The following is a 72,089-nucleotide window of genomic DNA, read 5'->3' on the forward strand; positions in this document are numbered from 1 at the left end:
GATGCAAGGAATGGAGAGAGTGAATTTATAGTATTTCTGTTCCTCGTTGGCAGCATTATCCCTAATGGAAACTCTATATGGTACTTTATTAGACCTGGGACATTAAATAATCATAACTCTTCTTGTTCTGACTCTATTATATGTGAGAAAACATCTGGTTATGATTTGACTTTCTATGTAAGTCTGCATAGGACATGTTGTAAAGTGAAGACCCAGAGGCCAAATTCAGACCAAAAGTTTTTGTCTTATGTAATTAAAATAAATATTCATAAATCATTGTGAGTATATAAAAATTGGGAAAGTAGTTTTTAAAAACCGTTTTTTATTGAAGTATAGTTAATTTACAATGTTGTGTTAGCTTCAGGTGTACAGCAAGGTAATTCAGCTATATATACAATATATAATATATATATTCTTTCAGATTCTTTTCCATTGTAGGTTATTTATTACAAGATATTGAATATAGTTCCCTGTGCTATACAGTAAGTCTGTTTAGTTTATCTGTTTTATACATAGTAGTGCATATATGTTAATCCCAAACTCCTAATTCATCTCCCCCAACCCCACCCCTACTCTCCCCTCTGGTAACCATAAGTTTGTTTTCTATGTCTGTGAGTATATTTCTGTTTTGTAAATAAGTTCATTGATATCATTTTTTTAGATTCCACATATAAGTGATATCATATGATATTTGTCCTTTTCTGTCTGACTTACTTCACTTAGTATGATAATCTCTAGGTGCATCCATGTTGCTGCAAATGGCATTATTTCATTCCTTTTTATGGCTGAGTAATATTCCATTGTATCTGTCTATATCTATATCTATATCTATATCTATATACCACATCTTCTTTATCCATTCAACTGTCACTTAGACACTTAGGTTGCTTCCATGTCTTGGCTAATATAAATAGTGCTGCTGTGAATATGGGGGTGCACGTATCTTTTTGAATTAGGGTTTTCATCTTTTCCAGACATATGCCCAGGAGTGGGATCATATGGTAGCTCTATTTTTAGTTTCTTAAGGACCTTCGTACTGTTCTCCATAATGGCTGCACCAATTTACATTCCCACAAACAGTGTAGGAGGGTTCCTTTTTCTCCACACCCCCTCCAGCATTTATTATTTGTAGACTTTTTAATGATGGCCATTCTGACTGGTGTGAGGTGATACTGCATTGTAGTTTTGATTTGCATTTCTTTAATAATTAGCAGTGTTGAGCATCTTTTCATGTGCCTATTGGCCATTTGTATGTCTTCTTTGGAGAAATGTGGGAAAGTAGTTTTTAATCAATCTTGCTTCCTTTCCAAACATAGAAAGTTTTATGTTAGTTCCAAATTTCTAGCTGATAGGTACTGTCTAGAGATGAATAGCAGCTGCTCCCTTTAAATAGGATATTTATGTTCTATTTTACCAGACTCTTCACTATTCCCTGTGCTATCACACCCAGCTGTTTCAGCAACTTAACTGCCAGCCCCTATAGGTTTTTAAGTTTGTATCTTCTGAATGTAGAGAGAAATTCTCTAAATATATAAGAATAAATTCTTGATATCTGTGATAATTCATCATGGCTAATGAATAAAGCTATGTATATCTAGCTTTGGCTGTAATGATAATGCTTACCTGAATCTTATAGTCTATAGAATTTTCCATTTCTCAATGTTAATTTATAAAATTTCATTCTTATAACTTCCTCAGTGTTAAATACCTTTCATGTAGTGAGACTCTGCCTCTAGAGACTTATTTATCCCTGGGCATATTGAAAGAGCAAGGTTGACCTGTCTTGGCAGGGCAGCACATCCAAGAACATGGAGAATAAGGCACTCCGAAATAAAAGCCACCCTGTCTACTGCTGGATGACACAGCTACTACTACTTCTGATTTTTGTAAAGGAAAAGAACTCTGAACCAAGAGTCACTGGAAATCTGATTCTGTGTAGTTTGTCATTAAATTGGCTGTGTAGCCATGAACAAATACCCTAATATACTTTGACTTCAACTTCTTCATAAATGAAAAAGTTGAATCCAAATATCTCTGAATTTCCATCCTGCTCTGTAATTACATAACTTAATCATACACACTAAGGTTTTTGAATTTATATGCACATTGTCTGTGTGATTTAGGTATCATTGAAATCCTGTATGTGTGAAGAATTTTATGAAATACAAATTTCTGTTACTGTCATATTAGCATTGATAATTTATATTCAAACACAGAAGGTTAGATTTTGGACATATTTCAGCAACGTTTGTATATCTGATGATTTTTATAAACTGTTTTTCATCATTCAGTATCACAGAATTCAAACAAAAACAACAAAATAAGCACATCAAAGCATGTTTGACTTGAATAAAAATAGCAGGCAGCTGGGGACACAGGCACAGTATGCAAAATAGGCCCACATATATCACACTTTGCATATTTATAACTGTGTAGCTCCAGCAATATTGGCAATTAATGGCGTGTCAATGAGAGAAAAGCTGTCTCAAAGGCTTATTTTTATTGGACAAAAGGAAAAAGAGCCAGGAAGCCTTGTTTTCTTTTTGACAAATGAAGTTATCTAGGAGAGTAAGTCATCCATTTACTTTGGACATGCCACATATGTTCCTATTTATCCGAGAGCCAACACAGTAACATCAGGATAGAGTCATCTTCATTTATGTCCAAGTTGAATGTGGCAAACAGCAGCAATGTTTTCTATATAATTACTCTGGGATTATGGATGAAGGTGATGTATTTGACCAGCAAATTGCTCTAAATTAAAATAAACAAGTTAAAACCCCCCTAAAAGTTTAACATCTATACAGAATGTATAATAATTTGCACCAGAGGATGGCAGAGGAGCTCAGGGAAACATAAAAATCTTCTAACTCAAATGAGACATATAGATTTTGGGGGTGGTAGGGTAGTAGTAGCAGCAGAAGGAAGAATGAAGCAAGAAAAAAAGAGCATTTATTAAACATAATGTCACAAGATATCCACATTTATAAGCACTTATTTTCTACTATATATTCAACAGAATTGAAAGGAATAGAATATAAGCATGAGATTATGATTCCTCCCTTTGCAATACAGTTTAGGAGGGCAAGGCATATACTACTGCTTTAAGTCTTAAATAATGTAATATTATAAATATAATAGGAAAATGAAAAGAAGGATGTGAGAGTGCTATCCTTGTGTGGCACAGATTTGGTAGTAAAAATATTTTCATGGTCAGGATTGGAGAAGTAGTGAGTGGGACTCTTAGGTTTAATCCATGGCACAAGAGGCAAAATTATAGGGCACATCTGGTGTCATTAGCAGGAGATTCACTAAGTTACACTAAGAGCACAGTTATGGAGGAATTCAGAGTCATGGTTGTTGGGAGGACCCAAAGATTATTTCATAGGGAAAAAATGAGATAATTAAAGGCAAAGAGTTCTAGGGTGATCCAATGTTGAATTTGCATTATACCTCTGTGGCCTAAAACCCTTTAAATGGAGTATGTTTCTGTCTATCTGGCTATATTAGTTATTTATTAGTATTATGTATTGCTACATAACAAATTACCTCCCAAACATAGCAGCTTAAAAGAACAAATATTTATAATCTCAATCTCACAGTTCCTGTGGATCAGAAATTTGAGGGCGGCTTAGCTGGGTAATTCTGGTACAGGGTTTCTCATAAGGTTGAGTCAAGATGTCAACCACAGCTGCAGTCATCGGAAGGCTTGACTCTGGCTGGGGGATCTGCTTCAGTCACTCATATGGCTATTGGCAGGAGATCTCATTTCCTTGTCATGTGGGCCAGTGTCAATTGGCAGGTGGCTTCCTTAGAATGAGTGATCCAAGAGAGAGAGCAAGCAAAAGCCACAATGCCTTTTGTGCCCTAAAAAAGGAAGTAATGTGACAACACTTCTGTCACTTTCTGTAGCCTCCAGGAGAGGGGACTTAGGCTCCATTCTTTGAAGAGAGGAATACTGAAGAATTTGTGGGCATATTTAAAAGCCAACACAGTGTGATGAAGATAAATGCCATCATCTGAAAGTGAATGGGAGTTATTGGCTAAGGCTTCTTGGAAGGGATGTGTATCAATTAGGATCCTAGCAGGAAATAGATAATTTCAGGAAGGTTCAATAAAGGTATCATTTACAAAGATGCATTCAGCATAAGTGGAAGCCATAAGGGATAATACATTACCATGGGGCTAATGACAACCAGGCCATTACCATACTAAGGGCCTAAGGATTAGAGTAATTCCTGGAACCTGGAAGAAGGGAGTCATGTGGAGAGGGCTACTTTTGGTTGAGGGATGCAGTTAGATAAACATTACCTTATAGAAAGGGATTGGTGGAAGAAATACCACAATCTTACTCTTTCTTTTCTTCCCCTCCCATCTGCCAGGGCTCCCCTTTGGCTAAATTTAACAGACATCTAGGCCAAAGGAACCTGTTAATGTAGTCCATTAGCCTTTGGGACAGAGGTCAGGGTGGAGAGTGGATCTGGAGAGCCAAACAGAAGGTCTCTTTCATAAGATGAGACTTTAACTTGCCTTGAAGGATGAGTAACTTGAAGCTGATCTAAATTCGGAGTTTGGGATTAAAATATAACACTACTATATACAAAGTGGATAATCAATAAGGACCTACTGTATAGCACATGGAACTGTACTCAATATCTTGTAATAACCTATAATGGAAATGAATCTAAAAAGAATATATGTACACATATATATGTATATATATAACTGAATCACTTTGCTGTACACCTGAAACTAACACAACATTGTAAATCAACTATATTTCAATAAAAATTTTAAAAACAAGCAGATATATTGAGAGCTGGATGGCATATTAAGTGCAAAAGATAAAGATAAGCAAATGTATGTGGGATTAAACAAATGACTAAAGGTCTATCAAGACAGAAGCCATGTGGTGTAGAGAGGCTTAAATAGCTGGACATGGCAAGGGATGAAGTCATGTTATGGAAAGGCTTGAGAGAGGCAGGGATTTAGACTTCCTATAAAAGGTAACACTTTACTGTTCTTAAACAAAGATGTTCCAAGACAATAAGAATGGGAGAGGAAGGGGAAGATCTAAGAGACATGTCTGTTTTAATATCGGGAATAAATTAAATGTCAATACAGATTTAGTTTTTAATAACTTTTTAAGTAAAATAAATACTATGTACTAATGGTCAAATGAGTAAAAATGTGAATTTGTTTGAATGAGGTATCTACACTTACAGACTTGTGCTTTCTAGAATTTGCAAGAACTGCAAGCAAGAGAGCCTACAATCATAAACATTTAAATCTAGAACAATTATTTTATATTGAAGTATGGACAGGAATGAAAATAATGTTGTAACAGAAATAGTTGTGTCAAAATAGTCATCAACCCATTTCTCCAAAGAAGACATACAGATGGCCAAGAGGCACATGAAAAGATGCTCAACATTGCTAATTATTAGAGAAATGCAAATCAAAACTACAGTGACATATCATCTCACAACAGTTAGAATGGCCATCATCAAAAAATCTACAACCAATAAATGCTAGAGAGGGTGTGGAGAAAAGGGAACCCTCCTACACAGTTGGTGGGAACGTAAATTGGTGCAGCCACTATGAAGAACAGTATGGAGGTTCCTTAAGAAACTAAAAATAGAACTACCATATGATCCAGCAATCCTACTCCTGGGCATATATCCAGAGAAGAACATGGTTCGAAAGGATACATGCACCCCAATGTTTACTGTAGCACTGTCTACAATAGCCAAGACATGGAAGCAACATAAATGGCCATCGACAGATGAATGGATAAAGGAGATGCGTACATATATACAATGGAATATTACTCAGCCATTAAAAAGGATAAAATAATGTCATTTGCAGCAACATGGATGGACCTGGAGATTATCATCCTAAGTGAAGTAAGTCAGACAGAGAAAGACAAATATCATATCATATCACTTATATGCGGAATTTTAAAAAAGTGATATGAATGAATTTATTTACAAAACAGAAACAGACTCACAGACTTAGAGAATGAACTTATGGTTACCAGGGGGAAGGATTGGGGTGGGGAGTGACAGATTGGGAGTTTGGGATTGACATGTACACACTGCTATGTTTAAAACAGGTAACCAGGACTTCCCTGGCAGTCTAGTGTTTTAAGACTCTGTGCCCCCACTGCAGGGGGCGTGGTTTCAATCCCTGGTCTGGGAACTAAGATTGCGCATGCCATGCAGCACAGCCAAAGAAAAAATAAAAAAATAAGATAGGTAACCAACATGGACCTACTGTATAGCACAGGGAATGCTGCTCAGTGTTCTGTAATAACCTAAATGGGAAAAGAATTTGAAAAACAATAGATACATGTGTATGTATAACTGAATCACTTTGCTGTACGCCTGAAACTAACACAACATTGTTAATCAACTCTACTCCAATATAAAATAAATATTAAAAAAAAAGAACTAGAAAATAAAACGTATCTACTAAAAATGCTAAAAAAAATAGTCATCAACCTTCTTCTGGAGATCTGTTCTTTGAATGATATAGGCATGCGCTGAAGTTTTGGCTCTTTATTCACACATCCACTTATGGTTTGGATACTTAGTAGGAAAGTCCTATGAGATCCATGTAGTCCTTCATCTGATTTTATTTGAAACACACAGAAATTGTAGTATTTCATATCTACACGAGAGATTTCAATGACGCTAAGCATATGTAATAAGAAATACTGGCATTTATGCCATAGTTTAGAAAAAATGAGTATGATTGAGCTTAAGATGCACCCTGATTGAATTATACCCATTAATTTAGCACATCTGACCTTCTATCAATACAATAATTCAAAAGAAAAAAGTAGCAATAAATACTTAGTGATTGCTAATGCAGAGTGGGACGTGTGAGAGATAGGTGACTGATTATGCTCAGTGACACTTTAACGTTACATTTTCTACTAAAGCCTTGTTTACATGGCAAGATGTTAACTGTGAATTTCCTAGCTGCACTTCCACACATTTAAAATGTAGAGATAATTGACGTTAACAGAGATGACCCTGGAGTGCTTGCTGAATTAAAAAAGAAAAAATAAAAAGAAAGAAAAAGAGGATATTGCATTCTGAATGGGTATTCTTTGTGTTGTAGGTTCTGTCCTGATACTTTGAAAATTACCAATGCAGTTATGAGTGTTGTAACAATTCTTGTTCAGATCTTACCTATTACTATTTTCAGGGCTTAACACTTACGCAGGATCTTCCAGAAACTAAGTGCCTCAGAGGCATGAACACTTAAAAAAATCTCTGAAAAATATTACTCAGTATAATGCTTCTTACATTCATTCACTCAAATTTTTGAGTACCTAGAAACTGCAAGTCGTAATAGAGTGCTGGAAAATAAAAATATGTTCCAGCCCTGATGGAGATTGCAAGCTAGCAGGTCTCACTTTCAGTAAATAAACTCAGATGACTAATTTACCACTGTAATAAGTGCTGCAATGATCTATACAGATGCTAAGAAAAAAACAGCAATGGCAGACCTGGTCTGATGGGTTAAAGGATGTTAAGCTCTGTTAGCCTTAGCTTCACAACTAACATCTCCCTCTTTAATAGAAAATCAACACAAAACAAGGAAGGTAGCATTAGTTACAGAACAAGTAAACAATAATCAACAACTCTTTCCCAACTAACCTTGTTTCCCCCCCCCATTAAAATATTAAAGTTCACCTTGTAGACCTTCGTGTAGGCATGGGAACCAATGAAAGAATCAGGCAGATCTTTGGTGTGAGGGGAATCTAACGTCAGTGTTTTCATCATGGCACCTAAGAAATATTGATCCCCCATATAAGAGTCAGAAATAGAAAAGAATGGAAAAGAAAATGGATCTGAAATAGTCCTATTCCATGGTTATTAAAGACAAATGCAATCTAATAGAATCTATATCTTTACCTTAATAATTGATTCTAACTCTGTCCTGTGCTGCTGTTTATCCTACTGGAAAAGGAAAAAAAAATACAGGTGGTAGACTGGGTGTGTGGCAAGAGCTCTACACCCACATTGGCTGGGTCAAGCCCAAGAGGGGAAGTATGAGAGACTCAGGAGCTTAGAAAGATGCCAAGTAGCATTGCCAAAGGTAAAAGAGGCCAAAATGAAAGGCCTGGGACTCATTAGCAGAGTACTAGAGCATCATCTTACTTATGGCACTCAATTATTAAAATTGTGGTTGGATTACTTGAAAGTTTGGGAAATTAGTAATACTATGTTGTATATATGTATATATGTGTGTGTAATGCACACACAATACACATATGATTTGAAATAGTCTATTCAAAAGTGGAAATTATAGAAATCAAAAGAAAAAAAAAAATCAAAGAGGGAACATCCAAATAGCAGAAGAAAATGGAAATACTATGGTGTAAGCAACCACTCTCCACCAGCAGCTGGGTAATAAAACTGCACAGGTCAGAAAGAGGTCCCCCAAGACACTGCCTGACTGTCCTGGACCTGGATTCTCCCATAGGCCCCATCACATTCTGGGCTTAGATTTTCCTTCAAATCGTCGTAATTGGGAGTCAGCTCACACAGCTGTGAACCACAGCTCACAGGTGCAAAGAGAAGAAATTTCAAGTTGGGCATCTCTGCTGGAGAGAGAAGGGAAGTGGCTTGTTTATATACCATTTCATCACTCTCCCCAAGAGGCGCTAGCCCTGGGTTTATGTTCCATGAAAGATGTAGTGACATGGTTTTAAAGCAAGTGGAAGATTGGCCTGTTATTAGAATTAGGGAATTTGGATTCAATTCTAAGTTAAAATCATGAAATGTTAGTGCTGCAAGGAAACTAACTATAATCTAGTGCAATTTTCTCCTTTCATAGGTGAGAGTTTTTTGACTTAGAGATGTAAAATGATTTGCTAAGTTAGTTAATGATAGTATCTGGACTAGAATCACCAGTAGCCTGTATTACTACTTCTATAATGTTATTCCTCCACTCTGGGGAAAATATCCCTGGGACCTTGAGCCTCATGCCAATCAACTGTAGCAGGCGCCTTTCTTCCATGTCCCTCTTAGTTATGATGTTCAAGGTTTTCCAACATCTATTGAGGACTTTGTCATATGGCTTATTGTTTTTGTTTTGCCATCCTCATTCCTGTTCTCATCCAGGTGATTTTATAACCATATAGATTGTTAACCCAATTTACTAAATTCATATTTTCTTTCCATCTTTTACTTTATTTATCTTCACTTGCTTTCAGTGAACAATTCCCATGATCCCATCCTGAACATTTGTTCTCCAGAATTACATTGTGTCTGAAGTCACAAAATCTAATATCCTAATCTCTGATTATAATTGTATTATTGCAGGTTGCACATCTTTATTCCACCTAAATTAGTTACAGGACAAGCTGTTGAAATGGACAGACCCCAAATCCAATGGCTTTTCCTCATGTAACAGTTCCCAAGTGGGTGGTCGAGGGTGGCAAAGGGCTCTATTCTACAAGGTCATCAAGGGACCCAAGTTCCTTCTATCTTATAGTTCTGCTGCCCTTGTGGGGCCTATCTTTGTTCCCATATTTGAAGCTGATGTACTACTATCATATATATTTTCCAGAACTTGGAAAAAAGAGAATAAAAGACTAGCTGCTTTCTTATTAAAAGATGTGACCCAAAAGTTGCATGTATTCCTTATACCCATGTCCTGTTGGCTAAAGTTTGGTCACATGGTCATACCTAATGTCTTAGTCCATACAGGCTTCAAAAACAAAATACCATCGATTGGGTGGCTCACAAACAGCAGAAATTTATTTCTCTGAGTTCTGGATGTTGGGAAATCCAAGATCAAGTTGCTGGTAGATTTGGTGTCTGGTGAGAGTGCACTTCCTTGTTTATAGATGGCTATTTTCTTGCTGTGTTCTCACATCCCTGGAAACCAGGGAGCCCTCTGGATTCTCTTTTATAAGGGTACTAACACGATTCACGAAAGATCTACTCTCAGGACCTAAGCACCTCCCAAGAGCTTCAACTCCAAATACCATCACATTGGAGATTAGGTTTCAACATACAAATTTTGAGAGGACATAAACATTCAGTATATAGCCCCTAGCTAAAAGGAACATGGGGAAATGTAGTCCCTAGCTAAGCATCTTTTGTGCAGCCGAAAATTGGGAGGTTCTATTTCTGAAAGGAAGAAAGGTAGAAAAGTTTGGGGGATACCATTAGCTGTTTTTGCTACAACTCTCATTGCATTTCTATTCACTGAGTTCGTTGGAACCTCCAGTTCCTTGATCCAGTATTTGTACGCAAGTTAATCAGTCCCTTTCTGTACTCCTTTTCTTTCTTCCAAATAAGGATCCCATGTCATACAACCATAAACTGTATCTCACCAGTCCTTTCAGAAATTTATCTCAGTTACCTTCTGCATCATCTACCCTAATTTATCATCATGTGCTCCTACTTTAGAGTAGATTTGTGATTCTGGAGAAAAACCACACACTTTTTCCCGTAGGGTTGATATGTTTTGGTGCTTTCTAATCCAGTAAGAGCTATCAAATTTAAACTCCAAACTGAATCTGCTAAACTGTAAATCCTTCCTGAGAAAGAGTTCTTCATCTTTCTTATGCCCATTGCCTACCTGTCTGGCTCTGAATTAATTTAAATAATTGTTTGTTGAACGAAAATACAAATATTTATGTCTTTCCAACTTTGAAAATTTATTAACATTTTAAATTAGCCTTTCATTTTCTTCTGTTTCAGAGGTAGCATTGTCCTTTAGCTTTTAAGTATGACATCATCATTATAAGTTTTACTTTTGCTTCGTCTGTCATATCTACTCTGTCACAAATGTCTGTGGATTCCACTCCTAAATCTCTTTCAAACCATAGTCTCCATTCACAATCACACACTATAGGCATATATCATATCTCCAAACCCTGCCTTCAGGTAACTTCCATAACTTAATTTGTATGCCTTTCACTAGTCGATTCCCCGCAAATCCATCCTCCATGTTACAGTAAAGAAATGACCCACATGTTTATTTCTTCTCTTAACCAAAACTCCAACTGATAATGAGGACACCAGTTGATAAAAGATTTTGATAATGTATTAGAAGGTGATAAAAGACGGATTATTGTTAACAGTGTACAGGGAGCCACAATTTAAAATGTGTTCGGCAGAGGAGATTAATGATATTAGTTTACATTTCAAAACCGCAGGTTTGAAAGCGTGAGTTACAGTGAATGGTGAGAAAGAGGAATGGAGTTAGAAATAGGGATGAAGGTTGAAATTCTATGTAGGAAATACACAAAAGGCTGACACTTAGATAATTTTTTTTTCTGTTTTGAGAAGTTAGTGGGAGTAGCCTGGGATTCAGGAGCATATGAGAGTTAACTTAGAGTCTGTAACAAAAATGATGGGATCACCAGCTCTGTCTTAGCTTGGACTGCTACAACAAAATACCATAGACTGGGAGGCTTAAACAACGTACATTTATTTCTTACTATTCTGGAGGCTGCGAAGTCCAAGATCAAGGTGCTGGCAGATTGGGTTCCTGGTAACATCCCTTCTCCTGGCTTTCAGATGCTGCGTTTTCTCTGTGTTGTTATATAGCAGGTTGTGAGTGTGTGTGTGTGTGTGTGTGTGTGTGTGTGTGTGTGTGTGTGTATGAGAAAGAGAGACAGAGAGACAGAAAGAGAGAGAGAGAGAGAGAGAGAGAGCTCTTGTCTTTCCTCCTCTTCTCATAAGGACACTAACCCCATGGTGAAGCACCCCCACCGTGACTTCATCTAAACTTAGCTCCCAAAGGTCCCCCTTCCAAATACCATCACATTGGGGGTCAGGGCTTCAACATCTGAATTTTTATTTTTTACAGATGGGGGTGGGGGGGTGGGGAGAAACACAAACTTTAGTTCATAACAAGCTCCCTCTCCTGTCATCACAGTCACAGGACGGCAACAGCCTGGCATCTATACCTACCACAAATGGAAGCCTGAAGAATTTTTAGGAGGTCCTAAATTAACCCTGAGAAAAGGCTTCCAAAACATGGAGAACTCTATTAAAGGTCAACTCCATGACTAATCACTCAGAAATGAAGCCTTCCAGTGATAAGTCCCTGCCCTGCACTCAAAACTAACACACCAATTCTTAAGTGTTTTAATCATATGTCAATAGACAAATAAAAATCATTAAACATTCATGTAAATCCTACTACAACTTTTCTTGAAGCACAGCTGATTTACAATGTTGTGTTAGTTTCAGGTGTAAAGCAAAGTGCTTCAGTTATATATATATATATTTTTTTTTTCAGATTCTTTTTCATTATAGGTTATTACAAGACACTGAATATAGTTCCCTGTACTATACAGTAGTTCCTTGTTTATCTATTTTGTAATATTAGTATGTATATTATAATCCCAAACTCCTAATTTATCCCTCGCTTTCCCCTTTGGTAAACATAAGTTTGTTTTCTATGTCTGTGAGTCTATTTCTGTTTTGTAAATAAGTCCATTTGTACCATTTTTTTTTAGATTTCACATATAAGTGATATATTTGTTTCTCTCTGTCTGACTTACTTCACTTAGTATGATAACCTCTAGGCCCATCCATGTTGCTACAAATGGAATTATTTCATTCTTTTTTAAGGCTGAGTAGTATTATATGTATATACCACATCTTCTTTATCCATTCACCTGTCAATGGACATTTATGTTGCTTCCATGTCTTGGCTATTATAAATTGTGTTGCTATGAACTTTGGAGTGCATGTATCTTTTCAAATTAGAGTTTGCATCATTTCTGGATATATGCCCAGGAGTGAGATTGCTGGATCATATGGTAACTCTATTTTTAGTTTTTTAAGGAACCTCCATACTGTTCTCCACAGTGGCTACGCGAATTTACATTCCCCCCAACAGTTTACGTTCCCCTTTTCTCCACACCCTCTCTAGCATTTATTATTTGTAGACATTTTGATGATAGCCATTCTGACTGGTAGGAGGTGATAGCTCATTGTAGTTTTGTAAATACTACTAGCTTTAAAGCAGAGACTAAAAAGAAAAAGCAGTAGAAATAATCAGAGACACAGATAATGCAGGGAACGGAACATAGAGAATATTTAAAAATAAATTTGTATCCTAAGAGAACTATAAAATCATGTAACATGTATAAAACCAGAATAAATTCCTATGAAAAAAGGAAAAACAGAATAACTAAACTGAGAAAGTGAAAATCATAGCAAACCTTTTTAAAAATCAAGGGAAAGGTAAGGGGAACTTTTCAGAGAAATTTCTCAGATAATATGACCAAAAGAAGGAATAATATTCAAAAAAAAAATAAAAACAATATAAGACTTAGAAGAAGATGAACATAGTAGTTGCATCATTCGACTAATAGGAGAAAACAGAAGATTGAGGGGAGGGAATCAAAGCAATAATAGGAAAACGTTCTGGAGACATGAAGAGAAGTCTTCATATTAAAATGTCTATCAAGTGTCAGGGCTAATAAATGAGAACAGAACCACAACAAAGCACTGTCAACTGAAAAACAATGCATAACCTAAAAGTTGAGAATTATGTGCTTTTTTTTAAACATCTTTATTGGAATATAATTGTTTTACAATGGTGTGTTAGTTTCTGCTTTATAACAAAGTGAATCAGCTATACATTTACATATATCCCCATATCTCCTTCCTCTTCTGTCTCCCTACAACCCTCCCTATCCCACCCCTCTAGGTGGATGCAAAGCACCAAGCTGATCTCCCTGTGCTATGCAGCTGCTTCCCGCTAGCTATCTGTTTTACATTTGGTAGTGTATATATGTCCATGCCACTCTCTCACTTCGTCCAAGCTTACCCTTCCCCCCTCCCTGTGTCGTCCAGTCCATTCTCTATATCTGCGTCTTTATTCCTCTCCTGCCCTAGGTTCTTCAGAACCATTTTTTTCTTTTTTTAGATTCCATATATATGTGTTAGCATACTGTATTAGTTTTCCTCTTTCTGACTTCATTCTGTATGACAGCCTCTGGGTCCATCCACCTCACTGCAAATAACTCAATTACTCAGCAATTTTATGGCTGATTATATTCCGTGGTATATATGTGCCACATCCTCTTTATCCATTTATCTGCTGATGGACACCTAGGTTGTTTCCATGTCCTGGCTATTGTAAATAGTGCTGCAATGAACATTGTGGTACATGACACTTTTTGAATTATGGTTTTCTTAGGGTATATGCCCAGTAGTGGGATTGCTGGGTCATATGATAGTGCTATTTTTAGTGTTTTAATGAACCTCCATACTGTTCTCCATAGTGGCTATATCAATTTGCATTCCCACCAACAATGCAAGAGTGTTCCCTTTTCTCCACACCTTCTCCAGCATTTATTGTTTGTAGATTTTTTATGATGGCCATTCTGAGTGGTGCGAGGTGATACCTCACTGTAGTTTTGATTTGCATTTCTCTAATGATTAGTGATGTTGAGCATCCTTTCATGTGTGTGTTGGCAATCTGTATATCTTCTTTGGAGAAATGTGTATTTAGGTCTTCTGCCCATTTTTGGATTGGGTTGTTTGTTCTTTGGATATTGAGCTGCATGAGCTGCTTGTATATTTTGGTGATTAATCCTTTGTCAGTTGCTTTGATAGCAAATATTTTCTCCCATTCTGAGGGTTGTCTTTTTGCCTTGTTTATGGTTTCCTTTGCTGTGCAAAAGCTTTTAAGTTTCACTAGGTCCCATTTGTTTATTTTTGTTTTTATTTCTTTTTCTCTAGGAGGTGGGTCAAAAAGGATCTTGCTGTGTTTTATTTCATAGAGTGTTCTGCCTATGTTTTCCACTAAGAGTTTTACAGTGTCTGGCCTTACATTTAGGTAAGGTAGGATGCTACCAGAAAACTACTAGAGCTAATCAATGAATTTGGTAAAGCAGCAGGATACAAAATTAATGCACAGAAATCTCTGGCATTCCTATACACTAATGATGAAAAATCTGAAAGTGAAATCAAGAACACACTTCCACTTACCATTGCAACAACAACAAAAAATATCTAGGAATAAACCTACCTAAGGAGACAAAAGACCTGTATGCAGAAAATTATAAGACACTGATGAAAGAAATTAAAGATGATACGAATAGATGGAGAGATATACCATGTTCTTGGATTGGAAGAATCAACATTGTGAAAATGACTCTACTACCCAAAGCAATCTACAGATTCAATGCAATCCGTATCAAACTACCACTTGCATTTTTCACAGAACTAGAACAAAAAATTTCACAATTTGTATGGAAACACAGAAGACCCCGAATAGCCAAAGCAATCTTGAGAACGAAAAACAGAGCTGGAGGAATCAGGCTCCCTGACTTCAGAGTATACTACAAAGCTACAGTAATCAAGACAGTATGGTACTGGCACAAAAACAGAAAGATAGATCAATGGAACAGGATAGAAAGCCCAGAGATAAACCTACGCACATATGGTCACCTTATCTTTGATAAAGGAGGCAGGAAGGTACAGTAGAGAAAGGACAGCCTCTTCAATAAGTGGTGCTGGGAAAACTGGACAGGTTCATGTAAAAGTATGAGATTAGATCACTCCCTAACACCATACACAAAAATAAGCTCAAAGTGGATTAAAGACTTAAATGTAAGGCCGGAAACTATCAAACTGTTAGAGGAAAACATAGGCAGAACACTCTATGACATAAATCACAGCAAGATCTTTTTTGACCCACCTCCTAGAGAAATGGAAATAAAAATAAACAAATGGGACCTAATGAAACTTCAAAGCTTTTGCACAGCAAAGGAAACCATAAACAAGACCAAAAGACAACCCTCAGAAGGGGAGAAAATATTTGCAAATGAAGCAACTGACAAAGGATTAATCTCCAAAATTTACAAACAGCTCATGCAGCTCAGTAACAAAAAAACAAACAACCCAATCCAAAATGGGCAGAAGACCTAAATAGACATTTCTCCAAAGAAGATATACAGGCTGCCAACAAACATATGAAAGAATGCTCAGCATCATTAATCATTAGAGAAATGGAAATCAAAACTACAATGAGGTATCATCTCACAGCAGTCAGAATGGCCATCATCAAAACATCTAGAAACAATAAATGCTGGAGAGGGTGTAGAGAAAAGGGAACACTCTTGTACTGCTGGTGGGAATGTGAATTGGTACAGCCACTATGGAGAACAGTATGGAGGTTCCTTAAAAAACTACAAATAGAACTACCATATGACCCAGCAATCCCACTACTGGGCATATACCCTGAGAAAACCATAATTCAAAAAGAGTCATGTACCGAAATGTTCATTGCAGCTCTATTTACAATAGCCAGGAAATGGAAACAACCTAAGTGTCCATCATCGGATGAATGGAGAAAGAAGATGTGGCACATATATACAATGGAATATTACTCAGCCATAAAAAGAAACGAAATTGAACTATTTGTAATGAGGTGGATGGACCTAGAGTCTGTCATACAGAGTGAAGTAAGTCAGAAAGAGAAAGACAAATACTGTATGCTAACACATATGTATGGAATTTAAGAAAAAAAAAAATGTCATGAAGAACCTAGGGGTAAGACAGGAATAAAGACACAGACCTACTAGAGAATGGACTTGAGGATATGGGGAGGGGGAAGGGTAAGCTGTGACAAAGTGAGAGAGTGGCATGGACATATATACACTACCAAACGTAAAAGAGATAGCTAGTGGGAAGCAGCCGCATGGCACAGGGATATTGGCTCAGTGCTTTGTGACAGTCTGGAGAGGAGGGATAGGGAGGGTGGGAGGGAGGGAGACGCAAGAGGGAAGAGTTATGGAAACATATGTATATGTATAACTGATTCACTTTGTTATAAAGCAGAAACTAGCATACCATTGTAAAGCAATTATACTCCAATAAAGATGTAAAAAAAAAAAGACATTTTCAATATACTTCTTTGACTTGTACCTCTTTTCTAAAGTTCCTTGGCAATCAGAAGAAACTTCAGTTAGGTGTTGGTGAGTTACCAACTTGAAGACCCTTTTTATTTGGGTCCAATATATGAAAGGATTAAGGAATATAAAAAATACTGGCTAACTAAAATATAGAGAGTCTCAACTGGAAAAAGATGTGAAGTCACAATTCTTTTCTAACTTAAGGATGAGTTTTTATATTGTGTATGTGTGTGTTTTATATTAAAAAATTGTAACAGCAATAGGAATTCAAAATGTAAAAAGTGGAATTACTTGAAATTCAGCAATATTAAAACAGAAAATATCTTATATTTTTCTACATTCCAATGCATTTCTTTTCGCATATCTATGAAACTTATATAACAGTAATCATAGCCTAAATGGGAATTTTTTTCATTTTTTTTAATTTAAGATTTTATCAAGAACATTTTCGTATTGTTGCATAAAGGAAGAGAATTTTAAAAAAGCACCACCTTGCTGTTATTAAAAGCAAAGAACTTTCTAGTTCGCGGTTAATGTTTAATCAGTCCTAGCATAATGGTATCTGTTGCCTGGGGCCATTTGGACCTGTTGGTTACAGAATCACGTTCCTGGGTGCAGGCCAACCGGAGGAATTCTAACTCTGTCAGGGCCTGTTAGCCTCACACAGATCCACAGCTGTCTCCCTGTCTGGCCATCCAAAAGGCCTGAGTGTGCTACGGTTCCCAAGAGACCAATTCAGGGAGAGTAAGTGGGTATTTCCAGTGTGGCAACAAGATATGATGAACTCCATCTTTGTAATTAGAATATGAAATCACAACTTTGAATCTACCTTTCAGAAGAGATTTAGCATTAATTATGGGAAAATTATAAAGTGATCAGTTAGATTTACTGTTTATCCAGGGCAGCGCAGGGAATTGCCTCTGTATGTTTACCATAGCTGGAACAGGATTGATTAGGTTAAGAGCAAAGGTCCTAGGTCAAAGCGCAGATTACTATTCTCCGCGTTTCTCATGAAGCTTCACACTCTGCTGTTTGTTCACACCAAAGGTCGGATGAGAACAGAGCTTTCTCAGGTAATCAGAGTCTGTCTTTTTCTTTTTATAAAAATTTAAATCCCAACGTCTATGTTTGTATGGACTTAACATTTCATGAAATAGTTTTAGAAAATTACAGTAAGTCACAAACCAGGGAAAACTTGGAAGACGGCTATCAATTCATAAGTTTTATCTGTTGTTAATCAATTTTATTTTAAATGACTGTGTAATAAACACAGTGATTTCTTTTCCTTTTCCTGTCACCTCTCCCACTTCATCTTGGTAGGTCTTTTATATCAAGCTCTATGAAAAGTCAGCGTAAATGCTGATATTTGAAAAAGCAACTTCCTCTTTTTGTCTCTCCTATGCAGTGGCTTTAAAAATGCTTCTGCTAGTTTCTAAACCTAAACCCAAACAGGAGCTTTGTTTATCTTTGACACGGTCTGTAGGAAAAACAACACAATCTGTCCTTTGAAGGACAGAATACATAATCTAGTAGCGTATCAAGATGGAGGGCAATCATTAACTCAAGGTACCAAGTATTTATGGCTTGAGGAAATATGATATTTTTGTCTTGTTTTATAATAAATAATCTGTGTCAAAGCCTTTAAAAAAATCTAAATTTATTTCTCTCAAGCTCTGTCCCTGGGAACATATTCTAGTTTGTGTAGTTGCTTTAAAATTAAAAACAAAACAAAACACAAGTGCTACATTCTGCATACTAATGTAGTATTAGTATGCTACTAATGTAGCATACTAATAATGATATATTATTTAAGTAAGACTTCATAGAGAAAATGCCATTCATTAGAAATGGAAATAGCTGTCAGTTAGGATTTGGAGCTTTTCTTTTCTAAAATGTATCCTGTGGCCAGGAACAAGATAACCTAATGTACTTATTTCCAAAGAGTTTCAAAAGATGAGGCTCTAAACTATTCACATTGAAATTCAGTAGTGACAATATACCACTGCCTCAGAGAAAGAAGGCAATTGAGAAATATCTTCAAGTTGTCCTTGGTCTTTCAGGGAAATGTGATAAGATTCCTTTGAATGACAAAATGGGAGAAAACATTTGCTGTTGTTTCTCACAACGTTGTAAATATAAATCAAATTGACCCAGAAAATAACAGAGACACATGAACGAAAAACTAGCTTAAAAAATGCTAGTAAAAATAGAGACATAATATAAATGGACTTGAGAGCCTCCCAATCAGGAAAGATAAGAAAGAGAGGTGAGAAAAAGCACCTAGGATCATTAAGAGGGTGAAGGCAGAGACTGATGATGTTATAAAGCGTGTCAGTATGAAGTCTTGCTAAGAAAGCTTTGGAACAAGTTGGGATATAAATAAATAAAATCTAAACAAAGAAGACTCAGAAAGGTCTCCAAAAGATACTAACAAAAAATTATGTAGCACAGCACCAACTGAAAAACAGAATTAAAGGGAAAATGAAGGAATGGAATAAGAAAAAGCATCTTATTACAGACACAGCTTGGAAATGACCTCAACATGCAAATGTCTGCTGCCTTTCTCTTCCACTACTGTCTTCCTTACCTTCTCACCGCATGCCACCCAGACACCCTCCTCCTCTTTTCATCCTCACATGAAGAAACTGCTCTCAAGAGCCCTCAAGGATTTTTCATACCTTTTGGAGGTCTTTCTCACCCTGCCTTGCTTAGATTTTATTTATTTATGTCCCAACTTGTCCCAGAGCTTTCTTCACAAGACTGTTCATACTGATACTTCTATAACGTCATTGGAGGGTAGCGATGGAAGAGAAGTGAAGTGAAGAAGAAGGTTCCTGACCAGACTCTCAGGAACTCCAAAGGAGAGGCTGCATGGTGTGTCTAGGGTTTTAGACAGCCAGGTAGCAATTAGGAAGCCCCAGCATGGCATGAAAGGGGCAGAGGGATTCAAGTGAGGCCTAAAAGTAGCAGAGCCTCCTGCTTTGAAGAGGCCAGTTGACAGAGATAAGGAATGTTTTGTTAGCAACCCTAGAGAGGTGAGGACTGAGAACCCAGTAAGATGTTTCAGCAGACACCTAAGTGAACAGATGACATCAAGCACCAGATGCCTCAGCCTGGTATCTGGGGACTGTGTGAAGCCTCTATAAACTAGATGTTATTCCTAGAAAACTCAAAATACAGAGATCAAGTTGCTGTCATCCTGGCTGAAGGAGGACTATACAAAAAATTAAAATGTAATAGAAAACTCAGTATAATTACAACTTTCACACCTGATTTGTGAACTAAGATTCATCCTTTTACACTGATTTATCAGCGTGCACTGAGAACACATAAAGCATCCAATTTTGATTTCATAAATAAGAAAGGTGTCCTTTAAAAAAACAAAAAAACTTTTGGAAAGTAACTTGTAATATTTTACCCACCTTATATTTAGCAGTATATACATGCTTTCTTTTTTTGTTTAAACTTTTTTCTGTTGGAAAGCATCAAAACCATAATTAGTAAGCTTAAACTATAGAAAAATGTTATCAGAGAGTTATTATTATAAATATTTTACACGCACTTCTTCATTTAATCTTCAACAGACCTTAGATAGAAGGTACTATTACTATTCTCACTTTACAAATGAAGAAATTGAGGCACGGAGGTTAAATACGTTGTTCAAGTTCGCATACGTGGTAAGTGGTAAATCCAGGATTTTGATCTTCGTCCTTCTGACGCCAGAGCCTGTAGTGTTAATAACTGATGAGTGCGGGTGCCACTGTGATATGAGCTGTCACCACCCAAGAGCATGACAGGAGCTCCAAGGCTCTGTTCTCCTGTTTCTCCAGGGTTGAAGCAGTACCCATCCTTCAGATGCTGCTTGGGGCTGTGATTGAAACTAGGCCAACCCATTTTCATAGTTTAGTTAATACTGTAATTATGGTGTAGAGCAAATAAAGAAGAAAACCTCCTCTGGTTTCAAATGAGTAGCAAAAGCTAGCATCAAGAGGAGCCTAGAAGGGGAGGCAGGAAGAAAAATAAATGACCACCTACATAATCTCAGATAATCCTCATGGCAACTCTGGGAAATAAATATTATGATCACTGTTTCACACAGGAATAAACTGAAGCTCATTGGCTTTAAATGACTTGCTCAGTTGGGAAGCAACAGAGCCAGGATTTCAATCTGGTTTTGATTCCAAAGTGTTTGCTTTCTTTGTTAGATTCCACAATTGCTCAGAAATACTCCGATTTGGGTATAGTGGTTATGTAGGATTAAGTAGGTCATTGTGGTTTAGACTGAGAACACATGAAGCATCTACACTACTGATTCTGTAGGGAGTATATTCCCACTTCTATATTAGCAGATTTAAAATCTAAATTCTGGGACACAGCCCATATGACACTTGAGAACTGCCTACTTTGACTCTAGAGAAAAAGATACTTGAATTGTGATAATACTTTTACCTATAAATTTTAAGTTTGTGAAATATATTCTACACCACATGCAAAATGTTTACTTATTGAGGCAACAGTATTAGCAGCATCAGCAGGTTGGAGAAAGCTGAAACATGAGGTGAATATGCATTCCTGTGATTTGCTTTTTTGGTCTATTTTATGCTGATGAATTAATTTTTTAAAAAAATGAGTTGTATTTCAAAGAGTGGAAATGAGAAAAGATGTTTGAAATGGGGAAATGGTAAGGACATTTATTGGAAGAACTTGAAAATTAAAGAAATTGAAATTCTTTGCATCTTGCATTGAAGCAAAACAGAAGTTATTTACTATTAAGTGGAATTGAGGGCAGCTGTCTTGAGAAATCTGTTTTCATATTATTACCACAATATTCAAGGCCTGGCTACAGACTCCAGGAGCTGACATTTCATGAAGAAACACATCATGTTGACAATTTAAGTTGTATCTCTAGTACAGCGTCTTTATTCTTTTGCCATGCATTTTGGTCTTCTGGTTGCTCTGGCTCATAATCTATACGGAACCTCAGTCATCCCATGAGAGAACTTAGTCATCCTCTAGTCCAATCCCCCATATATTACCATAAGGAGAATGAATTGAAGAAAAGTCATTTGCCCAAATATAAACCATCTAGAACCTTTTGTACTTTCAAACCTAGAGCTGGCCATGTTCCTGAAATGTACCTTTATTTTCCATTCCACACTCTTCGATAACAATCTCATTTACTGAATCTATTTCAAGAATGGAAACTCTACTATACCCAGCACAAAGTATTTATTTTTAATGGTAAAAGTAAATTTTAATCATAAAATTGCCATATCATACCATTGAGAAGAGTATAAAGTAAACATCAAAGTCCCTCCTGCAGTTTATCTTCCAGAGTTTCTATGTATATACAAATATATATGGATAAATATAAATATGTATACATATACATACATGTGTATACAAATATGTACATATACATATATACACACACAGACACCTATATTATTTCACAAATGGGATCCTATTATAACAATACTTAACAACTTGCTTTTTAAACTTTTAAAACTTGAACATCTACCTTACCAGTAAATAGGGATTTACTCCATTGCTTTTTTCCTTCCCGTTTTATTGAGACATAATTAGCATACAGCACTGCACAAGTTTAAGGTGTACACCATAATGATTTGACCCATGTCCATCATGAAGTGATTATCACAGGTCCAGTCACCCTCTCACATAGGAACAAAATTATAGAAATAGAAAAAAATTTTTTTTCTTGTAGTGAGAACTTCCCGGAACTTCCCACTCTCCCCAAAACTTTCACGCATAACATACAGCAGTGTTAATTATATTTAACATGTTGTACATTACATCTCTGGTACTCATTTATCTTACAACTGGAAGTTTGTAGCTTTTGACAGCCTTCATCCAATTCTTCCCCCTATCCTACCCCCCACTTCTGATAACCACAAATCTTATCTCTTTCTTAAATGTTTGTTTTTGAAGTATAATTGACATACAATACTATGCTAGTTCCTGTTACAAAAGAGTGATTCAGTATTTCTATACATATACATTTCAAACAGATCACCATGATAAGTGTAGTTACGATTTGTCACCATACAGAAACATTACATAGTTATCACCTATTTCTTTCTCCCCCCATTCCCATCTCCTTTGGCAAACACCTGTTTGTTCTCTGTATCTATAACTCTGTTTATATTTTGTTATGTTTCTTCATTTGTTTTGTTTTTTAAGATTCCACATATAAGTGAAATCATACAGTATTTGTTTTTCTTTGTTTGACTTATTTCACTTAGCATAATACCCTCTAGGTCCATCCATGTTGTCCCAAAAGGCAAGATTTCATTCTTCTTTATGGCTGAGTAATATTCCATTATACGTACATATATATATACACACACACATATATATGTATACATATATATACAGAACTCCTTTATCCAATCAACTACTGATCTACTGATGGACACTTAGGTTGCTTCCATATCTTGGCTATTGTAAATAATGCTGCATTGAACATAGGGGTACATATATCTTTTCAAATTAGTGTTTTTGTTTTCTTTGGATAAATACCCAGGAATGAAATTGCTGGATCATTGGTTGTTCTACGTTTAATTTTTTGAGGAAACTCCATATTGTTTTCCATAGTGGGTGTACCAATTTACAGTCCCATCAACAGTGCACGAGGGTTCCCTTTTCTCTACATCCTCACCAATACTTGTTGTTTGACAATAACCATTTTGAGAGGTGTGAGTTGATATCTCACTGTGTTTTTGATTTTCATTTCCCTGATTATTAGTGATGTTGAGCACCTTCTCACGTGCCTGTTGGCCATCTGTATATCTTCTTTCGAAAAATGTCCATTCAGATCTTCTGTCCATTTTTTTAGTTGGGTTTATTTTTGGATGTTGAGTTGTATGAGTTCTTTGTATATTTTGGATAGTAACTACTTATCAGATATATCATTTGCAAATATCTTCTCTCATTCAGTAGGTGGCCTTTCATTTTGTCGACAGTTTTCTTTGCTGTGCAAAAGCTTTTAAGTTTATGTAATCCAATTTGTTTATTCTTGCTTTTGTTTCCCTTGCCTGAGGAGAGAGATTCCCCCCCAAAAACTGCTAAGACTGAAGTCAAAGAGCATATTTCCTACATTTTCTTCTAGGAGTTTTATAGTTTCAGGCCTTACATTTAAGTCTTTAATCCATTTTGAGTTTATTTTTGTGCATGTTTATTTTTCCAGATGAACTTTAGAGTTGGTTGGCCATTAGGAAAAAAAGGTGGGACGTTCAAAGCACAGGCAACAAAAGAAAAAATAGGTAAGTTGGACTTTATCAAAATAAAAAAAATTTGTGTATCAAATAACATAATCAAAATAGTGAAAAGGCAACCATGGAGGGGTAGAAAATATTTGCAAATCATATATCTGATAATAATTGATATCTAGACTACATAAAGAAGTACTGCAACTCAATAACTATGACAAAAACAAGCAACCTGGTTGAACAAAGAACTTGAACAGACATTTCTCCAAAGGAAATATATAAATGGCCAATGAGCCCATGAAAAGATGCTCAACATCATTAATAATTAGGAAAATGCAAATCAAAACCATGGCGAGATACAACTTCACATCCATTCAGGTGGCTATTATAAAAAACAGAAAATGACAGATGTTGGCAAGGATGTGGAGAAATTGGAACTCTTGTGCATTGCTCTTGGAAACATAAAATGGTGCAGGCACTGGAAAATGTTATGGTGATTTCTCAAAAGACTGAATTGATTAATCTGAAAGTAAGAGAATTACCACATGATCTAACAATTTCACTTCTGGGTATACACCCCAAGGAATAGAAAGCAGGGCTCAAACAGATGTTTATGCCCAGATGTTCATAACAGCATTATTCACAATAGCCAAAAGGCAGAAGCAACCCAAGTGTCCATCGATGGATGGATAAACAAGATGTGGTATGTACATACGATGGAATATTATCAGCTTTAAAAAGGAAGAAAATTCTGACACATACTACAACATGGATAAACCTTGAACATATTATACTAAGTGAAATAAACCAGTGGCAAAAGGACAAATATTGTATGATTCCACTTCAGTGAGGTACCTAGAGTAGTCAAATTAATAAAGAGGGAGAGCATAATTGGAGTTGCTGAGGGTTGGAGGGTAGGGAGGAATGGAGAATTAATCTTTAATAGGTTTCAGTTTGAGAAAAAAGTTCTGGAGATGGATGGTGGTGATGGTTGCACAGCAATGTAAATGTACCTAATGCCACTGAACTGTACACTTAAAAATGGTTAAATTGGTGATTTTGTGTTATATATATTTTTAAAATTAATTAATTAATTTATTTTTGGCTGCGTTGGGTCTTTGATGCTGCACGCGGGCTTTCTCTAGTTGCAGCAAGCTGGGGCTACTCTTTGTTGCAGTGCGTGGGCTTCTCACTGCAGTAGCTTCTCGTTGCGGAGCACAGGCTCTAGGTGTGCAGGCTTCAGTAGTTGTGGCATGTGGGCTTCAGCAGTTGCAGCATGCAGGCTCAGTAGTTGTGGCTCGTGGGCCCTAGAGTGCAGCCTCAGTAGTTGTGGTGCACGGGCTTAGATGGGATCTTCCCGGAACAGGGATCGAACCCATGTCCACCACATTGGCAGGCGGATTCTTAACCACTGCACCACCAGGGAAGTCCCTGTCATATATATTTGACCATATTAAAATGGTTTCTTAGAAAGATAAAAAGGAAGTGGAGACCTATTTGTAGTTTTTATTAGGATTGGTGACATTTACAACTTTTTAATACTATGCCTTACTAAGAATAAGATATCCTTCTATTTTAATCATTTTTTATGCTTCTTAGTAGAATGTTGACTTTTTCTTCACAAGGTTCTGAATGTTTCTTGTCTCTCAGATTTTTTTTTTTGGTTTCATTTTCTTGTTATACTTTTGAATGAAATTTTTTCTTTCATTTCTTAACTGGTTCTTGTTTGAATATAAAATAGTGTTCAATTCTTTTGTATTATTTTTTAGCCAGTCATCTTCTTTCCCTCCCATATTTTTCTCTAATACGTTAATTAATACGTACTTCTCTGATACGTTTATATGTTAATTCCTTCAAACAAGTATTTATTGAGCATAATTTTAGTGTAGAGAAACATTAGCATATTCTTGCCCTCAAGAAATTTATAGTCTACTGGGAAATGAGAAAAACATAGAACTTTAGGAAAAAAAACCCAAAACTCCAGGAGATAGCCTATGTTCCAGACTTACACTTTCCAAAGGAAATAAAACTCATAAAATCAAGTCATGAACTCACCTCACTAAATTAATACGACCCCTAAAATGGCATGCTAACCTTTATGAGACACTTCCTATTTCACATTACATTTTACTATGATTGTAGCAGAAAAAAAATAAATGCAGGAAATTACTTATTTAAGTTATGGTCTCACCAGTCTCCTGGGAGGACCTTGATGGTCACTGATTCCAGTAGTGCCCCACTGCAGAGGCTTCAGATCCCCTTCCGGCTCTGTCCTTGACCAGCTCATGTAGGTCTGTGACCACTGACCCCAGTGTGGTCTTTCTCATCTCAGGTACAGTGTATCTCATTCTTGAGTGTGCACCTCAGTCACACTGGAAACTTATAAAAGCTTTTTTCTACACACAGCAAGGAGTTTCTGACTCATCTACCTGTACTTTAAATATGTGCCCAGGTAATTCTTCTGATGCAGGTGAGCCATGAACCACACTGCTCTTCTGTAGAAATGACTTCCAACTACCAACCTCAAACTACTTTCTACTGAGCTTGGTGGCATCAGAAGATTTTTCTTTTTAAATGTCCAATTTCCTGTTCTAGTCATGACTCCTTGACATACTGGTTCTCTCTGATGGCAGTGCACACAAAGACTCCTGTCCTTTCTCTGTACAGTTTTTTTTTCCTGCCTTTACTGAACTGCTTAGAATTTCTTCACTACCTCAGTACTGTGCCCAGTGCACCCGGTTTTCCCTGAATGTAACAGCCTCTCCTCAGCTGCCCTGGCATGCGGCATCTCGCCTCTGCTATTTCAGCTGGATTAAAGCTGTGGAAATCCTATTAACCATCTGAGTTCTGTCATTTAGCTCTCCAGATACTACCACATTCAATTGCTCTTTACTTCAAACCTACATGTTCTACATCCCAAGGAACCTACTGGGACAACACTCCTCCCCAGCCATAGCTATATTAATTTTTACAAGCACATCACAGCACATTTTGAATCCTGTCATTTAGTTCTGCACATGCCACCATGTCCAATTATTCTTCACTTTCAAATCTATATAATCCACATTTTAAAGGACCCACTGTTATATTTTTTCCCGGTTCAAACAATGTTAGTTTTTATATACACATTATTGTTTAAATTAAAAAAATAAAATTCCCAATACATATACTTCTTGTTACTCTAGTGGTTTTGTATGTTGATAAAATTGAGACGTAACACAGTAATTTTGGTTGCCTAGTATGCTTATAAAAATGGCGTGTTATCTGTACACCCACTATAAGCATATTCGCAACACTTAGTTTCTGAACTCAGTGTAATGAAAAGCTCATATAGAATTGCCTGGTCCTATGAAACATTCCACGTGGTCATCAATCATATTCGTGGTGAAATCTGGATAAGCCATTCTTACAGATGTCTACTTTGTTTCCTTGGGCTTTGAAGTAGTGGTTCCCAATCTGTACCAGCCTGGAGCTTTCTCTGACCACTATCCTCTTGCCGTGTCTTCCTAATACACCCAGTCCAACTCCTATTCCCACTTTATTCTTACACTGAGTGAATATCTGACATTCCTAAAACAGCCTTAATGTTGGGCTCGGGGTGTGAAAAATGGTCGGCATCAGCATGTTGAATAGCAAGGACATTTGGGCAGAAAGCAATTCATTATCATCATCATGTATTATCTCACTTTTAATCTGCAGCTCAGGTCTACATGAACAAGGAGGTTAAGCACATTGTTCACTGTCATACAGTTTCAACTTGTGAGGACTGTCTGCCACTTTTCATGACTGTTTTGGCACCTACTTGGAAACTGTGATTTTTATTTTCTAAAGGAACCCTGGAAAATCTTAGCCTCTTCACTGGTTTATAGCAACCCAACATGTACACATGAAAAGTGGCACACTGACCAACTGTAACCAGATAATGGCCCAACTCCTTCCCTGTGACTATGACCACAGCCACTGAACATTTTAGTAATGTGCCTACATGCCTTCATCTTCTCAGGAGAGCTATCGACCAGTAGTTTCTCTCTTCTTCACTTCTATTTGCAAATCAGCATTAAATCTACTCCAGGTGAAACAGGGTCTAGGACTTAGCACATTCTTTTTCAGAGTTTTCCAATCTAGACCTGAATCAGATCAAAGAATATATTAGAAAAAAAGCACAAATTCTTAACCTAGATAGGGTATTGATATTCGGGCCAGATAATTCTTTGTTGTGGGGGACTGTCCTGTGTGTTGTAGGATGTACAGCAGCATCTCTGGTCTCTATTCACTAGAGGCCAGTGGGAACCCCCCTCCCTCCATGCAAACAGTGTGACAGCCAAAAATGTCACCAGATAATGCCAGATGCCCCCTGAGGCATAAATTTGCCCCTGGTTGAGACTACTGCTTTAGAGAAAGTAAAATTCAAGCAATACAATTTCCATTATTACTTCATTTCAAAAAAGAGGTATATATTTTATTCTTTGGTTTGTTTTTAATATAATTTACATGACTTTAGAGAATTAGCAAGAGTTCACTCTTGGTCTCAAAGTTAACATAACAAAGCAGTTATGGACTTGTCAAAGGAATAGAAATGCTGACACAAAGTAAGGTGCTCCACGCCTATGAGCTGCCATCTGAGTTTATTACAGCCAAGAGCCCAACCTGGGCTTCAGACATTTAATGGTAAGTGCCCATTCAGTAACACATTAAATCAGGTTGTTTGTACTATGAATTAACCCACGTGGAAAGACAATATAAGGCATTCCTCGAAGCCAAAACTATTATCTTTTCAGATATCTAATTTTTAAAGCTAACATTTAGTACTCACCTGATACCATACCTCACACAGTGTGTGTGTTCAATAAATATCTGATGAAAGAATGCTAGTTTACAGAAAAAAATGGGTGTGCGTGTGTGGGTGGGTGTGCGGTATGTTTCAGGCTTTTGTCCACTTCCTGAAGTATGTTCCTTCTTATATTAGGACTCAAAATGTGGTCAGCAATCTCAATACAGGCATCACCAAGCCGATTGTTAGAAACTCAGAATCTCAGGCCTCACCCTTGACCTTCTAGATCAGATTACCAACTTCAACCTTTTCCCCAGGTGATTCTTTTGCAAATTAAAGCTTGCTAAGCACTGCTCCCAAACACTAGTTTCTCAGATTATTAAAACGTATATTCTTGGAAAGGATTCTGTAAAAAACAAGTTTGGGGAAGAGTTGGCTAAGTATAGTCATACAGGTTCTTATACAACGGTACTTCTCAAGACATATCCATGTTTAAATTCTGACTTTCTAAGTTAGAAAGTGGTGGGAGATGTTAAACTGTGTTTTCCAAACTTATTTGATAACGGGACCAATTTCTCATAGAGAGCACTTTGGAAGATGTTGCTGTGACACAAACATTCATAAAGTGGCAACTAGATCTTAAGTAAATATATTAATCAGGTAACTAATCATGGTTAATGATTACTGAGTGGAAGTACAAAATAGACTTTCCAGAGAAGAAAAAACGAATAAAAATATAACAAAACAAAAAATAATAATAAACATCACTCCTTAAAGTACTACTTAAAATTAAAAACTATTGAAATAAAGCAGCATAATAGTTGGCTCATAGCATCTAGCACATAAAATTTTTTTTAGAATGAAATATTCTGAAGTCATTTTCAAGGCATTTTTGCATAAATGTAGCTCTTACCGTTTATGAAATTTTGAGGATTATAAAGATTTAGACACAATTAGCAATTAAAAATATCTTTTAAAAGAACACTTTATTGACGTATGTTTGACATGCAAAAAGGTGTACATATCTGATGTATACAATTTGATGAGTTTGGAGATAAGACCTGTGAAACCATCATCACCACTGTGAATTAAAAATGCTGCCTGCCATATCAGTAAACAAAGGATGTTGCAGTCATCAGCCACCACAGCCACCAGACATTAGCCCCGAGGGAACTCAGGGTGGAAACATAAGGCCCGCCATCCAATCATCAGCACTGCAGCCACGCCCCCACCCCCCCCCCCCACCCCGACAGTGAACCATGAGGAAACTCAGGAGGAGAAAGCACAGGGTAGGGCCCCAGATAGCTAAGGTGCACGTCGAAGGAATGATTTCAGTAAGCCCAAACTCTTGCATCTTTCCATACACAGAAAAGCACTACATTCGTTAATCTGAGATACCTGGTTTTCTTTAATTAACAGTAATCTTTTGATGTTCCTACTACCTGGTCCTCGTTGCAAAGAGTCCTATATATCCTGGCTCCCCCCTTGCCTCTTCGGAGCAGTCCCTTAGAGAGAGGCTGCATCCCAGGCTTAAGTCCTCAGTTTTGTCCACCGAATAAAACATAACTCTCAACTTTTAAGTGTGCATTTTTTTTCAGTTGACACAACCTATGCCATAAACATATCCATTACCTCCAAAAGTTTCCTCCTGCCTGCCCTCAAAAAATAACTTTATGTTGAAAAAAGTATTAAAAGCTTATCATAGGAAATGTGTACAGTACATAGTAGAATAAAAAGGAAATTATATAATCTTACTATTCATAGCAGAGCACAGATGCCATTTTAATTTATTCCCTTCAAGCCCTCTTTTCTGTACATTTATGTATATGAAATGTTAAATAATGTATATACTTCTTTTATTTTACTTTTTTGTTTGTTTAACATTATACCCTGAACGTTTTTCTAAAGTATCAAAAGTTATTTGAAAACATGTTATTTAAAGAATGAATATCCCATTAGATGTATTTGCCATAATTTACAAATTCATCTTTTAGTGAGAGATATTTAGGATGTTTATACAACTTTGTTCTTATAAATAATACTCAGAAAAAGTCCTTATTTGAGTAGAATTCTAATTATTTTCTTAGAGTAAGTTCCTAGAAATGGAATAATTGCTTTAAAGGGAATAAATGTTTTAAAGGACAATGTAAAAAATGAGAGATTTTAAAGATTTACCATATTCTTCCTTTTTGTTTATACTTTCTTAGGAATACAGCTTCAATTTTATTATTTAAAGCAAAAGTAATATTTGACTTATAAGTATTCACTTTATGTGCATAGGAAGTACATGTTCATAATGAGATTTTTTTGTGTGTTTATGTGTTGAATTCATATTCTTCACTGTTCTCAAAAAACTTTGACTTTTAGTTTCATGGCAGGAGCACCTGGCCTCCTGGTTGACTCCATCACAATGACTGACTATGATCAAATGACATTCTGTAATTCACTTTCAGTTGATAGATATATAATTATTCAAATAAAAGAGAAAATTAATGGTTCAGAATCCACCAAAAGCTGTTCTTGTTCAGTGAAATCTTGGAAACTTCCCCAGGAGCCTCCTAATTTCACATTATGCATATGGATCATCTCGTAGTGCCACTGACATGAGTTTTCTTGCCATCACTCAATCACATTAGTCTTTTTTGTTTAACAAGAGATTTTAGGTGGAGAGAAAATTCTATGATTAAATATTCTGAATGATTAATGTTAATGGTATGAGCACATGTGTATATGTGAGAGTAGGTTATGTGCATTTTTTATACACAGGAATATCAGATATTAATAATGAGACCTTTCACAGTCATTCATATTTTGTGAACTTGACTCTCTATAAAAATGTGTCTAAGGAAGTTACAGGCTTGGCTGTAGGGCTTTTGGCAGCAAAGAAGAAATTGAATTTGCCCCTAACAGGCTATTTTCTCGCAATTGTAGGAATGAGAGTAGATGATTAGGGTCATGGCGTTTCAGGTTTACTCTCTTTCCTTGGATATTATTTCTGAGAGCAGCTCGAGTTAGAACAGCAGGTGAAGAATGAGTTTGCCAAAAATCATTTTTGAGGCTATTTTATTATAAGCCTTTAAGGTGAGAAAAGCACATGGAGTATCTAAGATATCTCACACATATCTGTGTGCCAGATGTTGGCACACAGTAGGCACTAGAACATTTGATTTTGATCTGTCTTGCCATGGCTTAAGTACACAAACAAATGTCTAGGGAGTGGGTGAATTTTTTATGCATTGGGACAGTAAACCTGTATTAATTTTAAGAGGGTAGCTTGGTGTAAATCTCTGAAGTTCAGAAAGCACGGATTTGCAATTCTTGCCCTTGCCTTTGTTGTAGTTTAATTAAATTCTTAACCTACCTGGTGGGTTGTTCTTTTTCTGTAGCTACAGTTCTTAAAGGGTGTCAACTGCTCTTTAGAAATGACTCAGAATACACTAACTTTTAATCCCAGTTGAATTCTAATCTGACCAACCTAACAAAGGAAAAAAAATATCTAAGGATGTTATAAATGATCAGTAGTTTAATTTTTAAAACTAATGATGAAATAATTTTCATAGAAAACTTGGAATCAATTTTTAATCCATTCTCCTCATTTCTGTTGCCTCTACACAAAAGTTTGTCTGAGTAATTCGAGGCATTCTAGAAATAAAAGAGATAAGTAACCTCAGCAAGGTCAGCCCCATTTATATCTTTTTGACAAATCCGGACCTATGTTTGTACATGTGTGCGGCATAAACACTCCCTTTGATAAGGGAATAGATTATTTATGACAACCTTCAAAAACCTTCTATCTTCTCAGAAGGTGGTAGATTACTTAGTTAAACCAGAAGTAGAAGAATTTCTAATAAAATTATATGGAATACCCAAAGTGGTTTGTTTCCCCCATAAAGCTGTGTGATTTTGGTAGTTAATAACAGAAAACTTGGGAATCTGTTATTTTAAATGTTCTTATTTGTCTTAACAGTCCTACTAACTGCACATTGAAGACATCAGTCATTCATAGCATATATATACACACATATAAACAGTTGGTGTGATTTGTAATCAGTGGTGAGTAGTGTTTACATGACACCATTGTAACCAGCTTCGCTTCTAATTATTTGTTTCTAATTGGAGGTAACAGTAGTACCTTTTTACTCATCCTACCTTTTCTAAAAGTGTGTGTTTTCTCCTCCTGTACTCATACCTCCTCCCCATTCCTCCCACTGATGACATTTAATACTCTTGTTTCTAATGGTGATTTGTTTCCTTAGAGCTGGCTTAACTTTGCAGATTCCAATTTCTTGTACCCCTTAATGATATTAATTCCATGTATTAGCTTTATCAGAGATTTTCTAAGAAAATTTGCCCAACTACCTGGAGTTGATTGGGGTGACGGAGCTTTGTGGTATTTGTTTCTATTATAATCCTTGAGGGATGACATTACACTTCTTGAGGTTTAGGACTTGACATTACACCTCTTGAGGTTTAGGACTTCACTTATATTGATTTCACTTACATTGGGTCTTTGGTTCCTGGTGTATAGTCAGAGCTAAATAAATTGTGTGCTCAATAAATTTGTCATTCATGATATTAAACATGCAAGCATATTTCCAACCCAGGGCCTTTACTCCTGAAATTCTCTCTGCTCAAAATGTTTCTTCCTTATGTATTCCAGTGGCTCATTTTCTCATTTTATTAAGATTTCTGCTGAAATATCACCTCCAAAGAGGAGCTGTCCTAAACAACCAAATCCTAAAATCTTAAATAGCATGCACTCACACATAAATCACACATACTCTCATCACTCCCTTGTTTTTTGTTTTCCTAATAGGATTTGCCAATGCCTTAAATGTTATTTGTTTATTTATTGTTTATCTCATTAGAATGTGAGCCATCCCAAGGAAAGGAGATGTATTCATTGCTAACATGTAAAAAGTCTAGCATACTGCAGTCGTTTGATAAATATTAGCTCAGTGAGTGAGGGGACTGATTAACCCCTCCCTCTCCCCCCCAAACACATACACACATATACTGGACTAAACATTTCATGAAAATTAGAAACAGTATCTTTCCTGTTATCATTGTATCCAGTGTTCAAATATTTATTTGTTGAATGAGGGAATGAATGAGTGTTATACATGTGACTGGTCAGTTGCTTTGCAGGCATGTTTTGTGCACTATTTGGGATTACAGCCTACCAGGTAGTTTCTTTTAATCATTACTGTGCTAAAAGGAAATAATTCTTATTGCTTTGCATCTTTTCTTGTTTTTGTATGTTAAGATGAAATTTTACGGAGTGGAAAATTTACAGAATTGTCACACTTGACTCCCTGGGGGAATTTAGTGATTTACTTCACATTTTCTTTGTCCTTTATTACCCTGAAAATGATGATGAGATTTACAGCTTGTGTACACTCTTCGACCCCAATTCCAAAACCCACCACTGCACCCTTACTCTCTCTCCCAGTCCTGACTCAAACTTGGATTCTTACAAAACCTTATTTGCTAGGGGCAAATGGCCCAGTTCTCTTCCCCTCAGATCCTTCTCCAATGCATCTATTTCCGGGGTCAGCTGCTGGAGGGTGGACATTTCTCTGTCATAACAGAAAGAAGAGGAAGCCCTGAAGTACTCCGGGTAGCTACAGGAGACATTATAACAGAATAAAGAAGAAAAAGGTCCATGAAATTTTTACTTAGTGAGCTTTCTTTCTTATTACCAATTCTCCTCCTACAATTGCATTTAAAATGATTTTAGGATTTAGGTGACTACAACTGAAATTGGGAACTTTCCCAAACTGGCGCTTTTGTTTGTTTTTTGTTACCGTATCCTTGGTTGTTCAAATTTAACAAGTTTAGTTGGGTATACCACGCACGTTAACATCTTAGGTGCTTATAATTTTACATGTTATTTTTTTTTTTTTTTTTTTTTTCTTGCGGTACTCGGGCCTCTCACTGCTGTGGTCTCTCCCGTTGCGGAGCACAGGCTCCGGACGCGCAGGCTCAGCGGCCATGGCTCACGGGCCCAGCCGCTCCGCAGCCTGTGGGATCTTCCCGGACCGGGGCACGAACGGTGTCCCCCGCATCAGCAGGCGGACTCTCAACCACTGCGCCACCAGGGAAGCCCTAGTTTCGTTCCTTTTTATGGCTGAGTTATATTCCATTGTATATATGTGCCACATCTTCTTTATCCATTGATCTGTTGATGGACACTTAGGTTGCTTCCATGTCCTGGCTACTGTAAATAGAGTGGCAATGAACATTTTGGTACATGACTCTTTTTGAATTATGGTTTTCTCAGGGTATATGCTCAGTAGTGGGGTTGCTGGGTCATATGGTAGTTCTATTTTTAGTTCTTTAAGAAATTTCCATACTGTTCTCCATAGTGGCTGTATCAATTTACATTCCCACCAACAGTGCAAGAGGGTTCCCTTTTCTCCACACCCTCTCCAGCGTTTATTGTTTGTAGATTTTTTGATGATGGCCATTCTGACCGGTGTGAGATGATATCTCATTGTAGTTTTGATTTGCATTTCTCTAATGATTAATGATGTTGAGCATTTCCAGGTAACTTTTTGATGGAGGACGTTTGATGAGGCCGCAGGTGAAATATATCTCTTGATTGAATTTATTTTATATACGTATGAAGTCCCCTCAGCATATCTCTTGTGAGGCTCTGTGGAGACAGTCTATGAGAGGGTAGTGAGAGTATAGCCAGTGCATCCGACTGTCTTGAAATTGTAGTTTCAGCTAATTGAATGCAATTCTGAAAGACATGAACTATATATGCCTTTGATTATCAGCCAAATTAGACACATTCAGTTAGTGACCTAGCGTATTTGCCAATTTAAAATTGATGTTTTAATGTTCTATGAAATTTATGCAAGTTTAAGGACTAAGAATATGAGCCTCTTAAAAAGTCACTTAATCCAGAATATAGCTAATATATTTAAAATTAATATCAACATTCTCATTATGTTTGTAATTTAAAAAACTAGCTCGTTAATGACAGTTTTAAGGCTAGATGTTGTAATGAAGGCCTAGCTTTTATAGTAATAGATGAATACTTAAACACATCTTTTCCCACTTAGAGTGTGAAATATACCATCAGACATAGACCCAGAATGTGTTAATATTAATATCTCTCCTCATGAAAGAAACTTGTCTGAATTACTGAAAGTTACCTAGAATTCCCTTGAGAATTTTGAGATTTTTGTTTCACTAATAAACTCTTTGATTTTTCTTAGGGAAAGCCATTTTTTGAATGCCTACAATGGAATGGCATTCATTCCACCTTCTACACCTCTGATAACCAGATGTAGAAGATATGCTTGCTCTTCAGGGCACAGTTCAGGTATGCAAGATATATTTGTGTGTATGCACATGTATAAATTTTTTGTTGTTTTTCTTATTTTAATTCTTAATTCTATCTATAATTCTTTTATAATTCTATTTATAATTCTTATATATTTTATATCTTGATTTGATATTATTTGTAGTCTGCCAGTCTGGCAGGGTGGAAGAAATTAGAGAAATAGATGAGGGAGATTAAAAGGTACAGACTTCCAGTTACAAAATAAATGAGTCATGGGTATGAAATGTACAGCATACAGTACTGTACAGGGGAATACAGTCAATAATAATGTAATATCTTTATATGATGACAGATGAGTTATTGTGGTGATCATTTTGTAATGTATAGAAATATTGAATCACTACGTTGTATACCAGGAATTAACATTGTGTTTGTAGGTCAATTATACTTCAAAAAAACCTAAACAAAGAAACAAACTCATAACCCAGAAGGAGGGGGTGGGGGGAGGGGGAATTGGATAAAGGTGATCAAAAGGTACAAACTTCCAGTTATAAGATAAATAAGTACTAAGGATGTAATGTACAACATGATTGATATAATTAACACTGCTGTATGTTGTTCATGAAAGTTAAGAGTAAATCCTAAGAGTTCTCATCACAAGGAAATTTTTTTCCTGTTTTGCTTATTTTGTATCTCATATATAGATATATGAGATAATGGATGTTCTCAACTTATTGTGATAATAATTTCACGACGTATGTCAGTCAAATCATTATGCTGTATACCTTAAACTTACATAGTGCTGTATGTCTATTATATCTCAATAAAACTGGAAGGATTAAAAAAGAATCCCCTCTACTCTGTCTTAGGAGAGTAGACTCTTCATGTCATTTGTCCCCACAAATATCTGAATCGATGTCCATCTTCCTACCTAGTCCTTAGTCCACACAGGTCATGTCTGACACATCTCTCTTTCCTGTCCAGTTGGCCCCTTCAGTGGTCTGTGTGGGCACATGGGATCCCATGCTGTGTAGAGGCACTGAACTCACCACCATGCTGACAAACACCTTCCCAGATTCTCTGTGCATCTTCTTCTCTCTGGGATCTTGGTGACTCTCCAGAGACTTGTCTAGAACAGGACACAGGGCCCAGAAATCAAGGCTCATGTCACTTTTCCTCGCCCCTTCCACTTCTGTGTCTGATCCCTACACTCTCATCACGTCCCCTCCAACTCTCTTTTCTTTCTTTAACGGAGGAATGTTTTCTGTCTAGTTACCAGAGGCAGAATTCTTGTCTATTATTGTTTCTCTGAGTTTTGAGATTAGGAATAGTCTTCTTAATTCACCAGCTTCCGTCAGGACCTTAGGCTTTTGGAAAGCAGAGCTGGGGAGAGCCTTTGTTTTTCACTTAGCCCTGCCATATCCCTCTCCTTAGTCATTGTGGAGGAAGATGGGGCGGGGGACCAAAATGGAAGAAAAACATGACTTCATATTTCAAATATATTAGTCTACTCAAAGGTACTAATAAAATGAAGGTCCTGGATTTGAGACTGACTTGACCCAGTTCATGTCCCATGGTGTGTAAAGTCTGTAGCAATACAGGAACCAGCTCTACACCATTAGCAGTTCTATCACAGACAAAGATCAATAAGACCAGTGTAATTAGGGAAGAAACCTGGGATATGACATCATAAATCAACAAAAATTACAAAAAATAACAGTACATTCTTTGCCAAATTGCCCTACTAACCTTAGCCCTCATTACTCTGGGCCTCTTGCTTGGCCTTATATTTTTGTAAAAATTATAAAATTAAGTTTTTTTTTTAAACCATCATCATATATCTCATTTTCCTCTCTGACAAGTGACATTAGAGTGGCTGCAGGCATTGCTGGGGTCCAGCTAAGGGGAAGTTGAGTTGGGCATACAGTTGACATTCGTGGAATGGCGGAGCAGGGTTAATATGAGTGTGTCTCACAGCGCTTGAAACAGGAATTATGAGGGTAGTCAGGAAGAAACAATGTTTGAAATATAAAGCACCAGAAGCTAATTTATGGAAAAGTATTTTAATCACCAGATTATAAAATTGTAATTGGAGGATGTGGTTCCCATGGATGACTAATTAGAATAGAAATGCTGTCTTATCAGGAATATACTTGATAATACATCATATAACAATTACATAATGAAAAGTCTGTCTACTTTTCTGATGGGAGTTATGTAAAATAGACATTATGTTTTCTGTGTTTCAGCAAGAAACTTATAATATGCTACAAAAATTTACATGATATTACCAATAATGAGCTGTGAAGTTGAAATAAACATTTCTAGATAACAAATAATAATGAAAAAAAATCCACAAATTTTGATCAACCATGTCAGAGGAAAACCTGAATTAAAACTTTTTTCATATAGAAAACATGGCCAAATAATACAAAATAATTTTCATAGTTGTTAGAGTATGTAGTCAAAAAATATAGTAAAGAATGGGGCTTCCCTGGTGGCGCAGTGGTTGAGAGTCTGCCTGCTGATGCAGGGGACACGGGTTCGTGCCCCGGTCCGGGAAGATCCCATATGCTGTGGAGCGGCTGGGCCTGTGATCCATGGATGCTGAGCCTGCACATCCAGAGCCTGTGCTCCGCAAAGGGAGAGGCCACAACAGTGAGAGGCCTGTGTACCGCAAAAAAAAAAAAGATATATATATAAAAGAATGAATTGTAGAGGGACTTCCTTGGTGGTGCAGTGGTTAAGAATCCGCCTGCCAATGCAGGGGACACAGGTTCGCGCTCTGGTCCAGGAAGATCCCAGCTCTGGCCCAGGAAGATCCCACATGCCACGGAGCAACTAAGCCCGTGTGCCACAACTACTGAGCTTGCTCTCTAGAGCCTGTGAACCACAACTACTGAGCCTGCGTCCCACAGCTACTGAAGCCCGCGTGCTTAGAGCCTGTTCTCTGCAACAAGAGAAGCCACCGCAATGAGAAGCCTGTGCACCGCAAGGAAGAGTAGCCCCTGCTTACCGCAGCTAGAGAAAGCCCGTGTGCAGCAACGAAGACCCAAGGCAGCCAAAAATAGATAAAAAAATAAGGAAAGAAAGAATGAATTGTAGAATGTGTTAGGAAGTTGATTAACAGAAAGATTATGGCATTTTCCTGAATTTTGTGAATTTTTGAGTGTCAGCTTTGTAAGATTTATTATTTATTTTTCCATTCTAAATAAGTATTAATAGGCATCTAATTTTTTAATTTGTTTATAATAGTATTAAGGTTTCCTTTATTCCAAGTAATAAGTATTATTCATTGTATATAAAAGTTCATTCTACTGTTTTAAGGAAAGGTAGTTATTTCTTCTTTTAATAAGCATATTTTTGAAAAGAAAGAAAAAGAATTTATTAGTATTACTCAGCTTGTGTAAACTCATTATGAAGAAATTTGAATTTTCATTTTTAGTACAGGGAAGACATATTTCTTCAGTGGCATCAGTTTAATCCTCACTCGAATCCAGTGAGATACCAGAATTTCAGTATTTATGGATATTACCATGAAATTTAAAGTACCTCCAGTTTTTCTGTGTTTACTAATGTGAAATCAGAGAAGATTTGCCTTTTAAAGATGATAGAAATGAGAGTTCTGCGTATGTCTAACATTGAAAGGCATAGACTTCTTACTAGATACATGTGCTCTCACCATTACCGGAACTTGGAGAGTTATTTTAGGGCAAGTCCATGGAAGCTTTTCTTTGCCCTTATTAAGAAGCACCCTCCATGCTATGCTATGTGAAATGTTCAAAATCTCTAACCCAGGTCATCTTTGGTAGTGTGCACAGGCAATGTGTATCCAGTTTCGTATTGATCGGTTTTGTGTGTTTTATTTTACTTTTTAAAATGAGGGCCATGAAAAATTTTGGGCCCAGAGTTATTGAATCTGCCCATATTAATTGATATTTTTGTATGTTGAACTATTCACATGTATTAAACTGTTCACATGTTTCTTTTGTCACCTCCCACATATGTATCCTCTATATGTGCAGAAACTTTGTTTTTTCCTCAACTGTATCTCCAGCACATGGAACCATGATAGCACACAGAAGGCACTTGATAAATATTTATTGAATGAATGGATGAATTATACCATTGACTTCAAAGGATGGGTTATGCTATTTTTTGAGTTATTTTGATAATTCTTATTGATGGCTTATACTATGAATTTGAAATAGCCTGCTTCCATTAAACATACTAAATTAAAATAAGTATTTTTTGTGCTGCTTTCATAAAGAACCATTTAGTGTGTATTTAATAGAAAAAGAGGTGAGAAAAACAATGTTGCTATTAACTCAATTCTTGCTTCCCATCAGATCATTTTATGCAGACAAAACAATGTATTCATCAAACCTGTTTAGTGCTCAAATCAATCATAATCAAATTGAGTAGAAATCAGCCAAGACCACCAGTTATTTCTTTAAGTCTTTGTTGTCTATCTGTTTATGTATATAGCACAGAGGCAGGCATTTGGGAAGATAGGAAATTACTATATTTACATAAGCTTTGATTTCTTCTTTAAGAGCAGGAATCGTGTCAATTATGTCCTACATACCACACGTTCAGTGTGATGGCTTTTTGATGTTAATTTGGCTTGACTGAACTACAGTCCCCAGAATTCTCTATCTCGTATGTGTCTGGGTAGGGCAGTTTGCAAAAGATATCCTGTCATGAGAATATGAAGACAGTGGTCATTTTGTAGCATATGCATAACTTCTAGTCATTAAAACCCTAATCTGGGTATTGGTGTGACGGGATTTTGCAGATGTGGTTAAGGTCCCTAATCATTAGAATTTAAATTAATAAAAAGGAAGAATACCTGGAGTAGGCCTAAATTAATCTGAGTGAAAGCCTTTAAAAGAGGACTTAGGATTTCCCTAAAGCCAGGACTCCACATAGATTCTGGCTCTGTAATTGCTCCCTTCCTTCTGGATCTTCCTGCCTGACCACCACCTGGGAACAGAGAGCTTCAATTTGTGCCTGTGGAGTTCCCCCCTGCCTGTCATCTTCCCTTCCTGACTGCCTGTCTTATGCACTTTGGACTTGCTTAGCCAGCCCTCACAATTGTACTAGCCAATCCCTTGTAATAAAATTGAAAAAAAAAAAATCTCATGGGAGAACTGGTCCATGAAGATGAAAGCATAGGCAATAATTCAGTGTCATCTTTAGTTATAAGGTAAAATGTGTGATACCGATAGGAAGCACTGTAAGATGGCAGGATCGTGAGAGGTCAGTGTGGCCAAAAATTAGTGATGAAATGTAAATGATTAAAAAAAAAAAGAGAAAGCATTTTGTCTAGTGTTAGCAGAATTATTTAGATTAAATTAACATGTGAATGCAGAGGATGGTAAACTGATTTCACTTTCAACCAACAGCCCACTTAAACTTTCACCTTAGTTGTCCTTCTACAAACAGCTAGAAAATCTAATAATGTCTTTAAATTATTGTGAATTATTACCAAGAAAATGTCAAGTATTCAACTTTAACAATCTTTGGTTAAATAGCACTGTTAATTTTTACTGTAATTTTTCAGAGTGAAGTCAAGAATCCTGGGTAAAATGGGGTCTTTTGCAAAAGAAGAAAAGCTCAGGAGCAAAGCAACAAAAACAAAGATTTCCCTCCTTGCCCCTTCAAAATAATCTTTAGCTTGAGGATAGCCCTTCAGAGTCGCTGGGGTGTGAGCTTGTTGAAGAATGAGCCAGCACGTGTTTATTGAAAGGGTCAGGAGAGGCAAAGATGTCAGGCGTGTGTGTGGCTTGTGTGTGTGCATGTGGGAAGGGTCGTGGCAGAGAAGGAGCATCTGTCTACTAATATTTGAGGAAAGGTGTTTCCAGAAGATAAGAGTTTATTCTGATAGAAATCCTGGAGGTGTTAAGGTTGCCATGCTAGTTGAACAAAGATTAGCTTTGTTTACTGAGAATACATTTGAAGAATCACTTAGAGCATATGTTCTTGCTGTAAATTTATTTTTTCATTCTTGTTTGTGAGCATGAAACAGTTCTTTGGGGTAAAATGGAAAAAAGGGTCTAAAGTTTTCTAGTAATTTCTTAATTTTAGGAAGCAAGCACCATGCTGGCAGTTGTAGGAGAAGTAATAACATATTTAACATAATAAATAGTATGTGTATAGCATTTTGTAGCTTATAAAGCACTGACATATTTGCCACATAATTTCCTTCTAGGGTCAGTAGAACCTCTTGGCAGGTCACAGCAACTCTGTGATACAGACTGAGACTGTATTCTACACATACGGAGTTTAAGACTTTCATCTCTCTAATTAGAATGCCTTCTTCCTGGAATGGTTTACCAACTGTTAAACCCTTGAAATACTTCTTTGTCAATTCATAAATAGTTTCAACCCCTAACCTACTGAGTATTCCCCACCTCTCATAGCGCCAAATTATATAACTGGGGCTTTTGACTCCCCACCATCCATCAGTGAAAGTGTTACTGTCTAGCCCAGTGGGGGGCTACCAAGACCTAGCTCTAAACTTTCCTGATTTCTCCTCTGATTGGCTGTTGCCCAGGTCATGCTAATTGTTAAATATCTTAAATCATATTCCCTAGTTACTGATTTTACATTTATTATCCCTCTTTTAAAACTGTTAAAATCTGTCATCTCTGATGTTTTTCTTTCTAGTTCCTTTAGTTTTGGGGGCTTGTGCTTGAAAAATCCCAATATGGTGATTTCAGTAGAGTGTCAACAGGGAGAAGAGATATGCATTCGTCAGTATGCTTCGTTTAACCGTAGTTCGATTAATAATCTTGAAGGACGCTGAAAACATGTGCTGGAATAGAGTTTATATAAAAGCTCACTGTGGAACCTTGTTAAGAAGTGCTACATGAAAAGAAAAAGAACTCTTTGATCCAATAAATGTGGAAGTGTTGGATTAAATAAGGTCAAACATGTTTTTCCCTCCTCAGCTTTTAAGTGCCTTTTCTATGCTATCGTTCATTGTTAATTTCTGAAGCCAGTGTTAAAATATGCTGTGTTTCTCACACTTTTTTTCTCCTCAGAATCCTCTTCCCTTTTAAATAGAACACAAATGTCCTTTTAAGGCAGTAACACCTTACCACGAGCATTATTTTAGAAAGTGATGCATAATTTGAGGGGGACTTGTGCTGTACCATCTGCAGTCCACTGGGCATCGGACACTCCTGTCTAAAGTCGCATCTGAATTTAAGCAAAGAAGCTGGGAACCATATTTCCCGGAATCCTCTTCCTTGTGGAGTCCCAGATTTGAGCTTTCCCATGAAAGGACATATTCTTAAAAGCTCAGCTCTTGAGAACCACCAGCTAAGTGGATTCACTCAAAGCCAGTTCATAGGACCTTCTCGGAGATACTATAGTATTGCAGCAACTTCTAGGCAAAACCTTTTATCAGTAGCTTTAGTGCTTTGGGCTGAGACAACCTCTCTAATTTTCAGAGGCAGCTCTCAACTTTTTTGTTTTTTTTAAAGATTTAATTTTATTTATTTTTGGTTGCGTTGGGTCTTTGTTGCTGTGCGTGGGCTTTCTCTAGTTGTGGCGAGCGGGGGCTACTCTTCATTGTGGTGCGTGGGCTTCTCCTTGCGGTGGCTTCTCTTGTTGTGGAGCACGGGGTCTAGGCATGTGGGCTTCAGTAGTTGTGGTGCACGAGCTCAGTAGTTGTGGCTCGCGGGCTGTAGAGCTCAGGCTCAGTAGTTGTGACACACTGGCTTAGTTGCTCCGCAGCGTGTGGGATCTTCCTGGACCAGGGATCAAACCAGTGTCCCCTGCATTGGCAGGTGGATTCTTATCCACTGAGCCACCAGGGAAGTCCTTCTCTTAACTTTCAGTGGAAGCTTCCCTGACCTCTGTTCTCCCATTTCTTCTAAGAAAAGTGTAAGCCCCTGATTCTTCATAAAACCCTTTAGATCCATGATTCATAGGGTGGTTTCTGTTTTCCCGATGAACAGCAACTGATTCAATACTAATCAAGAGTGTCAGTGAGTTAATCAGAAATGTCTATGTAGCTACCTCTTCAGATATTAGAATAACCACTTAGGATTTCATGAAATTTACTCAATTTCAGGAAGCCAGTGTTGGGAGGATTTCTCTATAACCTTTTCCAATTTGACGCTGAGCAGTATGACCAAAAATAAAGCTGTTATTCATGTAGGCAAGTCTTTTTCCAAAGGGTATGAGTACAACTTAAATCATCAAGATCTTGGCCAGTCTATGTAAATTGGATGTTAAAAAGGAAAATTATCTAATATAATATCCTGCAGATGTTATATCAAGTTCAGATAATTTTATTGAATTGGTGAGCTTTCTTGTTGGAAGAAGATCCCTTTTTGAAAACTGGTAGAGTATGAGGACTAAACTGAGATTAAAGGGCAAAAACAAAATAAGCAAAGCCAAAACAAACAAAACAACATTTAGAAAAACCCAACAACTTCTTCTTCCCTACATCAGGGTACATAAACAAGTTCCCTGACCTCTCTCTCCCTATCCACTTCAATCATGCATTCATTCAGCTTCAACCCAAAGCACATTTGCCTTTGAACATTGTATATTACTATCACCTTATTCTCTAATAGTTTTGATTCCAGAGACCAGAATTCAGTGTACTGTAATCTCCTATAGGGCCAGGCCCAGGCCCCCCTTTTTTTCCTTTGTATCGAAACTTGAACAACATACAGTTTAGTGCTATAAATGCTTCTTTGTGTAGATTTTGGGGGTTAGATGTTGACTTGTCATTTCTGTTGTGTACGTATCTTGCTTCTGCTCCATTTGTATCATGGAAGGTCAAGTGTACAGAACTGCTGATTAGTTAAATCTAAGTTACATAGCCTGTCTCTCAAGCCAAAGAAGGATGGACAGAACAATCAAGCTGGACATTTAGGCACTAATCTTTTAGTTCTTTGTCGAATGAATAATGTGTTTCCTGAACTACCCAATCTGTAAAATATAAAGAATCACACAGTTCATTTACATGTCGGTCAATCAATGAGAATGTATTGGACACTTCTGATGTATCTAGCATTGTAATAATTACATATTATTTTCATTGTCAATAAGTAATAATATTTTTTTGGCCCTCACATAGAATAAAGTATATGAAAGATTCAATTCTTTCCCTAACAGAGAGTCAAAATTATATTGCTCTGAGTGAAGTTTTAATGCATATCAGGTCATCATAAATTTTTGAATAGATTTTTTTAATTGAAGTATAGTTAATTTACAGTGTTATGTTAGTTTCAAGTGTGCAGCAAAGTGATTCAGTTATACATACATATATATATGTTCTTTTTCAGGTTCTTTTCTATTATAGGTTATTACAAGATACTGAGTATAGTTCCCTGTGCTATACAGTAGGTCCTTGTTGTTTACCCATTTTATATATAGTAGTGTGTTTATGTTAATCCCAAACTCCTAATTTCTCTCTCCCCCACCCTTATCCCCTGGTAACCACAAGTTTGTTTTCTGTGTCTGTGACTCTATTTTTGCTTTGGAAATAAGTTCATTCATATCATTTTTTTTTTAGATTCCACATATAAGTTATATCATGTGATATTTGTCTTTGTCTGACTGACTTCACTTAATATGATGATCTTTAGATCCATCCATGTTGCTGCAGATGGCATTATTTCATTCCTTTTTATGGCTGAGTAATAGTCCATGGTATGTATATATATACCACATCTTCTTTATCCATTCATCTGTTGAGGGACAGATTTAGGTTGCTTCCATGTCTTAGCTATTGTAAATAGTGCTCTGTGAACATTGGGGTGCATGTATCTTTTGAATTAGAGTTTTCTCCGGATATATGCCCAGGAGTGGGATTACAGGATCATATGGTAGTTCTATTTTTAGTTTTTTAAGGAACCTTCATACTGTTCTCCATAGTGGCTGTACCAATTTTCCATTCCCACCAACAGTGTAGGAGGGTTCCTTTTTCTTCACACTCTCTCCAGCAATTATTATTTGAAGACTTTTTAATAATAGTTATTCTGTCTGGTGTGAGGTGATACCTCATTGTATCAATAGTTTTGATTTGCATTTCTCTAATAATTAGCAATATTGGGCATCTTTTCAGGTGCCTGTTGGCCATTGAACAGATTTGTTTTAATCTAGCATGGGGCATAGCAGGCTCAATATGACACATCATTTCTCATCACAAAAATATGTCTGGTCTTGTTTTCAAGGATGGCCTGGGAAATTCTACAGTCTCAAAACATGGATGACATATGGTAGCTGAAATGCCACCAACCACCCGAATAAAGAAGAGACCTTTGCAAGGCCAGAAATCAGTTGTTTGTTCAGTTTTCCAAGCGCAGAAATGATTTAGCTCTGAAAAGCAGTCAGGGAGAAGTTTGTTTAAAATGCAGCCTGGAAAGAGATTGCAGTTTTCCCAAGTTCTCAATCAGCTTAGGGAGGTTATTAACAAGACTTTCAGACTCCTAAACCTCTAATAATCAACATTTTCTAGTAAAGCCTGGGATTAACAAGCCTCATAAATGGTGTCTGGCTCAGAGTTGGGGGCCTGGCTCTGAATGATTTCTACTTGGTCTTTTTGTTCTTCTAGTCACTCACTACCAAACACTCTAATGAGAAAAACAAAACAGAAGAAAGCAAACTGTCTTTGTTACTCAGTGGAATAGTTTTGAGTAGATTGAAAAAAAAGGAGAAACTCATAAAACAGACAGTAAGTTTTATTAAAGGAATATAGAAGCATAATATTTAAGCAGTTTCAGAGAATTCATTGCTTCAATTTGGGGGTTGAGTTGGATGGAGAAATGAGCAAAGATAAATTTTGAAAGTGGAGTTCAAATTGACTTCCATTTATAAAAAGATTGAATTTTTACCTCACTGTAAAATAATCCATTTGTTGTTTAAAGTGATATGAACCTATGTGATTACTAATGAGTATATATTGTATGTTATTTCTGGTTTGTTTATAAATACATGTTTCTGATTACACGGCTGAAGAATCTCAGAACACAGACAGGTCTGAAAGTCTGTTACTGAAACTGAATCAACAATTCAAAATTCATGTTCTGTTAAGAACATGTCATCTCAAAGATACGAAAGTCAGTGCATATTCAGGATGAATGAGTTTAAGTAGAGTGTTTTTATATTTACATATATGGTCCCGGAGGTTCTCTGTGCTACTCTGGCATGTCACATCAGTCAGGGGGTTCTTGGTCAAATGATTCAGAGCAGATTTTTTTTTGTTTGTTTGTTTGTTTTCTGGTACGCGGGCCTCTCACTGCTGTGGCTTCTCCCACTGCGGAGCACAGGCTCCAGACATGCAGGCCCAGCGGCCATGGCCCACGGGCCCAGCCGCTCCGCGGCATGTGGGATCCTCCCGGACCGGGGCACGAACCCATGTCCCCTGCATCGGCAGGTGGACTCTCAGCCACTGCGCCATCAGGGAAGCCCCAGAGCAGATTTAAAACTAAACTTTGTTACTGATTTTTACCATACTTAAAGTGAATAAAGTACCATAATCTTGAGTGTCAGCTCAAGGAAAATTTTATACACATATCCAAGTGATTACCACTTAGATCAAGATATAACATATGGCCATCACCCAAAGCTTCCCTTATACCCTCCTCAATCAAATCTCAGCCTTCTCAAGTTACCACTATTATGATTTCTGTTATTAGTTTTGCCTGTTCATTCATTTCTTTCTTTCTTTCTTTTTTTTCCTGCTGTGTAGTACTCCACTGTATGAACTTTCACAGCTTATGTATCTATTCCCCTATTGATGGATACTTCAGTTGTTTCTAGTTGGAGGATATTATGAAAAAAGCTTCTGTGGACATTATTGTACACATCATTTGGTGTAATCAGATTTACTCTCTCATTATTGCTTACTTAGGCAAGATATTTATAATTATTCCTCTTTTATAAACAAACCCAGGGTACCTAGTCAATTGTGAACCATGCAGCTTCCTCCAGACCAGGGTGCTTCTGGCCCTATAGCTGAGCTTAGCAAGGATATCATTTGTGCTACCCCAGAGAGAACAAGTCACATATCCTGGGCTCCAGGGACCACATAGAATAGTGCAGTGAGACCAGCCTGATACCATTACTCTTGGCCCCATTGATAGAGAGACTGACAACAATTTTCAGGTCCATAATTTATTCACTGTTACTTTGAGCAATTTGCTTCACCTATACTATGTACAATTGTTACTTATAAATATAGGATAATAATAATAATCTACTAGGATTTAAAATGTGCTTTGTCTATTGTGCTTTGTGGTTGTTACATTTTAGTATTATACTTTATTTTCCATCCTTCCGTTTTTGAAAATTGGCATTTCAAATAGAAACTCTAAGTGACATGTATGACTGTTTTCAAGATTCCTCTCACCGGGTGTTTTCTTTATTCACATGGTTGCTGTATGTATTTAGGTAATCCAATGTCAAAAAAAACATCCCTCAAGGCTGCTTATAAACTATACAGTGTGTTGGAAATAGACTCACCTGCCTGTCAGTTGTGAAGGCATGTTAAGCCTTCTGTATAATTTATTGCTTTTACTACTCTTGCTTATCTACTGGGCTTTACAGCCAGATAAGAGGCCATCTATTCATTATGCCCATAATGTTTTTTTTAAACAGTATTTTAAGAGCTGGGCAGATGTTCCCTGGGAAATGGTTAAAAACCAAGTACCTTGTAGAGGTAAATGGTGATAATGATTAATGTTTTCTCATAATTGAATCAGGAATAGAAGAGACTAAGCCCAACATCAGCTTTTTGGGACAGACCATGGTAGAATGAAATTCTGTTTCTTTCGTAGATATTCATAGTTGATCTTCATTTTTTAATAAGTTCAGTAGTCTTCGTATTTTGTCAATCAAGAATATCTAGTTGTAAGTGATAGAAATATATTTAAAATTGCCTATGCACAATACGGGTAGGATCAATAATAATAATTTAAGTTTGCTGACTTCCAAAACCACAAAGTCCAGGAGTCTATTTGGCTTTAGGCATGGATTCAGGCATAATGTGGCGCTCAAATGATGTCATCAGTATCACTTGCACTCTATCACTTGGAAGTGCTGGACAAATGATGGCCAGGGGTCCAACAATCTCACCCATTTGCTTAGCAGCAGTCACGGGTTGCATTCTGCATAAGGAGATACAAAGATGGAGTTTGTGGTACATGCTGTTTATTAGGAATCAACAACTGTGAGAGGAAGAGGGGGAAACAGGATTGGGCAGAGGGAGCTGTCAAGCTGAAATTCAGTTCTGGCAAAGTCTCAACCAGTCTGATGAGGAAATTTGGAGTGAGTATTGTCTTCCAGAGTTGTCTCACATCAGGCCCCAATAGCCGGGCCTTTATACCTCCGCCTCACTCCGTTACTGGAAGCATGCTGCCCTGGAAACTGTGTGACCTCCAGCAAGGTGGATCTCTGTGGCTAGAGAGCTGCATCAGACCCTGAAGGGGCTGATGGCTGGAAGATGTCTACTGACTGTACTTTGTACAATCGGGCAGAATTTTTGCCCTCAGAGGGGATCTTCATGTCTGTTACACTTTGCCTGTTGTCCGGCTCAGCTCTACTTCTTAAACCTATATGTTGGAGAGCGTTTAGTGGGAAGAACCACAGCCCCTGCCACTGACATTGGTCTTGGGGGGTCATAATTGGTCCTTATTTCTCTCTCCTTTAGTATCCAACCTAAATTCTTCTTAACCTTAGATACCATCTGTGTTCACCTTAATGGCCTGCCTATAGTCGTGAGCTAGACCTTCGATCTAAGGGGTCTGGGTCGTGGGTTGCCATGTTGTTTTTAGTCAAACTAGGATTCATGCCTGATAAAGCCTCAAGCCTACTGAGAACTAAGAAACATAGTTTGTCAGTTTCCCACTTTCAGTCAAAATGAATGAGCCTTTATACCCCCCACCTTGCTCAGTCACTGGATGTAGGCTGCCTGGAAAGTGCATAACCTCAGGTGGTGAGTTTAAAAACTTAGGTAAGATCCTGAAAGAACTGATAGCTCAAGGCTGTTTACAGACCACAGACCTTGTGCAAATGTTTTTCTCATAGTCGGATCTGAGCAGTGCATCTTCAGGTCTGCCATAGCAGATCCATTGGAAGAGGCCGTCTTTTCCAATAGCTATGGCAGTCATAATAGTCCAGCATGGGGATAGGAGTATGGGCTCTGACTGGCCTGCTTGTTAAATTTGCCAGTCTCTTACCCAATCACTGTGGTCAGAGTATGGGCTTTTCCCATTGGCCCAGTTCACGTAATATGACCACCATTGTGGTCAGTAGACGAGGAGTGGTTCTTCCATTCAGCATATGGGATCAGTTCACTATAGAAAACCTATTTTTAGTTACCAGACTATAGGGGAAAGAATTTTGGTCAGCCAAACACAACTGAAGTCCACTGTTTTTAGGAATCAGTAAGAATTGTAGAAGCAGCTGTAAAACATCTACAAAAGCAAGCTAGTATTATGGTCAAAGGCTCTAGGAAATCCTGGGATCAACATTTTTAGGTCTCTCAGTTCAAACCTGCAGGTGAGAACAAAAATAAGAGAAGCACAGTTTCCTTTTAGTAAGTGCAGGGTCCATAGCAGCGGAAGTGAAAACTACGAACAAACCCCACAAACGTCATCTAAAGGGAGTACTCTCACTATGTGCTGATGAAAATTAAGCCTTTTGCTTAGCAGGAAACTCCCAGAATTTCATTTTTATATGTATTTTTCTTATGTAGAATGATGGTCAGAGTCCATCTGGGAAAATAGAAACCTGTCCAAGTGTTTAAATTAGAAGTAATATATGCAGGGCATCCATTAAACATGGGATAGAAGGCAGACGGGATGGTGAGTCAACTTAGGTGCATAGTAGGAGGAAGCCACAACCACCAGTATTAGGGTAGAGCAGTAAGGGGAGGCAGCAGGATTAAAGGGGTCAGAGGGTTGGAGTCACCCATTTAACCCCCTGCAGACCTGTTTGATGAGAGCTGAAGCCACATAGGAGATGCAGTTAATGCCAGAGACATTACCCAAGTTTGAGTGGGAAGGGGATGGAGAAATATCCTGGCTTTTCCTTCTACTACCTTTCCAGTTTCCCTGGTGCCTCTGAATAGCATAGCTGAGCCACACCAGCTAATTTTAATCAATAAATGGATGCAATGCATTGGTCCTGCCTCCATGTATTGCAGAGGCTGGAAAGGATGAAGAATGCCCTGGAGGGCAAGGCCCAGGAATGACATTTATAGCCAGGATGAAAACACTATCAGTCTTAGACTAAATGCCTTAAATTTGAGGTGAAGCAAAGAAAAGGTGGTTCAGAGACTGAAATAGATACTCTCTCCTTTCTTGAGTAATTCTTATCCTTCAAAGTCCCCAAGACCAGTAAACTGGTCTTGATAGTTATTTCTCCAGGTCTCTTATTTGGACAAAATAAGGCTCTTTTCACGAAATTTCCACAAGATTTATAACCTGGAAAACCAGCTGTGTATTAACGTTCTTGACTTCTTTATCTCATAGGGGTTGGGGAATGCAAGCACTGGAACAGTTTAGAAGTACAGTATACTAAAAGCAAAATCTACAACTGAGGAGGTTTATTGGAAGAGCAACTGCTGGTTTATCTGGAAATGAATCCTACAGCTTAACCTCAATCGTTCCTTAGAAATCACGTGTATTTTAATCTATGAAATTGTAACACATAAAAGACCTGATAGAGATAAAGCTCATTAAAGCTGAATTCTGTAAAGGGAGCATTTGACCATTCTTTGCCCGTCTAAACACTAGACACTATTGCCTGTTAAGGGTCTACTGGATCTCAGTGTAGCAACATCCAGAGAGTGCTTCAGTTGAAGAAGGGATTTGCTGAGATGGCTTAAAATCATGCTTAATAATGAAAATTATATATTGTTTTCTATGTATATTTATACAAAACTGGTCTTGAACCTAGTTTCCAGTTTTTATTCTCTAAGTAACTATTATTCCCTGCAAATCATGTGAGCTAGTTCTGTTTGGACTTTCTTTAGAGTATTCATCATCATTGTTCTGCTTGATGATGGAATGTCCCTTTCTTACAACAAGGTCTTATTACTTAGATTGTTTTAATAACTGTGGTTTCATTGGATATTCTTTAGGTGTAGTAGATTACATTGATTTTTAAATTTAAGCCAACCTTGCATTCCTGGGATAAAGCCCATTTGTCATAAAATATCACTCTTTTAATATATTTCTGGGTTTGGTTTGCTAATATTTTGTTGAGGATTTTTGTATTTATATTAATGAAATATATTTGTATATGATTGTTTTGTCCTGTAAAGTCTTTATCTACTTTCTATAAAAGGACTGCCACACTCTGCTTGGGTTGCTCCTTTTTATACCATTGTCAGAAAGTTGTTCCTGGGCAGAGAGCTGGGACGTAAGTGGGATTTTACGTTCTTTCAGAGATTGTGACATGTCACTATCTTTTGTACAATGTCTGAAAACATTTACCTTATTTATTTGTTCCACTTTCATAGTTGTTTATGGTGGGAGTACTAGTCTGGAATATGTTATTCAGTTATGGTAGGTAGTGGATAACCTCATGGAATATTCTGATATATGATAGGCTGTTACTCATTTTCAAAAGTATGTAGGCTCTTGTTACATACTTACTACAGATTACAGATAATTACTTGGATTGTATTCATTTATTTATTCAATCAATTTATAGTTATCAGTCAAGGGCTAGTTATGTGCTACCAGAAATACCAAGTTCTAAATATAGGGTGAAGAGTGAAAGAGACATGATACTTGATTTCATGTGGTCTACATACACTTTAGAACTGACTTGTAACATTAAAAATAAACTTTATATTTTAATGCATTTACTTCTATTTATAGATTAATTTGGGGAAGATATCTTTGCAATATTTCTTCTCACATTCCACAGAGATAATTTCAAATCACCTTTCTGTCCTTGAAAAAGTTTTATAAATTTTGTCTGTCTTTTTTCTTGGATATAGGACTTGCATATTTCTTGTTTAGTTAACCCTAGCTATTTTATGGGATGGATATTGTTGCTATCATCAGTGTGCTATTTTTCCCCCCATTATACTCTGGTGGTAACTGCTCGTATAAAGGCAAGCTGTTGCTTTTTGTATGAATCATTTACTGATCTCTCTATGAAATCCTAATAGTTGTTTCCTTGGGATTTGCCAGTAGAGCTTACTGGATCTTTATTTCCATGAAATATGCTCTGCAAAGTACTGGTTATTGCTGTGAATTAGTATAGTGTGTGTGTTTATCTAATGTGAGCAGGCTGTATATGCATTTTCTGTGCAGGGATTTGTGTTCAGTGTAGTGTGGCCATAGGAGATTTAAACTTCTCTTGGAAAGATCAGCCACTTCCTGCTTAGAGTCAGTGTTGAAAAAATAGAATTCCCATCCATGCAGCATCATGTCCTACCCTGTGAAATACCAGTAAACATCCTCCTGGCCATAGTCCCTTAGGACAGACCTGCTTAACCATGTAAAGCTACATGGTGGTCAGGCTACATAATTTTCATCTGGCTGTGAGACTATGGGAAGAAGCCACATTTCGCCATAAAGTATGTATATTTTGTATGTCCATTTGCAAACTCATGCTAGCCTTTAATAACATATATTTTAAATTCTGAAATGTTGACATAAATACCATGTCCAACCATCATATTTTTCCAAACATTAATAATAGTATAGTTGAAGTCATCAATAATTGGATGAAACATCATTATTGTGTATAGTATTCCATCACCTCAAGACACTGTATTTCTTTTTATTTTTAAAATATATTTTCATATATTACATTCTTTATTTAAGGCTGTTAATGGCACTCTTAACATCACCCAGATTTTATTTATTTAAACATAGTTTCTAATAGATTTTGTTGTTGATACTTATTGAATTTCCCTACCTGATAGCATTAAAATAATTTAAAATCAAACTAAGGAAAATACACACACATCATAGGGAATTTTCATTCTTTAAATATATGAACACGTTTTGAAGCTGAATTGGATAAAATGACTTTTCTTATTGTCTGGGTTGTTTTAGAAGATAAGACAAAAGAGAATGTTGATTGGCTAGTCTAAGTAGTACACCGGCTATGGTTTAAAAAATACTGTGAAAAACTGATAAAGGATGACTCTTCTTCCTAAGAAAAACGCACATACAGAGAGAGTTTTATTTTATTTTATTTTTATGTTTTTTAAAGTCTTTATTGAATTTGTTACAATATTGCTACTGTTTTTTTAAAATTAATTAATTAATTTTTGGCTGTGTTTGGTCTTCATTGCAGTGTGTGGGCTTCTCATTGCGATGGCTTCATGTGTTGCGGAACACCGGCGCTAGGTGTGCGGACCTCAGTAGTTGTGGCACGCGGGCTCAGTAGTTGTGGCTCATGGGCTCTAGAGTGCAGGCTCACTAGTTGTGGCACACAGGATTAGTTGCTCCACGGCATGTGGGATCTTCCCAGACCAGGGCTCGAACCCGTGTCCCCTGCATTGGCAGACGGATTCTTAACCACTGTGCCACCAGGGAAGTCCCAACACAATTTAACATTCAACTTTGATTTGGTCCAGCCTCCTCATTTTGCAGGTAGTATACAGATACAGGGAGGAAATAAGCCACACAATTACTTAGAGGTAAATTCTGGCTTAGAATGTCTTCTGATCTAGTCTAACGCTTTCATGATGCTATAGAATAGCTAAATGAGAAAGGGGCAAAGGGGAATAAGTAGAAGTGAAGTGGACAGACATGAAGGGGATGCAAACAGAAGCAAAGAAATACTTAACAAAGGTATTTGACTGCCTAAGTGAATGACAAAAAAGGAAGTAATATACAAGTGACAATATGACAAATAAAATAATCTTTTTCCTACTTGAGTATAAGACCTCTTTAGTGCTAATGTTAAAAACAAACCAGAGGGCTTCCCTCGTGGCACAGTGGTTGAGAGTCCGCCTGCCGATGCAGGGGACACGGGTTCGTGCTCCAGTCCGGGAGGATCCCACATGCCTCAGAGCGGCTAGGCCTGTGAGCCATGGCCACTGAGCCTGCGCGTCCGGAGCCTGTGCTCCGCAACGGGAGAGGCCACAACAGTGAGAGGCCCACGTATCACAAACAAACAAACCAAAAAAAAAAACCAAAAAAACAAAAACAAGAGGCAAGTTCAATCACTAATATAGTTAAAACAAGTAGACTGTTAATATATTTACATAGATAATTGTTAGAGATTAAATGTGCAAGGGGAAAGTTGTCTTTGGCTCTAGAACTTGAAGGTTAATGTATGTGGGTTGAACCATGCCCTGAGTGTGTGTACATATATATTATATACATATAATAAATAAGTGTTTACTTAGTAAACTAAGTGTTTACTTATTTATTATGTGTATATAATATATATACACACACACTCAGGGCATGACTTTCATTATTAAATTTGTTAATAGCAGTAGCAACTAGGTATTAATAAAGGGTCTCCAGTATGGACTGTATTCTGTTTTGCAACCAACTGGAGGACAGACAGATTCTCTTTGAAAGATAAGAGTAAAACATCTAAAAGACAAATTTATATGGCAGCAGCTTAATGAAGACAAGATCTGATAAGGCAGATTTACCATGCATAGACACAAAGGAAGGCAAATCTGTTTTCAACATATCACCCAGCAATATTTGATGTTTGCATGCCAAGGTTAGTACAGAAATCTGATTTCAGCCTAGGATCAAGTTCATGGACAACAGTTGCTCCAGTTACACGTTCAACTTCTAGAAACACATCAGTTGGTCTTAAGGAAGCCTCATGACTAATTTCTTTAACAAGAACAGAGTTTTAAAAAAATGTGGTACCTAATTCCAGTGTTGTTTATAAGAACACTTCAGCTCTGGGAACAGTTCTTGCTATTCCAGGCTGGTCATTTGCCCCCAGCGTAATCGTCGTCATTTCTGCTGGGAGCAAATTCGTGGCCTGGAACTTGGGGAGGTCAAGGAATGCCAAGTTCAGGTCAGGGCACAATGGGAGTGGAGTGGTTGGGCATGAGGAGTGAGAACAGCACTCCAGCACACCATACTACTCCCCATGAGGGCTTCCTCCGTGTATCTAATTAATGCAGCCTAATTAACAGGGGCTCTTTCCTGGAGTTGCCAGCTATCTGTTGGTCAGAGGAATGCAATAGATTTTAGTTTCTCTTGTTTAATTTTACCTTTTTCATTTGCTGTTCTGAGGGACAAAATGGTGTGTCACTGGCTTCTCAGATGGAGTTGAAGTATGTTTGCAAAGATCTTCAATTGACTATATGGTGAATCAATAGGATTTTATAAATCATAAAACCTTTTAGAAAATAATACAACCAATAAATTTTTATTCAAACCTACACTGTTTCCAAAACTATGGCTAATAAATGAAAGATAAGGAAGTATGTTTGCTAAGTTTTAAAGAAATATAAGGAAAGGTTAATATCTGGAAACTAACATCAAAGAGCTTGTTGACTAGTTAGGGAGAAAAAATTGATTCTCATTCATTCATTTATTTCATCCATTTTCTCACTTATTCAGGTAACAAAGCTCTTTCAAATACTTCCGATGAATTAGGAATCATAATATGTGTTGAAGACGCAATTGTAAATAATGAACAAATAAGTGGCACAAATTGTAAGAGCTTTTGGAGTTCAAGTTGCGCCTGTGAAAGGATACATAGAGAATTGGAGAATGAATTTATGAAAGGGAGCATCATTATAGTGAATAGCCGTAGTGGATTATATTTTTGTTTGATTTTTTTTCTCCTTCCTTGCTCTAGATGAGCCTAGGTAAAGAAGCAGCATAGAGAACTAAGTTAAAAAATGAGTAAGAAGCTTAAAGTCAATCTGCGTCTGCAATGGAAGAGATGTATCATCTATAATGGATTTGTTGTACAGAATCTGGTTGACTTTGTGAGAGGATGGAAATAGCAATTGTCACATCTCCACTCCCCTCTGGACTCTTTTTATTTCTTGAAGAAAGGGAGCTATTTGTTTATGCTCACCTGCTAGAATTTAACAGCTAAGAATATGCTGGAACATCAGCAGTTTTGCCCTGTCAAAGAGCATTCTTTGAGTGACCCTGCTGACACACTTGTGTTGTCCTGACTGTAGCACAGCTTGCATTTGTCACAGGTGAATGGGCTCAATTAGTAAGAGAGAGAGAGTGTTTCAATCGTTAACAAAAATAAAAGGCAAACAAAGAAGAAAACATTTTCCTCTTTATGAGTTCTAAAAGAGAGGCGACATTGTAGCATATAATTTTTTTCTTCTTGGGTTTTACAAAGAAAGCAACTAAAGCAAGAAAACAGCACATTATTTAGCATTGGCAAAGTTATTTGAAACAAAACTGCAGGACAGAATTCTCAAAAGACATTAATAAGGAGTATGGTTTTCCGTGGGTATTAATGTTGTTCTTACACATCCTAAACTTAGATGCCTCCCTGTTATGCTTATTAAAATCTCAGGGGAAATATTAGGCATTTGCTATGATCTATATAATGAAGCAGATAACCCCAGTTTTGCTTGAACTTATGCAATTTCCTAAGAGATATTACTTCCTTCAGCTTATGGGATACTATTTCATACAATGAAAAAATTAACTTTTTAGATAGTATCATGATGGGTTGATTGAAAATCTCAGCCTAGCCACTAACCAGTTAGGTGAGTTATGTGTGTCTTAACTGTAGTGATGACTATCAATTCCCAGAGTGTTGTGAACCAAATTAGATAGAACTATGAAAGCAGTGTGACGGACCCCTCAATATTAGGAAAGGGGATAAATTGGCATTTAAAATGAAACTGAATATATACTGTCTCAAGAAGAGTTGAGTATTAAACTTAGAATTAAATTATGAAGAGCAAGGAAAATCAGTGTTCTAGAAAGTAGTACAGAGATAGAAAGAAAAGGGAAAAGATCGGAAAAGAAAAACCAAAATGTTGACTGTGGAACCACCTTCCAAGAAGTATCAAGATCTCCTTGCTTCTCTGTAACCTCTAGTTCATTTATCCATTTATTTACTCATTTAATAAACAAACCTTCATGGAACTCTTCGTAAGTGTCAGGAAACAGAGTAGGTGTTGGTGATATAATAATATGTAAGACATAAACCTGTCTAAAGAAATGTTGATCTAATAGCAGAGATAGATGTTTAAGCAAAGAAATACAGACAAGGTTAAGATAGGTTGGGTTCTGAAGGTAAGTAGAAGTACGTGAGGAGCAGAAAGAACAGGGTGAATAACTTTGCCTAGATCTAAATGATGCATAGTGTTGAGCAAGGGACACCTCTTACTGCCTCCAGAGGAGGGGTCCCGCTGTGTGGAGGACAGTTAAGAGCTTAACAGTGCCTGCCACCAGGAGCAGCAGTCCCCAGATGTCAACCCACTGCATGGTTTGTGGGTGTTGAGGTGGTAGGAAAGACCCAGCTCACACAGGCACTGGTTGGAGGAGCACTACTCACAGAGACGAGAGGCAGAGCAAGGTCAGCTTCAGCTGACCCATCCCCCAGGGCCAGCGGGTCTCCCCCCGCCACCAGGGGGATGGTCTGCATGCACACTTCTGTGCTTCAGGTGAAGGACTTCATTTCTTCCCACCTGTTGGGAACAGATAGAGCAGTGGGGTTGGCCAGGCCCCATATGACACACACACTTAAGCAGAACAAAGAAGTACACATCAAGCCTGGAATGGGGAAAGATATTTCCAAGCAAAGAGACATGTCCAGCTGTGAAGGCTCATTATCTCTTTGTAAGGAAATGTTCCAGGCCCAAGGCTGCTCCGTGCAAGGGGTGACAAGATGTACATGACTTCCTTTCCCAAATAGTAGAGAACCTGTGTGGCAGACAGAGTGGAGGAGATTTTCGATAAAAGGAACAACGTATGCAAAGTCATAGAAGAATGAAAGAGCAGAGCATGTCTGGGGGTCTGTATATGGTAATTATTTGTTTATTTCCCACATATAAAGTACAGAGTTACCTTAAAAATTACTTCAAGAAAAAATGTCAAGGTAGAAGGACAAGAGCCAATGTGTAAGGCATTTGGTCCTGTATAGTTAATAACATTTAGCTAAATTTTTGGTTATCCGATAGTCACTACAAATGGAGCAATGTAATAAGTTACAGTGCTGTCCATTGTCCTCCCAAGAGAAAATTGCAGTTTCTTCAGAGGAAAAAACCCTTTGCTTAAGGAAGGAGGAGGGGATGTCTCTGTTTTTTGTTTGTTTTGTTTGTTTATTGGTCTGATTACTGATTTATTGCTTCTGTCACTCAATCTGATTGGTGAGAATGTCAATTGTGTGTTCTCACTTCTTCTTACCATAGAGGGTGGGGCATGTTGTGACCCAAACTAATCACATAATTTCTTTCAGGAATTTGATTTTTGTTTTTCAGGTCATTACATTCCTTTTTTCTTTTTTTCTTCATCTTTATTGGAGTATAATTGCTTTACAATGTTGTGTTAGTTTCTGCTGTACGACAAAGCTATATGTATACATATATCCCCATATCCCCTCCCTCTTGCGTCTCCCTCCCACCCTCCCTCTTTCACCCCTCTAGGTGGTCACGAAGCTGATCTCCCTGTGCTTTCAGCAGCTTCCCACTAGCCATCCATTTTACATTTGGCAGTGTATTTATGTCAGTGCTATTCTCTCACTTCGTCCCAGATTCCCCTTCCCGCCCTGTGTCCTCAAGTCTCTTCTCTACGTCTGCATCTTTATTCCTTCCCTGCCACTAGGTTTGTCAGTACCGGTTTTTTAGATTTCATATACATATGTTAGCATACGGTATTTGTTTTTCTCTTTCCGACTTACTTCACTCTGTATGACAGACCCTAGGTCCATCCACCTCACTACAAATAACTCAGTTTCATTCTGAGTTATTTTTAGGAATTTGATTTTTAAAACGTGCAGAATATGAAATGGTTCATCAAACATGCTGATTAATTCCATGTCAGAATCAGAAAGTGGCTCTTCAAGGGTCCATGCTGTTGAGATCCCCAGACTTATCTTTCCTGAGATTTGACCACTCACCTCTTTCTTCAATTCTGTGAACTCCCCACTGTGCTTCCAAGAAGTACCCGTTTCCCCCACACACACCACCACCAAATTTCATTACCTCGAGTTAGTGTCTTCTAATTTGAACGAAATATCATGAACCTTCTGGGTCAGAAACAAATGACTTTAATACTCATGACAAAGAAGCATCATGAATATTGTTATTTGTGTCAGTTCACCTTGCCCCCAGGTCCCACAGATGCAGTGCGAAGATAACCAGGTAGATGCTGCAGACAGAGTGGGTGTATGTCACAGCTGAGGTACCCTGAGTTTAGGGAACCTGAAGCTTGTATGATAGGCAGTAAACAAACTTGCCTTTGCTCTGGAGAGAGACATTGTCTTCCAAGGCTGTTCATTATACAAACATCTCTGAAAAAATATCCAGATAGAACGTCAGTTAGGTCCTCTGCTCATATGATATGCAGAAGCATGAGAGGCCATGATGAATTATCTCTCAGTACAGTATTATTAGGACTTCAGTGTTGAAATGTTATAGATAAGTGGCTACTTACATATAAACTCACTCTATTTTAAATACTACTTGCCTTTATTCAGTATTATGCTATTTCTGCTTGGCTGATATAGTCCCTCAGATTCAATGGTGCACTCAGTGAAAATTTGAAAATTCGGCTCCAGGTGTCAACCTCCCCTTCTCTGTTCCGTTCTGCTGTTACTATTGTTGTTATCATTATTATTTTGCTCAGCCACATCGTGAACTACTACAAAAATATTGGATAAAATACAGTAAATGGAAGATGGGTCAGCGGAATATATTAAATAAGAATAAATAGCCATAATTATGATATATGCTGATAATGTTTTGTTCCAATACTAATAAATTTAAGTTACAATATCCAACTGTTCATCTATTGGAAAGTTACTTTGCCTAAGACGGTGATATTGATATAAGCAGATCTTTAAGTCACAGGACCTATTCTCAATAAATTCACATCTAGAAGGAAAGATAAGATATGTATACAAAAAGCAAAATACAATATAGTGCTAAGTGCCATTTAAAGAGATACGGATGAAGTGTATCCTTGAAGAGTTTATAGGAGAGGTTCCTTCTGATGATATCCGGAGGAAATATTTGAAAAATGTGCGGAATTTTTATGCCTCGAAGTTGAATGTGGGTGTAAGGAGAGGGAAAGGATGTCCAGTTTACAGGAAATATATGAACAATGACAAGGAAACAGTGTGTGTGTGTGGTGGAGAGCAAGTGGTCATGCTTTGCTCTAGAATAGTAAGGCTGTAAAGGCACTAGAGGACTTTGAATGTCAGATGTAGAGCCTAGGGTAGTAACAGTGGGATCAATGGAAGAGCCACGGCTGTTGAACATGAAGGGAAAAAATATGAGAATATAAAAACTCAATGAGAACTTAACAAAACTTAAGATAAAAAATTAAGCAGAATGAGTCTTCATGGCCAGTCTTTCTACACTCTCCTCTTCCACTGGGAGCTCCAAACCTGAGAAACAGAGTGGTACCCCTGCTTCAGACCCCTCCATTTGTTCTACACTCCTGATAGACTTTTGCTACTTCCCTTGGTTGGTCCATGTGAAAGAGACCTCTTGCATCATACAGCCTGCCTTTTTTGTACCAGGTACAGCACAGGTCTCTCTTACCTTCTTTCCTGTTCTTGGAACTAAATGTAGTACCAGTTCAGAAGGGGTGGCTGGCTCCACCCTTAGCTGCAGCCCAGGTTCCTGTGTTAAGTACTTTCTTTTTTATAAATTGAAGTATAGTTGATATGCAATATTATGTTAGTTTCAGGTGTACTACATAATGATTTGATAATTACATATATTATAAATTATCACCATGATAAGTCTACTTACCACCTGTCCCCATATGAAGTTATTACAATATTATTGACCATATCCCTTATGCAGTATATTATATCCCTGTGACTTATTTATTATATAACTGGAGGTTTGTACCTGTTAATCCCCTTTACCTATTTTACCCACCCCGCCCACTTCCCCTCTGTATCTGTGAGTCTGTTTTTATTTGCTTGTTTTGTTTTTTAGATTCTGCATATAAGTGAGATTATGTGGTATTTCTTTTTTTCTGCTTGACTTATTTTCTTAGCATAATACCCTTTAGATCCATCCATGTTGCTGCAAATGGCAAGATTTCTTTTTTTATGTCTGAGTAATATTCCATTGTGTATATATGTGCCACACCTTCTTTATACATTTGCCTATTGATGCACACTTCAACATGGTATAGTTGCTTCCGTATCTTAGTTATTCTAAATAATGTCACAGTGAACATAGGGCTGTATATATCCTTTTGAATTACCATTTTTGTTTTCTTTGGGTAAATACCAAGAAGTGAAATTGCTGGATCATATGGCAGTTTTATTTTCAGTTTTTTGAGGAACCTCCATACAGTTTTCCATACTGGCTGCACCAGTTTACAATCTCACCAACATGAGAGTATGCATCAGGGTTCTCTTTTCTCCACATTTTCCCCAACATTTGTTACCTTTTTAAAAAAATTTTTTTAAATCTTATTTAATTAATTTATTTATACAGCAGGTTCTTATTAGTCAGCAATTTTATACACATCAGTGTATACATGTCAATCCCAATTGCCCAATTCATCACACCATCACCACCACCGCCCCGCCGCTTTCCCCCCTTGGTGTCTATACGTTTGTTCTCTACATCTGTGTCTCAATTTCTGGCCTGCAAACCGGTTCATCTGTACCATTTTTCTAGGTTCCACATGTATGCATTAATATACGATATTTGCTTTTCTCTTTCTGACTTACTTCACTCTGTATGACAGTCTCTAGATCCATCCATGTCTCCACAAATGACCCAATTTTGTTCCTTTTTATGGCTGAATAATATTCCATTGTATATATGTACCACATCTTCTTTATCCATTCTTCTGTCGATGGGCATTTAGGTTGCTTCCATGACCTGGCTATTGTAAATAGTGCAGCAGTGAACATTGGGGTGCATGTGTCTTTTTGAATTATGGTTTCCTCTGGCTATATGCCCAGTAATGGGATTCCTGGGTCATATGGTAACTCTATTTTTAGTTTTTTAAGGAACCTCCATACTGTTCTCCATAGTGGCTGTATCAATTTACATTACCACCAACAGTGGAAGAGGGTTCCCTTTTCTCTGCACCTTCTCCAGCATTTGTTGTTTATAGATTTTCTGATGATGCCCATTCTAACTGGTGTGAGGTGATACCTCATTGTACTTTTGATTTACATTTCTCTAATAATTAGTGATGTTGAGCAGCTTTTCATGTGCTTCTTGGCCATCTGTATGTCTTCCTTGGAGAAATGTCTATTTAGGGCTTCTGCCCATTTTTGCATTGGTTTTTTTTTTTTAATATTGAGCTGCATGAGCTGTTTATGTATGTTGGAGATTAATCCTTTGTCCATTGATTTGTTTGCAAATATTTTCTCCAATTCGGAGGGTTGTCTTTTCGTCTTGTTTATGGCTTCCTTTGCTGTGCAAAAGCTTTGAAGTTTCATTAGGTCCCATTTGTTTATTTTTGTTTTTATTTCCATTACTCTAGGAGGTGGATCAAAAAAGATCTTGCTGTGATTTATGTCAAAGAGTGTTCTTCCTATGTTTTCCTCCAAGAGTTTTATAGTGTCCGGTCTTACATTTAGGTCTCTAATCCATTTTGAGTTTATTTTTGTGTATGGTGTTAGGGAGTGTTCTAATTTCATTCTTTTACATGTAGCTCTTCAGTTTTCCCAGCACCACTTATTGAAGAGACTGTCTTTTCTCCATTGTATATCCTTGCCTCCTTTGTCATAGATTAGTTGACCATAGGTGCGTGGGTTCGTCTCTGGGCTTTCTATCTTGTTCCATTAATCTGTGTTTCTGCAAGTACCATATTGTCTTGATTACTATAGCTTTGTAGTATCATCTGAAGTCAGGGAGTCTGATTCTTCCAGCTCTGTTTTTTTCCCTCAAGACTGCTTTGGCTATTTGGGGTCTTTTATGTCTCCATACAAATTTTAAGATTTTTTGTTCTAGTTCCGTAAAAAATACCATTGGTAATTTGATAGGGATTGCATTGAATCTGTAGATTGCTTTGGGTAATATAGTCATTTTCACAATATCGATTCTTCCAATCCAAGAACATGGTATATCTCTCCGTCTGTTGGTATCATCTTTAATTTCATTCATCAGTGTCTTACAGTTTCCTGCATACAGGTCTTTTGTCTCCCTAGGTAGGTTTAATCCTAGGTATTTTATTCTTTTTGTTGCAATGGTAAATGGGAGTGTTTCCTTAATTTCTCTTTCTGACTTTTCATCATTAGTGTATAGGAACACGAGATTTCTGTGCATTACTTTTGTATCCTGCAACTTTACCCAGTTCGTTGATTAGCTGTAGTAGTTTTCTGGTAGCATCTTTAGGATTCTCTATGTATAGTATCGTGTCATCTGTAAACAGTGACAGTTTTACTTCTTCTTTTCCAATTTGTATTCCTTTTATTTATTTTTCTTCTCTGATTGCTATGGCTAGGACTTCCAAAACTATGTTGAATAATAGTGGTGAGAGTGGACATCCTTGTCATGTTCCTGATCTTAGAGGAAATGCTTTCACTTTTTCACCATTGAGAATGTTTGCTGTGGGTTTGCCGTATATGGCCTTTATTATGTTGAGATAGGTTCCCTGTGTGCCTGCTTTCTGGAGAGTTTTTATCATAAATTGGTCTTGAATTTTTTCAAAAGCTTTTTCTGCATGTATTGAGATGATCATATGGTTTTTATTCTTCAGTTTGTTAATACGGTGTATCACATTGATTGATTTGCGTATATTGAAGAATCCTTGCATCCCTGGGATAAATCCCACTTGATCATGGTGTATGATCCATTTAATGTGTTGTTGGATTCTGTTTGCTAGTATTTTGTTGAGGATTTTTGAATCTATATTTATCAGTAATATTGGTCTGTAATTTTTTTTTTTATGGTATCTTTGTCTGGTTTTGGTATCAGGGTGATGGTGGCCTCACAGAATGAGTGTGGGAGTGTCCCTTCCTCCGCATTTTTTTGGAAGAGTGAGAAGGATGGGTAGCTGTTCTCTTAATGTTTGATAGAATTCACCTGTGTAGTCATCTGGTCCTGGACTTTTGTTTATTGGAAGATTTTTAATCACAGTTTCAATTTCATTACTTGTGATTGGTCTGTTCATATTTTCTATTTCTTCCTGGTTCAGGCTTGGAAGGTTATACCTTTGTAAGAATTTGTCCATTTCTTTCAGGTTGCCCATTTTATTGGCATAGAGTTGCTTGTAGTAGTCTCTTAGGGTTCCCTGTATTTCTGCGGTGTCTGTTGTAACTTCTCCTTTTCCATTTCTAATTTTATTGATTTGAGTCCTCTCCCTCTTTTTCTTGATGAGTCTGGCTAATGGTTCATCAATTTTGCTTATCGTCTCAAAGAACCAGCTTTTAATTTTATTGATCTTTGCTATTGTTGTTTTTTGTTTCTATTTCATTTATTTCTGCTCTGATCTTTATGATTTCTTTCTTTCTGCCAACTTTGGGGTTTTTTTGTTCTTGTTTCTCTAGTTCCTTTAAGTGTAAGGTTAGATTGTTTATTTGAGATTTTTCTTCTTTCTTGAGGTAGGCTTGTATAGCTATAAACTTCCCTCTTGGAACTGCTTCTGCTGCATCCCATAGGTTTTGGATCATCGTGTTTTCGTTGTCATTTGTCTCTAGGTAGTTTTTGATTTCCTCTTTGATTTCTTCAGTGATCTCTTGGTTATTTAGTAACATATTGTTTAGCCTCCATGTGTTTGTGTGTTTTACATTTTTTTCCGAGTAATTCGTTTCTAATCTCATTGTGTTGTGGTCAGAAAAGATGCTTGATATGATTTCAATTTTCTTAAATTTACTGAGGCTTGATTTGTGACCCAAGAGATGATCTATCCTGGATAATGTTCCATGCACACTTGAGAAGAAAGTGTAATCTGCTCTTTTTGGTTGGAATGTCCTATAAATATCCATTAAATCTATGTGGTCTGTTGTGTCATTTAAAGCTTCTGTTTACTTATTTATTTTCATTTTGGATGATGTGTCTATTGGGGTGAGGTCTTAAAGTCCCCCACTATTATTGTGTTATTGTCGATTTCCTCTTTTATAGCTGTTCGCAGTTGCCTTATGTATTGAGGTGCTCCTATGTTGGTGCATATGTATTTATAATTGTTACATCTTCTTCTTGGATTGATCCCTTGATCAGTATGTAGTGTCCTTCCTTGTCCCTTGTAACGTTCTTTATTTTAAAGTCTATTTTATCTGATATGAGTAGTGCTACTCCAGCATCGTTTTGATTTCCATTTGCATGGAATATCTTTTTCCATACCCTCACTTTCAGTCTGTATGTGTCCTTATGAAGTGGGTGTCTTGTAGACAGCATATATATGGGTCTTGTTTTTGTATCCATGCAGCTAGCCTGTGTCTTTTGGTTGGAGCATTTAATCCCTTCACGTTTAAGGCAATTATCAATATGTATGTTCCTATGACCATTTTCTTAATTGTTTTGGGGTTTTTTTTGTAGTTTTTTTGTAGTTCCTTTTCTTGTGTTTCCCAGTTAGAGAAGTTCCTTCAGCATTTGTTGTAGAGCTGGTTTGGTGGTGCTCAATTCTCCTAGCTTTGCTTGCCTGTAAACTTTTGATTTCTCCACTGAATCTGAATGAGATCATTGCCAGATAGAGTAATCATGGTTCTAGGTTCTTCCCTGTCATCACTTTAAGTATATCATGCCACTCCCTTCTGGTTTGTAGAGTTTCTGCTGAGAAGTTACCTGTTAACCTTATGGGAGTTCCCTTGTATGTTATTTGTCGTTTTTCCCTTGTTGCTTTCAATAATTTTTCTGTGTCTTCAATTTTTGTCAGTTTGATTACTGTGTGTCTCGGCATGTTCCTCCTTGGGTTTCTCCTGTATGGGACCCGCTGCACTTCCTGGACTTGGGTGGCTATTTCCTTTCCCATGTTAGGGAAGTTTTCTACTATAATCTCTTCAAATATTTTCTCTGGTCCTTTCTCTCTCTCTTCTCCTTCTCGGATACCTATAATGCGAATGTTTTTGCATTTAATGTTGTCCCAGAGGTCTCTTAGGCTGTCTTCATTTCTTTTCATTCTTTTTTCTTTATTCTGTTCCACAGCAGTGAATTCCACCATTCTGTCTTCCAGGTCACTTATCCGTTCTTCTGCCTCAGTTATTCTGCTATTGATTCCTTCTAGTGTAGTTTTCATTTCAGTTATTGTATTGTTTCTCTCTGCTTGTTTGTTCTTTAATTCTTCTAGTTCTTTGTTAAACATTTCTTGCATCCTCTTGATCTTTGCCTCTGTTCTTTTTCCGAGGTCTTGGATCATCTTCACTATCATTATTCTGAATTCTTTTTGTGGAAGGTTGCCAGTCTCCACTTCGTTTAATTGTTTTTCTGGGGTTTTAACTTGTTCCTTCATCTGGTACATGGCCCTCTGCCTTTTCATCTTGTCTGTCTTTCAGTGAATGTGGCTTTTGTTCCACAGGTTGCAGGATTGTAGTTCTTCTTGCTTCTGCTGTCTGCCCTCTGGTGGATGAGGCTATCTGAGAGGCTTGTGCAAGTTTCCTGATGGGAGGGACTGGTGGTGGGTAGAGCTGACTGTTGCTCTGGTGGGCAGAGCTCAGTAAAACTTTAATCTGCTTGACTGCTGATGGGTGGGGCTGGGTTCCCTCCCTGTTGGTTGGCCAGAGGCAACCCAACACTGGAGACTACCTGGGCTCTTTGATGGGGCTAATGGCAGACTCTGGGAGGGCTCAGGCTAAGGAGTACTTCCCAGAACTTCTGCTGCCAGTGTCCTTGTCCCCACGGTGAGCCGCAGCCATCCCTCGCCTCTGCAGGAGATCCTCCAACAGTAGCAGGTGTGTCTGGTTCAGTCTCTCCTGGGGTCACTGCTCCTTCCCCTGCGTCCTGTTGCGAACACTACTTTGTGTATGCCCTCCAAGAGTGGAGTCTCTGTTTCCCCCAGTCCTGTCGAAGTCCTGCAGTCAAATCCCACTAGCCTTCAAAGTTTGATTCTCTAGGAATTCCTCCTCCCATTACTGGGCCCCTAGGTTGGGAAGCCTGACGTGGGGCTCAGAGCTTCAGTCCAGTGGGTGGACTTCTGTGGTATAAGTGTTCTCCAGTCTGTGAGTCAGCCGCCCAGCAGTTATGGGATTTGGTTTTATTGTGATTGCGCCCCTCCTACCGTCTCATTGTGGCTTCTCCTTTGTCTTTGGATGTGGGGTATCTTTTTTGGTTAGTTCCATTGTCTTCCTGTTGATGATTGTCCAGCAGGTAGTTGTGATTCTGGTGTTCTCATAAGAGGGAGTGAGAGCGTGTCCTTCTACTCCACCATCTTGGTTCAGGGCCCTATTTGTTACCTTTTTGTTGATGGCCATTCTGGCAGGTCTGAGAGGGTACCTCACTGTGGTTTTGATTTGCATTGCTGTGATGGTGAGTGATATTGAGCATCTTTTCATTGTCTGTTGGCCATCTGTATGTCTTCTTTGAAAAATAACTGTTTGGGATCTCTGCTCATTATTTAATTGGGTTGTTTGTTTTTTTAGAAGTTGAGTTGCATAAGTTCTTTGTATATTTGGAGATGTATTTTAGAGATGTATTTTATTTTTTTAATTTAATTTTCACTGGAGTATTGTTGATTTACAATGTTGTATTAGTTTCTACTGTACAGCAAAGTGAATCAGTTATACATATATCCACTGTTTTTTAGATTCTTTTCCCATATAGGTCATTACAGAGTATTGAGTAGAGTTCCCTGTGCTATACAGTAGGTCCTTATTAGTTATCTATGTTATATATAGTAGTGTATATGTTATATATAGTAGTGTAGTAGTATATGTCAATCCCAATCTCCCAATTTATCCCTCCCCCATTTTTCTCCGTTAGTAACCATAAGTTTGTTTTCTACATCTGTGACTCTCTTTCTGTTTTGTTGACAAGTTCATTTGTAGCCTTTTTTTAGATTCCACATATAAGCGATATCACACGATATTTGTCTTTCTCTGTCTGACTTACTTCACTTAGTATGATAATCTCTAGGTCCATCCATGTTGCTGCAAATGGCATTATTTAGTTCTTTTTTATGGCTGAGTAACATTCCATTGTATACATGTACCACATCTTGTTTTTGCTTTTGTTTCCCCTGCCTGAGGAGACGGGCCTGCTGGTGAGTGGCACTTGGTCCCTGCACTAATAGGCTAGAAGGAGGACTGCAAAATAGTGCTCTTGTGTCCTCTTGGTCCAGTGTCCTCCTGGTAGAATGAGCTCCCCAAAATGGCTGCCGCCAGTGTTTATATTCCCTGGGGAAGTCCCAGTTGCCTCCTACCTTTCCAGGAGGCTCTTCAGGATCAGCAAGTGGGTCTGACCCAGGCTCCTCTCAAATTATTGCCTCTGTGCTGGGATTCTGAGTATGTGATTTTGCACCCCACCTTTAACAGCAAAGCGTCTATTTCCTACACTCTTCCACCCCTCCAGAAAGCAAGCCGTACTGACCTTCAAAGCCAACATTCTGGGGACTGTATTCTTGGTGCAGGATCTCCGGGCTGGGGAGTCTAATGTGGGGCTCAGAGCCGTTGCTTCTTGGGGAGGACCTCTATAATTGTGTTTATCATCCCATTTGTGGGCTGCCTACTGGGGGTGTGGGTCTTGACTATACTATACTGTGTCCTCCTGATGGTCTCATTGTGGCTTCTTCTTTATATTTTTAGTCGTGGAAAGTCTTTTCTGCTAGTTTTCAGGTTGTTTTCATAGAGATTTGCTCTATAAATAGTTGCAATTTTGGTGTGCCCATGGGAGGAGGTGAGCTCAGGGTCTTCCTACTTCACCATCCTGGCCACACCTCTCATACTAACTTTCATATAAAAATTATCTTGGGGGATACATATATTGACCTATAAACTGCTGTTTGATTATTGTTATATGGATATATTATGATATGATAGAGGTATAGAACAACACATACTTGATATATGGAAAGATTTATTTTCTTTATCAGCATCATAAGCTAAACATGGCAAATCTGATCCAGCTAAATGAAGGGCAGTTATCAAGCAAAGAAACAATCGCAATTTTTGTTTAATATAAAGCTTGCTCCCCAATAATAAAATTGTTTCACCTACTTTATTTGTAAATCACAGGCAGAGTAGAGGAATATGATTTATGCATATGATCTCTCACTTCTGAGGATCAATGGAAAGAAAAGGGACATATTCATTCAGATACTAAACACATTTTGTTTCCTCACAGGTATAAAATTCTGGCTAAGAACTGCAAAGCCTTTAATAATGACTCCCAAAGATGACTCCTATATAACAAATATCTAGGATCCTTGGAATTTCAGTAAGAGTCTAATAAGAAGTGAAATCATGAACTTTGGACCTTTATGATGTATAGAGATATCTAGACTTTAAGTGTACAGCCTTTGGGGAAGAGTATTATAGGATTGAAGCTGTCAGAAGAGATCAAGCACTGCCTGATGAACATAAAAAGCTCTGCTAAAGCTTACACAGATTAAGTATCTAGGAACAGTATACTCTTCCATAATAACTTGAGCCAAAAATAGTTAGCAGAAGTAGATAATATAATGAAGTTAAATGTAAAGTAAAATTGGCTTATAGCAACTAGACCTTTTTCATATCACCAAGTATTTTTTGAGTAGCTGCTTGAATAAGGTACATGGGTTGCAAATAATGAAATTGCACTCTTCCCTTCTCTAGGTGATGGGACAATCCAGTTAGGCTTCTAACATCCTGCAGTATATCAAGAAAAATAATAAAGGCCCATACTAAAGGTCAGAAGAAAACAATCCTATAACTTGTTGAGGGGGCAAACCAAAAATCAGACTCTGGCATTTATACCTACTTTTCTCAGTGTAGTATCCTTTTCTGTTCTCTGGAAAGAAAAACACCACCAATTTCTGAGGAACTCATACTTCTCCACACATTAGGTTGAAGGTGGGGCTGGTATTCAGTGATTTCTCCCTTTCTCATCACCCTCAAAATCATAGGAGAGTGAATTTAACCCAGTTTTTTTATCTAATCAGTGACTGAGCTAGTTAGAATCCTTTCTGAGCCAGGTAGAGTCTTCCTGGGATTTTATATGTAAAAGTTGGGTGAAAGAAATGTCTCTTCCTCTGAGTCATAATCTAGGATGATATAATGTTGGAGTTACTTCTGGGCATACACCACCCATCTGTTCTCATGTTGGAAGCCATCTGAAGTAGGAGAAAATAGTCAGAACCCAGAAAGCAGCCAGGATGAGAGAGTGAAAGATCAGAGAGCATCATTTAAGTCCTTGGACTCATGTTGTCCTTCCTGCTTATATTATACCTCTCCCACTCCCTCTCCTTTTTTTCATGAACTAGTTTGGGTTGAGTCCTGACTAACATATAGGCAGTGATCTATTAATTGTTTAATTGCAATTTTGATGAGTAATGCAGAAGTTAAAAGTGATAGCATACAATGATTTGATATTGTGCACGATCCTATATAAGCTAGATGCAAGTTTCCCCAAAAAAGAAAATGTTTGAGAGGGGGATTTTTTAAATGCTTCATTATATAAATGGGTAAAGTTATGGACAACAGTGTATCTCCTGTTGTCAAACAGCAAGTCAATAGAAGACCTGAAATCCAAATCTGCTTGTAGTTCAATAACCTTTTTCCTGCATTGCTGTGCCAGTGATGAATTTCAACACTGTCTAAGAAACTGTATTGGAATTGCAGCCTTCAGTTATGTCTAGACCAAATTATAACAGTAAATTCAATATTTAGATTACTGAAGGGCAGAAACAGATA

The 72,089-nt window shown here is 37.4% G+C and overlaps 1 long non-coding RNA gene across 1 annotated transcript; it reads left to right on the plus strand.

The window, feature by feature from the left end:
• The first annotated feature begins 17,912 nt into the window (after nucleotides 1–17,912).
• LOC114890381 lies at nucleotides 17,913–36,251 on the plus strand. The gene is made up of 3 exons (XR_003792270.1): nucleotides 17,913–17,988; nucleotides 24,123–24,198; nucleotides 36,145–36,251. It is a non-coding gene; the product is annotated as an uncharacterized LOC114890381 (long non-coding RNA).
• The last annotated feature ends 35,838 nt before the right edge of the window (nucleotides 36,252–72,089 follow it).

The sequence above is a fragment of the Monodon monoceros genome, unplaced genomic scaffold (genome assembly GCF_005190385.1).
Source record: "Monodon monoceros isolate NGI ecotype Baffin Bay Population unplaced genomic scaffold, NGI_Narwhal_1 Super_Scaffold_11, whole genome shotgun sequence".
Taxonomy (NCBI): domain Eukaryota; kingdom Metazoa; phylum Chordata; class Mammalia; order Artiodactyla; family Monodontidae; genus Monodon; species Monodon monoceros.